At 44.8% G+C, this 72,089-nt stretch overlaps 1 protein-coding gene across 1 annotated transcript; it reads left to right on the top strand.

The window, feature by feature from the left end:
* Positions 1-15,142: 15,142 nt before the first annotated feature.
* wdr31 (WD repeat domain 31) lies at positions 15,143-41,043 on the top strand. The gene is made up of 9 exons (XM_078227532.1): positions 15,143-15,198; positions 25,835-25,964; positions 26,378-26,452; positions 26,889-27,033; positions 27,631-27,731; positions 30,237-30,304; positions 34,564-34,705; positions 36,751-36,913; positions 40,883-41,043. Exons 1-9 carry the CDS (start codon positions 15,143-15,145, stop codon positions 41,041-41,043), a joined length of 1,041 nt encoding a protein of 346 aa, XP_078083658.1.
* Positions 41,044-72,089: the final 31,046 nt, after the last annotated feature.

The raw sequence follows: 72,089 nt of genomic DNA, 5'->3' as shown, positions 1-72,089 counted from the left end.
AAAACCATGCTGCCTGTTACTAACCAGTCCATTATCTTCCAAATGTGCATGTATCCTGTCCCTCAGTATCTTCTCCAAAGCCTTCCCCACCACTGACGCCAGGCTCACCTGGATTTCCTGGGCTATCCTTGCTTCCTTTCTTAAACAAGGAACAACATTGGCTATTCTCCAGTCCTCTGGAACCTCGCCTGTGGTCAAAGAGGATGTGAAGATGTGTTAAGGCCCCAGCTATTACTCCCCTTGCCTCCCGCAGTAACCTGCAATAGATTCAGGATAGACTGTCTACCATTTTTGTATTTTACTGTTCCTTCATTTATTACTGTCCTTATTTCTCTTTCCATAGTAACCCTGTTTAGGTTCCCTTCCCCCTGCCATTCTACTTTAAACCCTTCCCAACCAACTAGCACATACTCACCCTAAGACACCAGCGCTGGTCCTGCCCAGGTGTAACCTGTCCAGTTTGTACCTGTTCCACCTCCCCCAGAACTAGTCCTAATGTTCCAGGAATCTGAAACCATCCCCTTTGCACCATCTTCCCATCCACGTATTCATCTGGTATATGCTGCTATTTCTACTCTGATTAGCATATGGCACTGGTCGTAATCCTGAGATCACTACCTTTGAGGTCCAACTTTTCAACTTACTTCCTCAATCCTTATGTTCAGCTTTTAGGACTTCATCCCTTTTTTTTAAACCAATGTCATTGGTACTGATGTGTACCACAACCACTAGCTGTTCACCCTTCCCCTCCAGAATGTCCTGTAGCCACTCTAAGACATCCTTGACCCTTGCACCAGGGAGACAACATACCATCCTGGAGGATGGTCTATCTACTCCCCTTACAATTGAATCCCCTATGACTGCTGCATTCCCACACTTTCTCCTCCTGTCCCGTGCAGCAGGACCAACCGTAACAAATCGGGCTCTTACTGCTTTCTCCTGTACATTACAAAAATGGTAGACTGGGTGTCAATGGCGAGAGGCCATTCCCCCAACAGTATCCAAAGCGATATATCTGTTTTGCAAGGGAATGGCCAACGGGAAGTCCCTTGCACTGCCTGCCTAGTCCTCTTACTCTGCCTGGTGGTCACCCATTCCCTTCCTGCTTGTGGAGTCTTAGTCTGCAGTGTGACTACCTCTCTGTACGTGCTATCATTGATACTAGCTTCGTGGATGCTCCACTGTGTTCTCAGCTGCCGCTTTAGTTCCGAAACATGGGCTTCCAGGAGCTTCAGCTGGAGACACTTCCTGCACACATGCTGGCCCAGGGCACTGGAAACGTTCCTGGCTTCCCACATGGAGCACACAACGGCTTTGAACTCTTCAATGTTCCACGTCTGGCTGACTCTTCATCAGAGCTAAAATATAAGAAAGAATAAGAAAAAATGGAAAGTGGGATAAAAAAGGGGATGGAAAAATGAGTCAATGGAAGAAATGAAAATAATTTGAAAGAAATAAATGGGGCGAAGGTGGAGGAGAGAGTTCACAGTCTGAAATTGTTGCAGTTTTGGTCTCCTTATCTGAGGAAGGATATTCTTGCTATGGAGGGAGTGCAGCAAAGATTTACAAGACTGATTCATGGGATGGCAGGACTGACGTATGAGGAGAGATTGAGTCGGTTAGGATTATATTCGCAGAAGTGTAGAAAAATGAGAGGGGATCTCATAGAAACCTATAAAATTCTAACAGGACTAGACAGTGTAGATGCAGGAAGGATGTTCCAATGGCTGGGGAATCCAGAGCCAGGGGTCACAGTCTGAGGATACAGGGTAGAGATGAGGAGAAATTTCTTCACCCAGAGAGTGATGAGCCTGGGGAATTCTCTACCACAGAAAGCAGTTGAGACCAAAACATTGTCTGTTTTCAAGAAGTTAGATATAGCTCTTGGGGTGAAGGAGATCAAAGGATGTGGGGAAAACAGATTACTGAGTAGGATGGTCAGCCATGATCATAATGAATGGCCAGACAGACATTATCCACACAGCACAGGGTACAGTGAGAAGAAACAGAAGAGCTTAGATTGCTGTTGAACAACAGGATGAAAGACACAGACCAGAGAGATCACAACCATCCCAAATGAAAGAAGACACAGAAGCAGGTGATCCTGAAGCACCTATCAGTTTTTATTCTTTCCAACCAGAGCCCCAACATCAGAATGAGAATACCTTAGCCCCTACAAACAAAAGGAAAATATGATACAGTAGCTTTGTGAAGGCACCACAATATTTATTGATGTAAGGGAATATGGAGGAGAGAGAAGAGAGAACATAGAAAGACAAATAAAAACAACATTTGCCTAAGAGAGCAAAAAAATGCTACATTTCCCATAGGACTACAAAACACTAAAATATTCAGAATGACTTGGAGACTGGAGTGGTGGGTTTCCAGGAACAACAGAGAACGCTGAGTCTGAACAGGAACTCATGGAGAGTTGTACATGGGGTCCATATCCACAGATCTCTGAAGGTTGCCACTCAAGTGGATAGAGCTGTGAAGAAGGCCTATAGTGTGTTAGCTTTTAATTAACAGGGGGTTGGAGTTTAAGAGCCGTGGGGTTATGCTGCAACTGTACAGGGCCTTGGTGAGACCACATTTGGAATATTGTGTGCAGTTCTGGACACCTCACTATAAGAAGGATGTGGAAGCACTGGAAAGAGTGCAAAGGAGATTTACCAGGATGCTGCCTGGTTTGGAGAGTAGGTCTTATGAGGAAAGGTTGAGGGAGCTAGGGCTGTTCTCTCTGGAGCGGAGGAGGTTGAGGGGAGACTTAATAGAGGTTTATAAAATGATGAAGGGGATAGATAGAGTGAACGTTCAAAGACTATTTCCTCGGGTGGATGGAGGTATTACAAGGGGGCATAACTATAGGGTTCATGGTGGGAGATATAGGAAGGATGTCCGAGGTAGGTTCTTTACACAGAGAGTGGTTGGGGTGTGGAATGGACTGCCTGCAGTAATAGTGGAGTCAGACACTTTAGGAACATTTAAGCGGTTATTGGATAGGCACATGGAGCACACCATGATGATAGGGAGTGGGATAGCTTGATCTTGGTTTCAGATAAAGCTCGGCACAACATTGTGGGCCGAAGGGTCTGTTCTGTGCTGTACTGTTCTATGTTCTATGCTGAGTATCTTTTATCGGTAAATCTGAAAATCAAACACATCCAAAAAACCACTTTTTTGAACTTCATTGACTTTTAGCAGAAGTCGTCCTGACTTGAACCAAAATAACCTCGGCCCACATGAACTTCACCAACTGTGCCCAATCCTTAGCACAGAAAATCCATGACACAAGCCAACACAAAGCTCGATGACTGCACATGACCTTTAGTATGGGAAGTCTAGTTGTTTGCCTTACTTTATGCCCAGCTGCTGTGAGAATCTTTGGTTCTGACCCAAACCATATCATAGCAACTAAGTTCAACTGAGAAAATGCTGCCCCTTGGGCAAATAACGATATCTGACCCTAACGGAATCAACAAGATTTTAAAGGCATAGGTATGAATGTCAAGTCTGGGCTGCGAGAGGTGGCTTTCACTTGATTCACAAACTGTTTAACATACCCCAGAGGGACACAAAACTTTTTCTCCAACTCCTCACTACTACCTAGGTTTCCACCAGTCACTATTTATTCATCCTAACTATATAACCAAAAAACAAAAATATCCGAATACAGAAACACAGTTGGCCCCAGGGGTTTTGGATAAAGCTTACTCGACCTATAATATAATGAAGTATGTTAGATTAAGTCCCATTAAGGGTTAACTGTAATAGCCTATTTTGTCATGGAAAGAAATAACATAGGGCGGCACTACTGCCTCACAGCACCAGGGACCTGGGTTCGATTCCCAGCATAGAGTCATAGAGGTTTACAGCATGGAAACAGGCCCTTCGGCCCAACTTGTCCACACTGCCCTTTTTTTTTTAAAACCCCTAAGCTAATCCCAATTGCCCGCATTTGGCCCATATCCCTCTATACCCATCGTACCCATGTAACTATCTAAATGCTTTTTAAAAGATAAAATTGAACCTGCCTCGACTATTACCTCATAGAAATCATAGAAACCCTACAGTGCAGAAAGAGGCTATTCGGCCCATCGAGTCTGCACCGAACACAATCCCACCCAGGCCCTATCCCCATATCCCCACATATTTACCCGCTAATCTACGCATCCCGGGACACTAAGGGGCAATTTAGCATGGACAATTAACCTAACCCGCACACCTTTGGACTGTGGGAGGAAACCGGAGCACCCGGAGGAAACCCACGCAGACACAGGAAGAATGTGCAAACTCCACACAGACAGTGACCCGAGCCGGGAATCGAACCCAGGTCCCTGGAGCTGTGAAGCAGCAGTGCTAACCACTGTGCTACCGTGCCGCCCCTCTGGCAGCTTGTTCCAGACACTCACTACCCTCTGTGTGAAAAAATTGCCCCTCTGGACACTTCTGTATCTCTCCCCTCTCACCTAAAACCTATGCCCTCTAGTTTTAGACTCCTCTACCTTTGGGAAAAGATATTGACTATCTCCCTTGTCTATGCCCCTCATTATTTTATAGACCTCTATAAGGTCACCCCTCAGCCTCCTATGCTCCAGAGAAAAAAGTCCCAGTCTATTCAGCCTCTCCTCATAACTCAATCCATCAAGTCCCTGTAGCATCCTAGTAAATCTTTTCTGCACTCTTTCTAGTTTAATAATATCCTTTCTATAATAGGGTGACCAGAATTGCACACAGTATTCCAAGTGTGGCCTTACCAATGTCTTGTACAACTTCAACAAGACGTCCCAACTCCTGTATTCAATGTCCTGACCGATGAAACCAAACATGCCAAATGCCTTCTTCACCACTCTGTCCACCTGTGACTCCACTTTCAAGGAGCTATGAACATGTACCCCTTGATCTCTTTGTTCTGTAATTCTCCCCAATGCCCTACCATGAACTGAGTAAGTCCTGCCCTGGTTCAATCTACCAAAATGCATCACCTCGCATTTGTCTAAATTAAACTCCATCTGCCATTCGTCAGCCCACTGGCCCAATTGATCAAGATCCCGTTGCAATTGGAGATAACTTTCTTCACTGTCCACTATGCCACCAATCTTGGTGTCATCTGCAAACTTACTAACCATGCCCCCTATATTCTCATCCAAATCATTAATATAAATGACAAATAACAGTGGGCCCAGCACTGATCCCTGAGGCACACCGCTGGTCACAGGCCTCCAGTTTGAAAAACAACTCTCTATCTCCCTCTGGCTTCTGTCAAGAAGCCAATTTTGTATCCATTTAGATACCTTACCCTGGATCCCGTGAGATTTAACATTATGCAACAACCTACCATGTGGTACCTTGTCAAAGGCCTTGCTAAAGTCCATGTAGACAACATCAACGGCACTGCCCTCATCTACCTTCTTGGTTACCCCTTCAAAAAACTCAATTAAATTTGTGAGACATGATTTTCCACTCACAAAGCTATGCTGACTGTCCCTAATCAGTCCTTGCATCCCTAAATGCCTGTGGATTCCTGTATTTCAAAATACCTTCCAACAATTTACCCATCACAGATGTGAGGCTCACTGGCCTGTAGTTCCCAGGCTTTTCCCTGCAGCCCTTTTTAAACAAAGGCACAACATTTGCCACTCTCCAATCTTCAGAAACCTCACCCGTGACTATCAATGATTCAAATATCTCGGCTAGGGGACCCGCAATTTCCTCCCTAGCCTCCCACAACGTCCTGGGATATACTTCATCAGGTCCCGGGGATTTATCTACCTTGATGCGCTTTAAGACTTCCAGCACCTCCTTCTCTGTAATATGTACACTCCGCAAGACATCACTATTTATTTCCCCAAGTTCCCTTACTTCCATGCTTTTCTCAACAGTAAATACTGATGAGAAATATTCATTTAGGATCTCACCCATCTCTTGTGGATCCGCACATAGATGTCCCTGTTGATCCTTAAGAGGCCCTACTCTCTCCCTTGTTACTCTTTTGCCCTTTATGTATTTGTAGAAGCTCTTTGGATTCTCCTTTGCCTTATCTGCCAAAACAATTTCGTGTCCCCTTTTAGCCCTCCTGATTTCTCTCTTAACTTTACTCCTACACCCCCTATACTCTTCAAGAGATTCACTTGATCCCAGCTGCCTATGCATGTCATGTGCCTCTTTCTTCTTCTTGACCAGGGCCTCAATATCCCGAGTCATCCAGGGTTCCCGACTTCTGCCAGCCTTGCCCTTCACTCTAAGAGGAATGTGTTTACCCTGAACTCTGGTTAACACACTTTTGAAAGCATGCCACTTACCAGACGTCCCTTTGTCTTCCCACAGACTCCCCCAATTAACTTTTGAAAGTTCCTGCCCGATACCATCAAAATTGGCCTTTCCCCAATTTAGAATTTTAACTTTTGGGACAGACCTATCATTCTCCATAGCTATCTTAAAACTAATAGAATTATGGTCACTGGTCCCAAAGTGATCCCTCACTAACACTTCTGTCACCTGCCCTTTCTTATTTCCCAAGAGGAGGTCAAGTTTTTGCTCCCTCTCTAGTCGGGCCATCCACATACTGAATGAGAAATTCCTCCTGAATACACTCAACAAATTTCTCTCCATCCAACCCTCTAATACTATGGCTGTCCCAGTCAATGTTGGGAAAATTAAAATCTCTGACTATTACCACCCTATTTTTCTTGGAGCTATCTGTAATCTCCTTACATATTTGCCCCTCAATTTCCCGCTGACTATTTGGGGGCCTATAGTACAACCCTATCAAAGTGATTTCTCCCTTCTTATTTCTCAGTTCTACCCATATAGACTCAGTGGCTGAACCCTCAGATATATCCCTTCTCAGTACTGCCGTGATGCTTTCCCTAATCAAAAGTGCAACTCCCCCTCCTCTCTTACCTCCTGTTCTATCCTTCCTATAGCATCTGTACCCTGGAACATTGAGCTGCCAATCCTGTTCCCCCCCCCCCCTTAGCCATGTTTCAGTCATTGCTATAATATCCCAGTCCCACGTACCCATCAATGCCCTGAGTTCATCTGCCTTGCCCATCAGGCCTCTTGCATTGAAATAAATACATTTTAATCTGGACTTCCCTGTCTTGCTTTTGCCTGATCTGTCTGGTACTAGGATTACTGACACTGCCTTTACGAATTAATGTGCTCTCTTTAACTTCTGTGCTGTCCTCAAACTTCTCTTCTGTCTCCCTACTGCTTTGGATCCCACCCCCCTGCCAAACTAATTTAAACCCTCCCGAGTGGCTCCAGCAAATCTCCCCGCCAGGATGTTAGTCCCCCTCCAGTTCAAATGTAACCCATCCCTCTTGAACAGATCAGCCCTTCCCCAAAAAAGATCCCAATGATCCAAAAATCTAAATCCCCGCCCCCCTGCACCAGCTCTCAAGCCAGGCATTCATCTGCCTAATCCTCCTATTCATACTCTCACTAGCACGTGGCACCGGTAGTAGTCCTGAAATTACTACCTTCGAGGTCCTGCACGTTAGCCTTCTGCCTAACTCTCTATATTCATATTTCAGGACCTCTTCCCTTTTCCTACCTATGTCGTTAGTACCAATATGTACAATGACCTTTGGCTGCTCACCCTCCCCCTTAAGAATGTCCTGCAATCGCTCAGAGACGTCCTTGACCCTGGCACCACCAGGGAGGCAACACACCATCCTGGAGTCTCGATTGCGGCCACAGAATCGCTTGTCTGTGCCTCTAACTAGCGAGTCCCTTATTACTGCTGCTCGCTTGCTCTTTGCCCAACCCTGTCTCACAGCAGAACCAGCTGTGGTGTCACAGGCCTGGCTGCTGCTGGTATCTCCCCCTGACAGGCTATCCCCCTCAACAGCATCCAAAATGGTATACCTGTTTGAAAGGGGAAGACATGATGTGGAGACTGTTCTCTTCGTGTGGGGGAGCACTTCAGCAGTCACGGGCATTCAGCCTTGGATCTTCAGGTAAGCGTTCTCCAAGGCGGCCTTCACGACACACGACAGCGCAGAGTCGCTGAGCAGAAACTGATAGCCAAGTTCCGCACACATGAGGACGGCCTAAACCGGGATGTTGGATTTATGTCACATTATCAGTAACCCCCACAGCTTGCCCCTGGTCTTGCATAATCTCACCAGCTGTTCTGTCTGGAGACAATACACATCTCTTTAACCTGTGTTTAATGTTCCCTCCAACCACATTATCTGTACCTTTTAAGACCTGGCTAGCTGTAGAGATTTGCATTCTAATTAGTATTCTGTAACTTGATTTCTGTGTCTGTGCACTGTTGGAGAACAGAGACCGCTCCATCTGACGAAGGAGCAGCACGCTCCGAAAGCTTATGGTATTTGCTACCAAATAAACCTGTTGGACTTTAACCTGGTGTTGTGAGACTTCTTACTGTGAAAGGGGAAGAGACAGGAGACTCCTGCACTACCTCTCCTGGCAGTCACCCATCTACCTTCATAGAATTCATAGAAACCCTACTGTGCAGAAGGAGGCCATTCGGCTCATCGAGTCTGCACCGACCACAATCCCACCCCACATATTTACCCACTAATCCCTCTAACCTACGCATCCCAGGACTCTAAGGGGCAATTTTTTTATCCTGGCCAATCAACCTAACCCGCACATCTTTGGACTGTGGGAGGAAACCGGAGCACCCGGAGGAAACCCACGCAGACACGAGGAGAATGTGCAAACTCCACACAGACAGTGACCCGAGCCGGGAATCGAACCCAGGACCCTGGAGCTGTGAAGCAGCAGTGCTAACCACTGTGCTACCGTACCGTACCTGCCTGAACCTGTGGTGTGACAACCTCCCTGTAACTAGTGTCTGTCACACTCTCTGCCTCCTGTATGCTCCACAGTGCATCCACCTGCCGCTCCAACCGAACAATGCATGGGTCATTGTCAGTGCGGAGTCTGCACCTTCTCCCCGTGTCTACATGAGTTTCCCCTGGGTGCTCTGGTTCCTCCCACAGTCCGAAAGACGTGTCAGTTAGGTACATTAGCCGTGCTAAATTCTCCCTCAGTGTACCCGAACAGGCACCAGAGTGTGACGACTAGGCTATTTTCACAGTAACTTCATTGCAGTGTTAATGTAAGCCTCCTTCTGACGCTAAAAAATAATCTTTAAAATTTTTACTCTGATGGTGATCTGGGACTTGAGGATGGCCAGAAGCTAGTCTGTGTTCTCATAATTGTAAATGTTACGGTAAAGTTAGAGTGTTTTGCAGTCAGTAATCTTTGAGATTATATTGAAACTTTCCAACCCAACAACACAATAATTTATCCTCCAGTCCTCTGGCACCACTGGAAAATTATGGCCAGTGCCTCTGTAATGCTCACTCCCCCCATTTCCCTCAGGACTGGCTGACTGTTGACCTCAATACAACTTTCCAGTTCTATCCGCATACCCCTTGATTCCCCTAGAGTCCAAAAATCTATTGATCTCAGCCTGGAACACATTCAATGACTCCCCAGCTCTGAGTTAGAGAATTACAAAGATTCATCACCCTCTAAGTAAAGAGATTTCTCCTCATCACAGCCCTAAATGATTGGCTTATCCTGAGACTGTGCCCCCCCTAGTTTTAGACGCTCCAATCAGTGGCAAAAATCTTTCAGCATCTACCCATCAAGCCCCCTGTGAATCTTATAAATTCCAATGAAAATCACATTTAAACTCCAGAGAATAGAGACCCAGAGAAAAGCTCTCATATCCAGAAATCCATCTGGTGAACCTTCATTGCCTCCAAGGCCAGTATACGCTTCCTTAGATAAGGAGACAAAAACTGCACATACTGCGGGTATGGTCTTACCAAAGCTCTACACAACCTACTGCAATAAAGGTCAACATGCCACTTTCATTCTGAATTGCTTGCTTTCCCTGCATGCTATCTTTCTATGCTTCTTGCACAGGGACCAGCCAAATCTCTTTGAACATCAAAATTAAAAAATTCCTTGCACAGGGCATTTTTTGCTGTATTTAGTGATGAACTATCAGTATATACCATCTGTGGTAGTAATGATAGCTTAATTCATATCTAACACTAGAATTAATTTCTATGAATACAAGTTAAAGCTAAACCACAGTCCTTGCTTCTAATATCTCTCTGCACACCATCGACACCATAATGACTGCAGCTATTCTACTGTATATAATTTAAATAAGTCCAATTTATTTTTGGTAACTTGTATACAATATTCTGGTAGAATAGATGGAGTGGCCTGGACATGAAACACAGAAGATTCTACCACTCAAATGTTGGGCCATGTGTTCTATTCATAAAAATTATATCCCAAACCGGAGCCCACATTTCAAACATCAACAAATGGTATTTGTGTTGAGAATATGTATTTAAAATTGATAGAAGTCTAAAGAGCTAAAACACCAACAAGGGTGACAAGAATTAAGGTCAGGTAGATGGCACGGGTGGATAAGTTGAGGATGCAGACCCAAAACAGAAAGGTTTTATTTTTGGATATGTCACAAGTGAAGACCAAAAACCTGAGGTGAATTAATAGATGGCAGCCAGTGACTACAAAAATGGAAATCCGAAGGGATGCTTTTGTTGACGATCCACCTCCATCTAGTCACTATGTGCAACATATGTGGGGAGCCAAGGCACAGATGTACTGTGATAGGAACAAGGGAACACTAAGAGTGCTTCTATATTTCTCTGACTAGGACAAGGAAGATAACAGGCACTCTAAAACAGAAAGGACTATAGCAGAAAGAACTGGGCTGAGAACTTAGTAGATACCAACTGAGAGCAACCAAGGCCCCAAGGTTGAAGTGAGAGTTGTTTTGCATCCGAAACATGGTGAACACATGGCAAGAAAAACTAGCATTTATAAAACAAACCCACTAGGATTAGAGCTTTATATCATACCGTGGACACCCAGAATCTGGTAGACGTTAGGATGAGAAGAAATTACAGTGGAACTCTCTAACAGTATTATGAGTACATTAATTCATCACAAATACTGCAATGGTTCAAGAAGATGGCTCACTGCTACCTCCTCAAGGGCAACTAGGGATGGGCAATAAATACTAGCCTTGACAGCCGTGATGAGAATAAATAATGCAAAAAATGTGTTTTTGAATAAAAGGAACTGGAAGAGAATTCCAGATGGCAAGGAGAGTTACCAAAAGTCAGTCACTGTTGGAGCAGAGAGTAGAAAGAGCAATTTAAGTGTTCGAGGAGCAGAAGATGCTTGTGGGGTCATAAGGTGTGTGGAGATTACTAAGGTAAAGAGAGTGCTACCACAGTAAAACAAAAAATATATTTTTGATATTGGTATGTTGGGGCACAGGGAACCAGCAGCTGGGACAAAAGTGATGGAAGTGTGGTACTGGCTGTGGCTATGTGAATGAGACAAAACTGGTGAAAGATTTGAGGCAACAAGGCTAAGCTAGAGAACATTTATGTAATTTGTATACAGGCTTGGCACAGTGCTTAGCACTGTTGCATCGCCAGGGACCCAGGTTTAATAGCTGGCTTGGGTCACTGCCTGTGCGGAACCTGCACGTTCTCCCCGTGTCTGTGTGGGTTTCCTCCAGGTGCTCTGGTTTGCTCCCACAGTCCGAAAGACGTGCTGGTTAGGTGCATTGGCCATGCTAAATTCTCCCTCAGTGTAGCTGAACAGGCACCAGAGTGTGGCAACTGGGAATTTTCACAATAACTTCATCGCAGTGTTAATGTAAACCTACTTGTGACAATAATAAACAAACTTTAAATTTTAAAATGGTCAGGAGAGTCATGTTGTGGTTTTAACAAACCATTAAAACCAAAGTGAGACATGAGAGAGGAAGCTGAACAGTAAAGCTAGCAGGTACCGGGAAAGCATCCCAACATTTAAATTCAGGAGATTGTGGACTTTGGTGAGCAAAATGAAGTTAAAGCAATCGCATGGTCCAAAATTATGGCGACATTTATTTACCTGTTACTATGTAGTGTACTAATTTGCTTGTTTCATAACGTCTATCTTTGAATTGTCTCATGGTCGAGAGATGTTAAAATAAACATCCTACTTTGTAGTTTAGATATGAAAGGTGCTCCTGGCTGCTAGCAGCTGAAACATTTCAGCAGCACACAGGCTGCCTCTCCTCCATTTCACACCCTGGGCCGGTGGGAGGGGGTAGATGGACGGACCGGAAGTGGAGAGGGACAGGTTAGGGGGAGGGACCGCCTTGGATACCGGGGAGGCGTTGCCAGGTGCAGCAACACAGAGGGTAAAGGGAGGGACAATAGAGAGGAGCAAAAGGGATGAATGTGGAGAGACAGCAGGGGTAGGAATGAATCAGCTCTGTCCGAGAAGATGGGGAAACACAAGTGCGAGGTAATAAGCAAAGTTTAAGCAACCTTAACCATAGCTATGTGAAGGTAAGAGCCCAATGTCATCCCTGCAGATTACTGATATAAAACCAACGGGGCACAAATCACAATGTAATTATGGATAAGGAAAGCTATTAAGAAAGCCCAATTTGGTTCACCCATCGAACGAGGGAGATTCTTCAACCAATTCCTCAACAGATGGAAAGCAATGCTGATCTGATCAATCTCTGCAAATAGGATTTGCACTGACAGCCTGTTAGTACAAAACAGAGGACATGGTGTAGCAAACTCCTGACAACAATTCCGAGAGATACGATGTGCACTCAATTATTTCATCACCCTAATGACTTTTCTACTACTTTTATAGTATGTGCAAAGTGTAATTTTCATTCCTTTTTATTTTCCTACCTCAGGAACAGAATATGAAATTTTTGCACAGCTTCCCCATTTGTGGACCTGAAAATACAAAGAGATGGAATATTTTGGACTCTGTCTCCACATTACAAGCATTGTAAGGATGTTGGCATGTGTTGTAATCTCCTATTTGCAAACATGTGTGACCACCTGGATTTTATTTTTCAAGATAATTTGGATAAATGAGGTCCATTGATGAGCAGGCTTTAACATATTGTATAAAGCGGTGGTTAGAGTACTGCAAACTTTTAACAATCTTTATAGAATTATATAACTGTATTGATTATACAATGGTTTAATGGGATGTTCTTTTCTTTTTGATATTTTCCATTTAATTTATTTATAACATATTTTCTAGCTTTTATACAAACTTGTTTCTGCAGTATTTACTAAAGGTCTTCAGAAGCTGATATAACCCCAGCTTGCTTCAAGTGGCACTTTAAAATATGCATTTAATGAATGCTTTGTAACTTCAATATTATTCTTGCACTATTCGCATTTTCTTTCTTATAGGCTCTGGGCTGCACTATGCATCTGATTTAAAAGTGCTGAAAACTGCAGCTTATGTCATGCAGGCCAGTAAGCTGTTTACCTGACTGTTAGATGCTTCCAGTTTACTGCCATGGGGAAACTGCAGAGTAAACAGAAACGCAACTTATCCCGATATAGGTATGGTGAGTCTGTCAAGTTCATGATTGAAGGTAGTAATAGTACACTGCGGTTAATAAACCTGTCATCATTCTATAGGCTGCACTCTTGTAATATGCATGCTCAAGTTAAATCTTTTTAACATTTGTTCTTGAGATGTAGATGATGCACTTTTTATACTTATGCCAAGTTGCCCTGAGAACATTGAGTCCATGGAACAGTGTGGAGTGGAATCACACACATACCACGTGAGGGGTGGCACATCTGTCTCAATGTGGCAGCTTTCTCGTAGCTTTCAAGATTTTCCTGGCACCAGACCATATTTATTGAGTTCCTTTTTATCACTTGCCATAGTAGTATTTGAACTCTTTGACCTTTCAGCCTGCTACCCGCTAAGCCGATAATATTGTCATTCCATGAATCTGTAAGTTAAAGGCCATGTCTTGAGTTAAGGTCTTTCCTAGCCTTATGTTCATGTACCCTTCTACCCCCATATTAACTAAAGAGAAAACAAAGTGCTAATTTTTATACTTCAGTGAGTGATCTAATTTAAGCTGTACTTTTTCTCATCTTATAATTATGAAATGTTAAGAGCACGGAAACGGCCATTTAACCCATCAATTCTGCACCACGTTTTCTCCACATGGCCACTTAGTCTGATCCCACTCCCCTACTCCTTCCCCATATCCTTTCAAGCCTAATTCTTTTTAAAACAGATTTATGGAGTCTGCTTGAATAGTACTTTAAGGCAGACAAATTCACTTGTAATCACACATTGTGCAAAGAACATTACATTTTTCTGTGCTCTTACGTTAACCACATCCCCTCACCCCGATTGATCTTGTGATCATAAATTTATGGCCTTTCATTGCAGCCTATCATTACCTTATAATTACCCTGCATAATCTTGAAGATTCCCTTAACCTTGGTTGAAGTGGAAGTATATAACTTCTCAATTTGTCTCCATAACCTTTGTTTGTATCTTGTTACTGCAGTGTCCTAGAGAATCTGTGCCACACCCTACCCATTATGCCCTTTCTATATTGGGGCGCCCAATTGTACAAAACCTTAATTCTGCTGCAAGTTGAATATCATCTCCTTTTGCCTTTTTCTTATTTTCTCACAGGATCTGAGCATCATTGCCAGGTCAGCCTTTATTGCCCATCCCTAATGCCCTAGAGAAGATGGTGATGAGCCACCTTCTTGAACTGCTGCATGCATAGTGGGTTGCTAGGGTGGCTTGCTAGACCATTGCAAAGGGCAGTTAAGAGTCAACCACATTACTCTGGTTCTGTAGTAGTAATAATCTGGAACTCTTTGTTGACGAAGGTGCTGGAAGCAGAGACAATCAAAATTGAGGTGAAGCTTAACAGGGAGCCAGTACAAGTCAGTGAACACGGATGGAATTAAGCTGGATTTAGTACAAGTAAGGGCATGAGGAGCAGCACTTTGGATGATTTTAAGATTACAGAGGATAAAATGTAGGAGGCTAGCCAGGAATAGTCATTCTTGGTAACAAGGGCATTGGTGAGAGTTTGAGCAAAAACTGAGTTGAGGCAGAGTCGGGCAGTATTGCAAGGATGGAAATAGCCGGTCTTAGTGAAGGTGCTCATACGTTGTCAGAGCACATCCCAGAGTCAAAAATGACATGGAGGTTGAAAACAATCTAGTCTCAAACAGTTTCTAGGGAGAACAATAGAGTAGGTGGTGAAGTAATGGAGTTTGTAGTGTGACCGAAGACAATGGCTTTGGGCTTGGCGGGCCTTGGAAAATCACAGAATCGCCTCCTAGTCAACATGTAAGTTTGCCTTGACACCTTTAATGGTCCCTAGACCTTCTCTGCAAACTTCTGGGTATTTAAGCAGAAGTTCTCTAAGGCGGCAATTCTCTGGCTCAACATCTTTCAGCTAATCTAGATGAATCTCTTGCAACAATTTCACCCCATTAGTCTTGGCCCCGAACCCTCCACTACAATCATTGGTAACCAAACCAACTGTCTTTCATAGGAGACAGATTCTGAGGTTGTACCCACAATTCACAAAGATTCCCCTGTATAGGTTCTCAGCCTTGCTGAGGTCCTGAATGAAGTTAAGGACTGGAGTCCAGAGCGAATTCTATGGAACACTGATTCTCTGACTACCGATATAGCTGCACCGGTATTGACCTCCATTAGTACCGTTGTCCATTTAATCATACGTTTATCTTGATTAGGTCCAATTTGGACATCATAGAATCATACAATGTAGAACGAGGCAATTCGGCCCACCAAGTCTGCGCTGACCACAATCCCACCCAGGCCCGATCCCTATAAACCCCATGCATTTACCCTAGCTAGTCCCCCTAACATTAAGGATCAATTTAGCATGGCTAATCAACCTAATCCGCACATCTTTGGATTGTGGGAGGAAACCGGGGCACCCGGAGGAAACCCACGCTGACACAGGGAGAATGTGCAAACTCCATACAGACATGACCCAAGCTGGGAATCAAACCTGGGTCCCTGGCGCTGTGAGGCAGCAGTGCTAACCATTGTATCACCGTGCCGCCCTAAATCGCTAAGCAATTTAATTGTTCTAAATCCAATGTAGATGGACCTTCCGAGGTGTGAACGCTCCTGGATACTGGCCTATGAGCTGATTTTTAAATGTAGGTCTTGAAGGACTCCTTTGCTGTTTCAACTCCACATACTAACAACAATTACAATGCACTACCAAGCGGGATTCTGAAGAAACTTGTAACTGTTTGGTTGAAGTTAGGTTTTGCTTTGGGGCTGTGCTGTGGGCAGACCTAGAGTAACGTGCATCTGAATACTTCCTGAGTGAAGCTATGTAATCACCTGCGCTCAAGTGGTAGTCCCCAAACTCAGTCGAGTGTCCCACTTCCATTGGATACCTTGCAATTTATATGCTCCACTTGCAGCATTTTCCAATGATAAGGCCAGTTGTGGCGCCTGTTTGAAATCCAGTTGAGCTTCAGCTAACAGGTGCTTTTGAATAGTTACATTATTAATCCTGCATACCAGATGGTCCTTAAGCATCTCGTTCAGAGTTAAACCAAATTAACCTAATTCGAAACCCGTAACAGATTCCCCTGGCTCTCGGATTGCAGAATAAAAATAATAACATTAAGACCATAAGACACAGGAGCAGAATTAGGCCACTCGGTCCATCGAGTCTGCCATTCACTCATGACTGATATTTTTCTCATCCCCACCCTCCTGCCTTTAGCCCATACTCCCTGATCCCCTTATTAATTAAGAACCTATCTATCTCTGTCTTAAAGATACTCAATGATCAGGCCTCCACAGCCTTCTGTGGCAAGAGTTCCACAGATTCAACACTCTAGCTGAAGAAATTCCTCCTCATCTCTATTTTAAAGGATCGTCCCTTTAGCCTGAGGTTGTGCCCTCTGGTTCTAGTTTTTCCTACTAGTGGAAACATCTTCTCCAAGTCTACTCTATCCAGGCCTCGCAGTGTCTCGTAAGTTTCAATAAGATCCTCCATCATCCTTCTAAACTCCGAGTACAGACCCAGAGTCCTCAACCGTTCTTCATACAATAAGCTCTTCATTCCAGGGATCATTCTTGTGAACCTCCTCTGGACCCTTTCCAAGGCCAGCACATCCTTCCTTAGATACGGGGCCCAAAACTGCTCACAATACCCCAAATGAGGTCTGCCCAGAACCTTATATAGCCTCAGAAGTACATCCCTGCTCTTGTATTCTAGCCTTCTTGACATGAATGCTAACATTGCATTTGCCTTCCTAACTGCCGACTGAACCTGCACATTAACCTTAAGAAAGTCTTGAACAATGACTCTCAAGTCTCTTTGTATTTCTGATTTCCTAAACATTTCCCTATTTAGAAAATAGTTTATGCCTCCATTCCTCCTTCCAAAGTGCATAACCTCACACTTTTCCACATTGTATTCCATCTGCCACTTCTTTGCCCACTCTCCTAACCTGTCCCAAGTCCTTCTGCAGCCCCCCTGCTTCCTCAATACTACCTGTCCCTCTACATATCTTTGTATCATCTGCAAACTCAGCAACAGTGCCTTCAGTTCCTTCTTCCAAATCGCTAATGTATATTGTGAAAAGTTGTGGTCCCAGCACTGACCCCTGAGGCACACCACTAGTTACTGGCTGCCATCCTGAAAAAGACCCCTTATTCCCCACTTTCTGCCAGTCAGCCAATCCTCTATCCATGCCAGGATCTTACCGTTAACACTATGGGTTCTTAACTTATTTAACAGTCTCCTATGCGGCACCTTGCCAAAGCCCTTCTGGAAATCTAAATAAATCACGTCCACTGGTTTTCCTTTATCTAATTTCCTTGTTACCTCCTCAAAGAACTCTAACAGATTTTTCAGACATGACCTCCCCTTGACAAAGCTGCGCTGACTCAGTTCTATTTTATCATGCACTTCCAAGTACTCTGGGATCTCATATTTAATAATGGACTCTAAATCTTGCAAATGACCAAAGTCAGGCTAATTGGCCTATAATTTCCCGTCTGCTACCTCCCTCCCTTCTTAAACAGCGGTGGTTACATTAGCCACTTTCCAGTCCTCTGGGACCCTCCCTGCCTCCAGTGATTCCTGAAGGATCACCACCAATGCCTCCACAATTTCCTCAGCTATCTCTTTTAGAACTCTTGTGTGTAGTCCATCCGGTCCAGGTGATTTATCCACTTTCAGACCTTTCAGTTTTCCCAGTACTTTCTCTTTAGTGATGGCCACTACACTCACCTGCGCCCCCTGACTCTCCTGGAGCTCTGGCATCCCACTGGTGTCTTCCACCGTGTAAACTGATACAAAGTTACTATTCAGTTCCTCTGCCATTGCTCTGTTTCCTATTATTACTTCTCCAGCCTCATTTTCCAGTGGCCCAATGGCTATTTTTGCCTCTTATCTTTTATATATTGAAAAAAACTCTTCCTATCTTTTATATTACTAACTAGCTTACACTCATATTTCATCTTCTCCCCCCCCCTTAGTGTTTATTTAATTGTCCTCTGCTCGCTTTTAAAGGCTTCCCAATCCTCTAGCTTCCCACTAATCCTCGCTACTTTGTATGCTTTTTCTTTTGTTTTTATGCTGTCCTTGACTTCCCTCGTCAGCCATGGATGCTTCGTCCTTCCCTTAGCATGTTTCCTCCTCCTTGGGATGAATTTATGTCATGCCTCCCAAATAACTCGAAAACTCCTGCCATTGCTGTTCCACTGTCTTCCTTGCTAGGCTCCCTTTCCAATCAATTCTGGCCAGCCCCTCCCTCATTTCTTTGGAGTCACCTTTTATTTAATTGTAATACCATAACATCTGATTCCAGCTTCTCCCTCTCAAACTACAGGGTAAATTCTATCATATTGTGGTCACTGCTCTCTAAGGGTTCCTTCACCTTAATTTGCCTAATCAAGTCAGCCTCATTACACATCACCAAATCCAGAATTGCCTGTTCCCTAATAGGCTCTGTCACAAGCTGCTCAAAAAACCATCTTAGACATTCCACAAATTCCTTTTCTTGGGATCCGCTACCTACCTGATTTTCCCAGCCCACCTGCATATTGAAGTCCCCCATGATTATTGTAATATTGCCTTTTTTTATATTGCCTTTTCTATCTCCTGATTTATTTTCTGCCCCACATCCTGACTACTGCTAAGGGGCCTGTTCATAACTCCCATCAGGGTCTTTTTACCTTTGCGATTCCTCAACTCTACCCACAGAGATTCTATGCCTTCTGATCCTATATCACTTCTTGCTATTGATTTAACTTCATTCTTTACTAACAATGCAACCCCGCCCCCTTTGCCCATCTGCCTGTCCTTCCGATAGGACACACATCCTTGAATATTTAGATCCTGGCCCTGATCACCTTGCAGCCACGTCCCTGTGATGGCCACAACATCGTACTGGCCAATTTCAATGTGCGCAACAAGCTCATTTACCTTGTTCTGTATACTGAGTGCATTTAGGTACAACACCCTCAGTCCTGCATTGACCACCTCCCTTCTCGTACTTGTCAACTTTTTTGCTCTGCCTGAGATTAGATTCCTGCCACTTTCTATACTCTCTGTTCTATTATGTGGTCTTGAAACTTTACTAATCTCTCCTGAGCCCTTTGCTCCTTTAAGTAGTTGAAAACATCTCAGAATTGGAGGTGGCTTGGGGTCGTAGTATTCTTTAACTAGTTCAGTCAATTCCTGAAAGGTTTTGGTATTCGGTTCCTCAGGGAAACTTAAACTCCTAATGACAGCAAATGCTGAAGCACCACAGGCAGTCAGGAGAATTACTTGTTGTTTGTCACCTGCCATAATGTCGTTTGCCCAAAAAAAGCATATGTTCCACATATTGGGCCCAGTCCTTGACGGCAGAGCCAAACAAATCTAATCTTCCAAACAAAGGCATGAAGTGTAAGAATGGCTTACCCCAACTTTTGGGAGCAAGTTTCTTCACAGTCATGCTTTATCTGATCACCACTGAAATAACTCCTCGGAGGCCGGTGTCCCTTCACCAAACTTTGATTTATTTACATAGTCAGCAACACTCCGAAAGGTACTTCCTCATACAGAGTACAAACAGTATAAACCCAGAGTGCCAGCAACCCTGACACTCCACATTATATACACAGGCATGACTCTCAGATTGGCCAACCCATTACTGCCTTAAATGGGGAGATCACATTTTAAGAGGTCCACATTGTGGGCCTCGTTAAAGACATTGCAACTCCCTCCCGATAGCCCATGCCATCAAGTGGTTGGCTCAGTAACAAGTTTAATTGACCCGTGACTATCTAGTCATGGCAGGCAGGCTGCCGATATTTGAGGATGGCTGGGAAGGTGGTGCGATGGGACACCCACATAATTTTACACGCGCCCCTGCTGAAAACACATCTGGAAGGGACACATAAAATACAGCCCTCTCTTTGTCACAGTTGCACAGGCGCTACTTGTTACAAGCTGCAGGGCAATCAGGTGAATATGGGCCTGTAGCCATTCGAAGTCGTATTGTCAATGCTCAGATTCAAATGTCAATTTAAATTATTGGTAGCACTGTCAGTCATCTTTGATGAAAAGATCATGAGCTCAAGTCACAACACCTTTTATCTCGGAGCATGATCTTCTACAACCTGCCACTCTGAAGTCGCATGTGACTCTTTAACACCTCATTTGAGGCTCCAACCTTTTCCGGTTGGATCATGTTATCATGAAAGAAATCTACAAAAACAAATTAGTCAAGAAAAATAAGAGCCATGTTTTTATTGTGAGGTAAAAGGGATAAGCAACAAATGCCAGTGATACTCGTGTTCCATCAAAAGAATAAAAATGGCTGATCATTATGCTGCATTTTATGGTTTCAAATTATTATTTAACAAAAAACTTAATTGTGCTCTAAGCAAACCTGTTCGAGCGGTATGGCTACATTTTGGTTAGAGATAATGTCAGATTTTCACCTTGTTCCAAATAGTTTTTATTTTAGGCAATTTTAAAATTTTTACTTTGAAAATGTTCATCAGGTGAAAAAGTCCTGGGGCTGGATGTTTGCTCCTGAGGTGGAAATTTCCCAACATGGCAGACCCACCTTGGTTTAAAGAACCTCAGTTACTTTAAATTTTCACTCCAAGGAGGCAGGGGCAGGATGGACATGTTGACCCAAAAGCAGGTTGTGGGCAGGCAGGTGGCTTGACAGGTTGGTTAGAAGTCCCACTTGGCTCTGTAAGATTTTTTCCCAGTTGTTTTAGAAGCTGTTAGGCATTATAACCTCCCCTCCTCGCACTTCCCCTCAGCCACACACTTTGCCCCCCCCATGACAACTCATGCCCCCACCATCCCCCTCAGACTTCCATGCCAACTCATACCTCCATAGCCACTCAGCACTATCCATTATGGGCACACATTATAGAGCCGTGTGAGCATGAAAAAAGTTAAACTTCTAACCATCCGATAGAGCTCTCATTCATACACACCTGAAACAGCAAAAAACCTTTCACTCATGAAACCATTTCAAAACTTTTAAACCCCCTCAAATGTTCGATCTGTCCTAAAAACAATCTTCCACCTAGTAAACACATCAAAGAAAGCCAATCCTTTAATACCTATTTAAAATGTTTATCAGAATGTGAAATCAGCCACCCACTCCATTCCCACCTCTGAGATAATTGCTTTTGGAGATTTTGAAACTCAGTCAAGTATTCCATAATGCTGCTGCTTGTAGCTACTCCTACCAGGATCGCTGCTGCCATGGAATATCATGTTTCCCTGTCTTCACCATCCTCACACATCCACTGTGACTTGTTTGCAATCATTCTGTGATGTCCATCATCCAAGTATGCCCAGGTTGACCCATCTTTCTGCTGCCTTTCACTTTTCCCTTTACAAGTGATCTTTATTGCTATACAACTCTCATTAAGTGGCCAAAACACTGATACTTTCTTTTCTGGTACTTTCTTTTCTGGATCTTAATTTTTTGTTTATTGCAATTTCTAGCACCTCTTAATTGGTGTTATGATTTGTTTATGGAATTGTCAGTGCACATCTTATCATCCACATTTCAAAGCCTCTGTTTCCTTCCACAGAATTTTATTGTCCAGGTTTCTAATGCAGACAGGAAAGTAGATAGAATGTAGCATCTTATGAGTTTTTCCTTGTTATAGGCTTGAATTTCTTATTAATACATCTTTCACCTTCAGAAAATTACAAAGAACAAAGAACAATACAGCACAGGAACAGGCCCTTCGGCCCTCCAAGCCCGCGCTGCTCCCCGGTCCAGGATTGAATCCTGAATCCAGGATCCCCGCCCAATTTTCCAGCCTATCTACATACCAATATCCTATCCACCGAGCTGTCCCTCACAGCTACGATGCTTTGTTCATCACAACCTATTAACTCACCCCCACCCCCCCATTCCAGACCATGTGATCTCCAGGGAGAGGCGAAAACCCAGAGTGAAAACCCCAGGGCCAATATGGGGAAAAAAAATCTGGGAAATTCCTCTCCGACCCCCTGAGGCGATCGAAACGAGTCCAGATCACACTGGCCCTGATCGGAAAATGCTTCCCAACCCTAGTCATTTCCACTTCCACGAACACCATATGAATTCCCTGCCCCCGAGACAGGTTCCCAACTATCCGCAGTCTCGCTCTGTACTGGCACCAGCAAGATGATCATAGAATGAAGCCTTGAAACGAGAAACAAGGAACAATTAGCCCGCGCCGCTCCCTGGTCCAAACTAGACCACTCTTTTGTATCCCTCCATTCCCACTCCGTTCATATAGCTGTCTAGATAAGTCTTAAACGTTCCCAGTGTGTCCGCCTCCACCACCTTGCCCGGCAACACATTCCAGGCCCCCACGACCCTCTGTGTAAAATATGTCCTTCTGATATCTGTGTTAAACCTCCCCCCCTTCACCTTGAACCTATGACCCCTCGTGAACGTCACCACCGACCCGGGGAAAAGCTTCCCACCGTTCACCCTATCTAAGCCTTTCATAATTTTATACACCTCTATTAAGTCTCCCCTCATCCTCCGTCTTTCCAAGGAGAACAACCCCAGTTTCCCCAATCTCTCCTCATAACCAAGCCCCTCCATACCAGGCAACATCCTGGTAAACCTCCTCTGTACTCTCTCCAAAGCCTCCACGTCCTTCTGGTAGTGTGGCGACCAGAACTGGACGCAGTATTCCAAATGCGGCCGAACCAACGTTCTATACATCTGCAACATCAGACCCCAACTCTTATACTCTATGCCCCGTCCTATAAAGGCAAGCATGCCATATGCCTTCTTCACCACCTTCTCCGCCTGTGACGTCACCTTCAAAGATCTGTGGACTTGCACACCCAGGTCCCTCTGCGTCTCTACACCCTTTATGGTTCTTCCATTTATCGTGTAGCTCCTCCCTACATTATTCCCACCAAAATGCATCACTTCGCATTTATCAGGATTGAACTCCATCTGCCATTTCCTTGCCCAAATTTCCAGCCTATCTATATCCTTCTGTAGCCTCTGACAATGTTCCTCACTATCTGCAAGTCCTGCCAGTTTTGTGTCGTCCGCAAACTTACTGATCACCCCAGTTACTCCTTCTTCCAGATCATTTATATAAATCACAAACAGCAGAGGTCCCAATACAGAGCCCTGCGGTACACCACTAGTCACAGGCCTCCAGCCGGAAAAAGACCCTTCCACTACCACCCTCTGTCTTCTATGACCAAGCCAGTTCTCCACCCATCTAGCCACCTCCCCCTTTATCCCATGGGATCCAACCTTTTTCACTAGCCTACCATGAGGGACTTTGTCAAACGCTTTACTAAAGTCCATATAGACAACATCCACGGCCCTTCCTTCGTCAACCATTTTGGTCACTTCTTCAAAAAACACCACCAGGTTAGTGAGGCATGACCTCCCTCTCCCAAAACCATGCTGACTATCGTTAATGAGTTTATTCCTTTCTAAATGTGCATACATCCTATCTCTAAGAATCTTCTCCAACAACTTCCCCACCACGGACGTCAAGCTCACCGGCCTATAATTACCCGGGTTATCCTTCCTACCCTTCTTAAATAACGGGACCACATTGGCTATCCTCCAATCCTCTGGGACCTCACCTTTGTCCAGTGACGAGACAAAGATTTGCGTCAGAGGCCCAACGATTTCACCTCTCGTCTCCCTGAGCAGCCTTGGATAGATTCCATCAGGCCCTGGGGATTTGTCAGTCTTTATATTCTCTAACAAACCTAACACTTCCTCCTTTGTAATGGAGATTTTCTCCAACGGTTCAACACTCCCCTCCGAGACACTCCCAGTCAACACATCCCTCTCCTTTGTGAATACCGACGCAAAGTATTCATTTAGGATCTCCCCTACTTCTTTGGGCTCCAAGCATAAGTCCCCACTTTTGTCCCTGAGAGGTCCGATTTTTTCCCTAACAACCCTTTTGTTCCTAACGTATGAATAAAATGCCTTGGGATTCTCCTTAATCCTGTCTGCCAAGAACATTTCGTGACCCCTTTTTGCTCTTCTAATTCCCCGTTTGAGTACTTTCCTACTTTCATTGTACTCCTCCAGAGCTCCCTCCGTTTTTAGCTGCTTGGACCTAACATACGCCTCTCTTTTCTTTTTGACCAGTCCCTCACTTTCCCTGGTTATCCACGGTTCTCTAATCCTACCCTTCCCATCCTTTTTTACAGGCACATGCTTGTCCTGTAGCCCTAACAACCGTTCCTTAAAAGACTGCCACATACCAGATGTGGATTTACCCTCAAACAGTCTCTCCCAATCAAGAGCTGCCAATTTCTGCCTGATCCCACTAAAGTTAGCCTTCCCCCAATCCAACACCTTACCCTTGGGACACCACTCATCCTTTTCCACCACTATCCTAGCTATTTCTATCCTTCATTTAATTTTGGCATAATAATGACCTCAACTGTAATAACAGCCCTCAGGAAATGTCAACAATGAACACAATTAAAACTACAGGATTTTTTTTTCTAACCTACATCAGATGGCCTGTCATTCAAAACAGTCCAGCAGCTAGTGTATTTTTAATACAGACTGACAGCTTCAGCTGCTGTTCTTTTGTTTTTAAAGACCAGGGGATTTAAATATCTTCAGATCATGACATTTAAACAGCCCTCATCGGCCCTTCAAGAGCATTTACGTCTACTCAATAAATTTGTGACTCTCGCACTGTGAATTAAGGTCCGTAAAACAGCACAAATGGGATGTTTTTGAACTTAGCACTAATATCAAATGGCCCTGCTGAGTTCCAGATTTTCCACCTGTGTGCTCATATGCTACTCCTTTCCCCCTGCTGGCGAAAACAGGATTTGTTGCAAATGGGGAGAGGACTTCCGCATCCAGGTCCTACTCATCATTTTAAAAAGTTTACAGAGTCGGCTCAACTTCGCAAAAATCTTTCTTCCACAGAAAAGATCTGTGGAAGAAAATAGAGGCAATTGATATGTGGATGCTAAGATGTGTACTGAAAATTCCATATGAAACAAAATATCTGGACATTTAGCAGTTTGCTATTTGTGGTGTCTAACTTTGAATAAATTCATTGCCACATTTACAAAGAAACTGAGAGTGACTGCATTTCCTGAGCAATGAGTTGTTTCTGAAATGTAATGAAACATCTTCTGAGCCCAGAAGGTGCTCTTGAAGTACAAATAGTTCATTTCATTTGATACCCTTATAGCTAGCAGATTCTTAATCCACTCATCCACAGATTGCAGAAGTAAAAGGGAAAGTGTCAATCCACTATCCAGACCTCAGCTTGAGCTATTTGTTTCCTGGTCTGAAATCTTCAGGATCCACACATCGTTATTACAGACCCACAATCTGTCAAGAAACAAAGAACACATTCCAAACAAAGTAACTTACACTGCAGTCCTCAGATCACGCTGTGCATTGTGCTTGAACTGTGTTGTAATTTTTTTAAGGATTGATGGGGATACAGGCCACAGTTCCAATACTCAAGTGGTTCAACAGTACAGTCCTGTGCATAATGATGCCGTGACATCATTGGCCTCCCTGACATCTGAGCACTGTGTGTCTGGTGGAAAGGACAAGGTGAGATTCCCATCTTCGGAAGAGCAGAAATGGAGGGTATTTGTTTGAGTAGGATTTTACATTTGTAGTACAATAGTTTTGTGACATTTTTATGAGGTGGTTTACAAACAGACACACATTGGACTTGCATATCTGCTTGGTTTCGTGTCTGCAGTTTTCTTCTTAATCCAGGAAGGCAGCTACACACTTGGGGCTCCAGACAGCAGTGTCTTGTGATGTAGCATTCCGTTTGTACTGTAAATGCCAGCTTACACACTGCTTGTTCAATACTAAACACAAATGTTTCATATGATAGCTGTGTTTTTAAGTATGCACCTGTATGTGCATACATGTAGGATGTTTGGGTTCTAATTTAATTCAGTCATGATGTCTACTGTCTATTACTAAAATGTACCAATTTTGCTGTCCTGTAGACAGTGGTCATATGTAACTGGAAATCTGGTGATGTGCAGCAGAAATTCATAGGTCATGAACGTGATGTGACTAAGGTAAGAGCAATTTATAAATCACTTGGCAGCAAATATATTTACTGATCATGATAGAGGCAGGAAGAAATTAAGGAATGCTGTTAATTGTGTAGGTGGAAAGAGCTCATCATTTGTGTTCTGGGGCCTAATTTTGAAGTCTAGCAGAATGTAAAGGGTGACGGTTATCCTCTCGTAGATTTGTGGTACAAGGCTTTAGTCATGTCTTTCATCTTTGAGGTCATGCTAAATAGAATCATAGAATGGTTACAACACGGACAAGGCCATTCGCTCTGTCAACCTGTGCCAGCTCTACCCAAGAGCAGCATGTGATGCACACAGAGACCTGGTCCATTCTGATTTTCAGCTGATGCCAAGATTGGCACTGAAGTCACCTGCACCTGAACAAAATGGTGGCTGGCCCCCATAATTAAGAATTGTGTATGTAATTTTATTTCAGGTAACCTGCCTCTTTCAGTCAAACAGGATGTTCAGTGCTTCACGTGATAAAACAGCCCTAATGTGGGACATGTACAATAAAGCTGGACCACTACAGGAGTTTACTGGGCATGAATTGGTGGTGACTGGCCTAGCTGTGAGCCCAGGTATGTACTCAAGAAGTCATAATTCACTGTAATATTTCAGAATTTATTGTTTGTATGTTTCTCTTGCCACAATAAATTTAATCGGGTTGTAGCAAAAGTTATGCATTTATTGAAAGGGGAACATTTTCCTGTTTTTCTTGCAGAAAGTAAGGGGAAGAAAGGAAGAGAGTCAAAGGCAAGCTGAGATAACAACAGAAAGTGTCCAACAGAGGGGAAAAGACAAGTGGAGAAATAACTCAAGGATCATAATGATATAGAGAGTTGGAAAGGAAAAGGGACGACAACAGGAGAACATATTTAAGAAACTTGCATGCAGGCAGAGAGACAAAATGTCAATTAGAGGAGCCTAAAATTATAGAGTGGGCAACAAGGCAGAGCCAATGGCAAGAAGAGAAGGATGCCAGCTTTTTTGTCGATGAGGAACATCATTTTGTATATAACTTTATTTACCAGAGGTTCTGTCTCTTCCTCACTTGACTCTGTGCTGGGTCATGAGTGAGAAGACATTGTGCCTATATTGGGCTTTTTTCTACAAGAGTACAATCTTTCTTTGACCAGTGTGCCATGTTTGTATTATCGTATTATTGTCCTTTCCAGATGGTTTGCAACTGTGTACAGGATCTCGGGATAATTCCGTGTGTATGTGGGATGTGGAAACTGGGGACTGTCTACAAAGCAACTCTATTTCCAGGAATCTGGTAGGATTGGTTGGTAGCTGATCACTGGTTTTCCTAATGCTGTTGGGGGTGAATTTAGTGCAATACCGAGGAAGCTCTGTACTGAAAAAGGTGCCATATTTTGAATGAAATGTTAAACAAAGCTCTGTCTTCCCTTTCAGGCGGACGGTAAAGATCCCAAAAACATAACTTTATTCCCCTGTCCTGGGACAAACATTTATCCTCCCCCGATCCTAAAAGAGATGAGCTGTTATTTATCATGTTGCTAATTGTGGGAGTTTGCTAGGTGTAAACTGACTCCTGCATTTCTTATGTTAGAATAATGAATTCAATTCAAAATAACTTCATTGGCTGTAAGACACTTTCTGAGAGTGAGTGAGAGATTTAAGTTCTTTCTCTACTAAGTTTCCATAATGTTATAATAGCCACATAAATCTCCAATTTAAAAAAATATATTTTTATTGAAGACTTTTCTCCATTTGTACAAACAATGCAGCAAACTTCAAGAATTGGTTCAGTACAGCATAATCATTTCACATATAAATACAGAGAAGACTGACAAATACCATCAGAATTGGTTTGAAATATCAATTACAGTTCATTGTAATCATAATTGGCACCTCCCTTCGTACAGATAATGAAAGGATATTACACAGAGTGGGGGATATCAGGATAAGGCCATGAGCACTTGGCACAATGGTGCACACCCTCACCCACAGGATAACAAGGTCCAAGTTACATTGCATAAATGAGCACCTATGGGGTCAATATAACCAATCAGAGCCCAAAACAGCACCTCAAAACTTCCAAACAATGAAAGGATGCCACAGTAAGAGAACATCAGAATACAACCCCAAACCCGAGACGCGGCATTACAGTGTACACTCACACACAGGATAACAGCAGCAGAACCATACAGCTTCATGGGAAGAGTGCAGACAAAACAGAGTCCAAATGTCTAAACTTACCTCCAGATCCCACGAATAACAGGATACCTTCCATTAGGGAGTTCTAAAGCTATCATATAATCTCCACACATAAGTACGAATTTTCAAAATAGCTGCTCCCTTGCCAATACAGCCAGTGAAAGTCGGGGATACTGACACAGATAAAAGAGCCAAGGATTTTCACACCACGCTTGGAGTCACCACAAAATTAGTCTCATTCTTCTTCAGCCACACCAGAAGTGGCACTCAAGCCCCATCATCAGCCAGAAAATTTAACCAATTTCCCCACCAAGGAGATCCCACCCTCCTGAAAAAGAAGAATCGTCAAGACACCCACAGATGGGATAAGTCGGGGAAAGATCCAATCCTTCCCCTCCTGGTTTGGTGATGGGCTGGGCTGCATTCACAATAAGAAGTTTAACAACACCAGGTTAAAGTCCAACAGGTTTATTTGGTAGCAAAAGCCACACAAGCTTTCGGAGCTCTAAGCCCCTTCTTCAGGTGAGTGGGAATTCTGTTCACAAACAGAGCATATAAAGACACAAACTCAATTTACACGAATAATGGTTGGAATGCGAATACTTACAACTAATCAAGTCTTTAAGAAACAAAACAATGTGAGTGGAGAGAGCATCAAGACAGGCTAAAAAGATGTGTATTGTCTCCAGACAAGACAACCGGTCATGGGCATTCGGCCTCTGATATTTGGGTAAGCGTTCTCCAAGGCGGCCTTCGCGACACACGACAGCGCAGAGTCGCTGAGCAGAAACTGATAGCCAAGTTCCGCACACACGAGGATGGCCTCAACCAGGATATTGGGTTCATGTCACACTATTTGTAACCCCCACAGTTGCCTAGAACTGCAGAGTTTCACTGGCTGTCTTGTCTGGAGACAATACACATCTTTTTAGCCTGTCTTGATGCTCTCTCCACTCACATTGTTTTGTTTCTTAAAGACTTGATTAGTTATAAGTATTTGCATTCCAACCATTATTCATGTAAATTGAGTTTGTGTCTTTATATGCTCTGTTTGTGAACAGAATTCCCACTCGCCTGAAGAAGGGGCTTAGAGCTCCGAAAGCTTGTGTGGCTTTTGCTACCAAATAAACCTGTTGGACTTTAACCTGGTGTTGTTAAACTTCTTACTGTGTTTACCCCAGTCCAACGCCGGCATCTCCACATCATGACTGCATTCACAACCCATTGCAGTTCCTTGTGGTCTTGGTCAGAGCAGGAGCCATACCAATCTGTGATACAACCAGAGAGGATGCTTTCTATGGTGCATCTGTAAAAATTGGTGAGATTCGTAGCAGACCTGCTGAATTTCCTTAGCCTTCTGAGAATTAGAGGTGTTGGTGAGCTTTCTTAACTATATCTTTCTAGCTTTCTTAACTATAGCTTTCTTAACTATAACTATGACTCCAAATCACAAGCAGTGTGATCTTAACCGCCATCAGAAATGGCCTCGCAAGCTACCCAGTTCAAGGGCAATTAGGGATGGGCAACAAATGCCGGCAATGTCAGCAATGCCAAATCCCATGAAAGAATTTCTAAAAAATTTTGGTTGACCCTTTCCTAGGTGACACACATCTGCTGGATTCCTGCAGAATCTCTTGTAGTCCAGACCTCAGAGGATAAGATGATCAGGTGGGTAAACCATGGCCCACTCTGTAAGGATGTTTTGCATGTGCAGTGAACTGAAATAGAAGTTCAATGTGTACATTTGTCTGTGTATACTTCCAATCATGGGCAAACCTCAGCAGAGATCAATAGCCGTAGTTAGACTGTGCCTAAATTAATTAAATAATTCTAAAACCTTGCAAAATAAATTGTTGTATTAAATGGTGTTACAGCAATGGCATGAAGTGTATTTAAGGTGGTTAGGATAGATTCTCTTTACAGGTTAGGCACTTCTTTTAATATATCCCCCATTCTACTTTGACAATCCTGGTGTGCTGAACTCCAGCTGTTAACTGTACAAGATCTCTTTATTTTCAGGTTTGTCTTTGAGTACACATCCACCTTTTCCATCGCTTAGGTTTACTGTTTAGTTAAGGTGAGTCCTGGCCACCCACTTAGAGTGGACATTGAATAATGAGATCTGAGCAACAGTTTTACACCTTTTTTTGACGTTCCCCGCGCTTATTTTGTTGTTTTGTTCTGAAAATTGTCATTTAGGCTTGAAGTGCTGGTAACCTCATTAAGGATCTGGATTAGTGGAGATTTTAAATTTGACACTAAGAAGCTGGATTAAGTTTAGTAGGGATGGTCATTCATCGATCTGGATGTAACAAAGACAGCCTGTAGGGAATTAGGTTAAAGAGATAGGCAGGCTGTTTGCTCATTTGAGGATATGTCTAATTATTTGTCAGCGTATTTTTGAGGTGAATTTAACAGAAAATGTGGGATATTTCATTGTGGGAATGTGAGGCAATTTCAGGGATGTTTTGAGGCTCTTTAGAAATGTAATGGCATAGTGACACAACCTGGCTTCACTGTGCTAGGGTGTGACTGTCTATACTAGTTATGTTGAGCAGTCAGTAACGCTTAGAAACTGGGTGTTTTCCGAACAGAAGTAACAAATTGCACACTCTTGGGTGGTGCATGTTGCAAGAATTTTTTTAACGGTTTTAAAACTTGGTGATGAATCGTCTTTGTATTTAGTAACTCCTACCATTATTGCGGTAGATGGAGAAGCTGATTGGTGTGGCAGAAATGAGATACTTTGATCCAGTTTTGTTGCTCAGTAATGGTACATAAGCAGGTTTTAAAAAGCAACTGCAGTTCAGCCCTGTGTGCCAAGTTTATTTCAGCATCATACAAGTTTATTGACAGAAAAATAACTACAAATTAAATAGCTTGTATACGATCAACTGTAGCTTTCTAAAAATTTTACTCATGTGCCCAGGAGATTCTAGTAATGTTTTTCTGTGTTTTAAAAGACTGATTCAGTCTGGATTGCAGGACCAATGTAGAAATCTCAGAAAAAGCCCCATCCAGTTTGAAGGTCCTTTTAAAAAAAAAAGTCAGCTTGAATTTCCAAGAAATAATTTAAATTTAATTAGACTCCCTCTTTTGTTTAATGTATTTGCAAAGTGTTAGCTCAGTTCATTTTATCGTTTAGCCAACTCTTTTTTAAAAATTCATTTGTGGGACATGGACGTCGCTAACTGGCCAGCATTTATTGCCCATCCCTAGTTGCCCTTGAGAAGGTGGTGGTGAGCTGCTGCCTTGAATCGCTGCAGTCCATGTCATAGAAATCCTACAGTGCAGAAAGAGGCCATTCGGCCCATCGAGTCTGCACCGACCACAATCCCACCCAGACCCTATCCACATATCCCTACATATTTTATCCTCTCTAATCTACGCATCCCAGGACACTAAGGGGCAATTTTAGCATGGCCAATCAACCTAACCCGCACATCTTTGGACTGTGGGAGGAAACCGGAGCTAATGGCATTGTGGGTTGACCCACAATGCTGTTAGGAAGGGAATTCTAGGATTTTGACCCAGCGACTGCGAAGGAATGGCGATATATTTCCAAGATGTGGAGATGCCGGCGTTGGACTGGGGTAAACACAGTAAGAAGTTTAACAACACCAGGTTAAAGTCCAACAGGTTCATGATGTGGAGATGCCGGCGTTGGACTGGGGTAAACACAGTAAGAAGTTTAACAACACCAGGTTAAAGTCCAACAGGTTATATCAGATATATTTCCAAGTCAGGATGGCGAGTGGCTTGGAGGGGAACTTGCAGGTGGTGGTGTTCCCATGTATCTGCTGCTCTTGTCCTTCTAGATGGAAGTGGTCGTGGGTTTGGAAGGTGTTGTCTAAGGATCTTTGGTGAATTGCTGCAGTGCATCTTGTAGATAGTACACACTGCTGCTACTGAGCATTGGCAGTGGAGAGATTGAATGTTTGTAGATGGGGTGCCAATCAAGCGGGCTGCTTTGTCCTGGATAGTGCCAAGCTTCTTGAGTGTTGTTGGAGCTGCAACCAGCCAGGCAAGTGGGGAGTATTCCATCACATTCCTGACTTGTTCCTTGTAGATGGTGGATAGGTTTTGGGGAGTCAGGAGGTGAGTTACTCACCACAGTATTCCTAGCCTCTGACCTGCTCTTGTAGCCACTGTGTATATGTGGTGAGTCCAGTTGAGTTTCTGGTTAATGGTAACCCCAAGGATGTTAACAGAGTTGGTTGTAAATATATGACTCTCTGAAATTTACCTGTTTATATTTCATGAAATAATTTTGATATTTTAAATGATCCCTGGTGTGATGTTTTATCATTGAATGCTGGATTGAGATCTTATAGAGCACCCATTCATGTCACCCCGCACCGGCGGGAAACCCGTGGGAGGTGATGCACTGCCAGCGGGAACGGAGAATCCCGCCGGTGTGAACGGCAGGAGAATTCCCCCCTTCATCTTTTGGATGAGACACTAAATGGAGGTCCACCCGCTGTCTCTGGCAGATGTAAAAGTTCCCACATCCCTGTTCAAAAAGGATCAGTTGTCCTCATGGAATCCCAGCAGTGCAGAGGGGTGCCATTCGGCCCATCGAGTCTACCACGATGGCCCTATTCCCATAACTCCACATATTTACCCTGCTAATCCCCTGACACTAGGTAGCATAGTCAATCAATCTAACATAGAAACATAGAAGATAGGAGCAGAAGGAGGCCATTTGGCCCATCGAGTCTGCACCGACCACAATCCCATCCAGGCCCTATTCCCGTAACCCCACATATTTACCCTGCTAATCCCCAACACTAGGTTTAATTTAGCATAGCCAATCAACAGTGAATAGTGAAGAAAGTTATCTCCAGTTGCAATGGGATCTTGATCAATTGGGAAGTGGGCTGACGAATGGCAGATGGAGTTTAATTTAGACAAATGCGAGGTGATGCATTTTGATAGATTGAACCAGGGCAGGACTTACTCAGTTAATGGTAGGGCATTGGGGAGAGTTCCAGAACAAAGAGATCTAGGGGTACATGTTCATAGCTTCTTGAAAGTGGAGTCACAGGTGAACAGAGTGGTGAAGAAGGCATTCGACATGTTTGGTTTCATCGGTCAGAACATTGAATACAGGAGTTGGAATGTCTTGTTGAAGTTGTACAAGACATTGGTAAGGCCACACTTGGAATACTGTGTGCAATTCTGATCACCCGATTATAGAAAGGATATTATTAAACTAGAAAGAGTGCAGAAAAAATTTACTAGGATGCTACCGGGGACTTAGTGGATTGAGTTATAAGGAGAGGCTGGATAGACTGGGACTTTTTTCTCTGGAGCGTAGGAGGCTGAGGGGTGATCTTATAGAGGTCTATAAAATAATGAGGGGCACAGATCAGCTAGATAATCAATATCTTTTCCCAAAGATAGGGGAGTCTAAAACTAGAGGGAATAGGTTTAAGGGGAGAGATACAAAAGTGTCCAGAGAGACAATTTTTTCAGATGGAGGGTGGTGAGTGTCTGGAACAAGCTGCCAGAGGTGGTAGTAGAGGCGGGTTCAATTTTATCTTTTAAAAAGCATTTAGATAGTTACATGGGTACGATGGGTATAGAGGGATATGGGCCAAATGCGGGCAAATGGGATTAGTTTAGGGTTTTAAAAAAAAAGGGCAGCATGGACAAGTTGGGCCAAAGGGCCTGTTTCCATGCTGTAAACCTCTATGACTCTGTGACTCTATTACAATAAATCTAGTAGCTAAAAGTAATTAGGTGGCATTTAGTGTTACTGTTAGATCTCAAGGCTAGAATTGACACTTTGAGCAGAATTGGAAGTTGCAACTTTCCCGTGAAAGTGATCTAAGAGAACTGAAACAATCACGGGCATGGTTCGAAAAGAGCCAGAAATGTTCATTAATGGCTTCCTTGCCATTGTTGTTTTATTCTTTTAACAGGATCTGGGACAGTCGCGAGCTCCAGGTGACCCACACTTTCCCAGTAAAGCAGTACATCCAAACGCACTGTGACGCCAGTCCCGATGGGCGATATTGCATCACCTGCAGCAATGGTTTCAGTGGTGAAGGCTGTGAGGCCACAGTATGTAACCCCCAATTTAGTCCGTTTTAAAGAATGCACACATTCGGGCAGAAGGTTTATCTTAAATTTAAAAAAACTGTTTGTGGTGGAAATAGCATCATCTGAGCTTTGACTGAACAGCACAGATTTGGTCAGGAACTGCAGCTATGTGCGCTTGACATCAAGTTACAAGAGGCTAGAGCTTTAATATTCAGTCCAATAGATTAATGTTGTCATTCCTGCTCCATACCACACACCCCCCAATTCTATTAACACAGCCTTCTATTCTTTTCTCCCTCCTACTTATGTAGCACCTCCTTAATGAATCTATGGTATTGGCCTCAACTATTTCTTGTGATAATGCATTCCACACTTTTTACTACGCTCTGAATAAAGGGGTTTCTCCTGAATTCTCTATTGGATTTATTGGTGGCTCCTGACTCTGGACTCCTGTGCAAGTGGAAACATTTTCTGTACAATTGGCCTACCATACCCTTTTATTATATTAAAGATCTCTATCATGCCACCATTCAGAGATCTTCTTAACTGAAGAAAAGAACACCACCAAGCAATTTCTCCATCTTCTGCAACACAGGCAGAAGTTATGGTCAACATGCTCGGTCTTTCGTGTATCCTCTCAGTCTTGGTACAGCCTTGTGAATCTGTTTGAACCCTCTCCAGTGTCTTTATATATAAACTGCAGAGTACTCCAACTTCTTGGCTTTTCAATTTTATCCTTCTAGTTTGTTTTTTCATGCCCATTTTTAACCAGCATATCTACCTTTAGTGATTTGCTTTCGTAACACTTACTATTCCTAACAATGATGTGGAAATGCCGGCGTTGGACTGGGGTGGGTACAGTAAGTCTCACAACACCAGGTTAAAGTCCAACAGGTTTATTTGGAATCACGAGCTTTCGGAGCGCTGCTCCTTCTTCACTCGCACAATAAGAATGGGGGTAATTCTCCGGGAAATTTTAGCGGGGGCCGTTTCGCGGACTCCCTGCTGGGCCTCCACGTGCCTCCCAGCACCAGATTTCCAGTGCTGTCAGCTCCGTGCCGATTCTTGTCACTGAGCTGAATAAATTATTTAAATTCGCATCTCCATGTCCTTTAAATATTATTAGTCTCCCAGATGGCTGGGTGGTGGGGTTGGTGCCCTCTGGGCATTGGTGCCTTGGCAGTGCCAGCCTGTGCCAGCTGGCACTGTCCAAGGGGCAATGTGCCAATGCCCAGGGGGCATCTTGACACTGCCAAGTGGGTGGGTGGGTTCTAATGTGGCGGGGCCTCTGGATGGTGATTGGTGGTGGGGGGTCCCGCTGCCACTCTGCAGAGGGATCGATGGGGAGGGTAGGAGGCCAGCGATTGGAGCTGGCCATCAGGATGGGGTAGTATGGGGGGGCAGGGGGGGTCGGCACTGTGGGAAGGGGGGGGTCGAGACTGCCAGAGGAGGGGGAAGGGGGGTGAGGGAGATTGAGGCGGGCAGGGAGGGGAGTGGTCAGGGCTAGGCCTGGTCATGTTCAGGGGGCCAGCGATCGGGCTGTGGGGGGGTGGGTGCTGAGAGAGTCAGCGATGCAGGGTCACAGGGCTGGCCAGCAATTGGAAAGCCGACAGACAGGGGCCACTACGCATGTGCCGATCTTGGCATTGACAGATCATCACACACGCAATGGCCCACTCAGTGTTATGCTGCCCAGCCTCTCCAGCGGGTCGCCCCCTGATTTTCAGTGCGATTCACAGTAGATAACTCTGCAGTGCACAGAGTGTTGGAGATCCATTATGAAACTCCCGCTGAAAAAACCAGTGGGATTTATTCCAGTTTTTACCCAAAATCGACACTTAGAATTTTTTTGGGAGAATCGCCCTCAATGTTTCTCAGGCCTCCATCAGTACTCTTGGGAGGTCAAAAGGGCTCCGTGGCAGGAAAAGTTTGGGAAACCTTGTAATAAAGGATAATTACATTGAATTTCAAAGGGAAGGTCATGCTACATGCAAATATTAGCTGCTAAGGGGCTGATGGAGGCCTGTCACTGTTGCTAACAAGACTGTATTTCTCTCTCCTTCCAGCTCTGGGACCTGAGGCAGTCAAAACATAAGGTATGTGAGTACAAGGGACACCTACAGACCACTGCAGCCTGCATCTTTGTCCCAAGTGCAACTTCCTCACTCCCCTTGGTTGCAACCTCGGCACATGACTGCACTGTGAAGATCTGGAATCGTGACACTGCAGGTGCTGTCATTACATCAGACGACAGTTTTGTGACACTAACTTCAGTCAAACTCTGGTATCTTTGATTGTCTTGTAATCTGCAGTCTTTCTCAAGGAAGATTAAGCACGCTGGGACTCATTTCTCCAGAAATTAGGAAGCTAGGGTGGTGACCTAACATCGGTCTTCTAAAATTATGAAGAGATTTGATGGGGTAGACAGATTTTTCCACTGTGGAGCAGACCAGAACTAGGGTGCATAAATATAACATTGTCACTAATAAATCCAATAAGGAATTCGGGAGTAACCTCAAGAATTATTAAAATATTGAATGCGCTACTATAAGGAATAATTGAGGTGAACAGCATAAATGCATTTAGGGGGAAGCTGGATAAATACATGATGGAGAAAGGAATAGAAGATTATGCTGATAGGGTGAGATAACAAGGAGTGGGAAGAAGCTTGTGTGGAGCATAAATAACACATGGACCAGTTTGGCCAAACATGCTGTAAATTCTCTGTACTTCGGGTGGCACGGTGGCACAGTTGTTAGCACTGCTGCCTCACAGCGCCAAGGACCACAATCGATTCTCAGCTTGGGTCACTGTCTGTGTGGAATTTGCACATTCTCCCCATATCTGCGTGGGTTTCCTCCCACAGTCCAAAGATGTGCTGGTTAGGTGGATTGACCATGATAAATTGCGCCTCGGTGTCAGGGGAACTAGCTAGGGTAAATGCATGGGTTTATAGGGATAGGGCCTGGGTCGGATTGTGATCGGTGCAGACATGATGGACCGAATGGTCTCCTTCTGCACTGTATGATTCTATCCAGCTTGGTGATTAAAACAACTTAAAACCCTGGTAACAAAATGTATCGCAATCATAGCAAACTCAGGGAAATAACCCATAATTAACTACTGGAAGATTCAGGAGCAGCGGAAACTTGGAATTCCAAAAACTGACAAATGGTGTAACCAAGCTATTTGGTGCAGGTTTCAGTCTGTTTTGTTTTGTGGTGGGACTGATAGGAGGGACTTGCTTTATACAGATGGGTCTAGTTGCCTAACACTGAAACATCTGACCAGGACGATTGCCACTTGTCCTGGCCCAGGAAGTGAATTTGGTCCCAACAATTCCATACAAGCAAGTTTATTGAGCAAGTCAGTGCCTGTCGTCAAATAATAAATTTATATGTAGCCACTTTCCAATAGAAGAACAATGCTCAATTTCTCTGTGCTGTTGGTACTGACCAGGCTCTTCAGGTTTACAATTAAGATTTCTGAAATTGTTTATGACAAAAACAAATGTAAGCTTAGATGTCATGTGCTGACACCCAAGAAAAGAGGATATAGTTCATTTCCAGGATCTTCACACGTTTAGTTCCTAACCTCAGTCCTTTCGCCATGAATGAGATGCCTTGTTCTTCCCACAGAGTGGAAATGGAGGTGTCTCTGGGCTGCTCTTGTAGGCCCAACGTCTGAATCCATTTCATTAATTAAATTTTGCTTGTAGGTCACCTCCCTATTGATGATATTTCAAAGTCTTTAAAGTTGCAATTGTAAGCCTTAAGTTTCATAGCTTTGACATTCCTATCCTCACTGAGAGAGTGCTGTACTGTTGGAGGTGCTACCTTTCAGGTGAGATTTTAAACTAACGTCGGGTCGATGTAAAAGATTCTATTGCATGAGCTGGTGTCTTGGCTGACATTTAGTGCTTTAAACAACGTCACTGAAGCAGCTGATCCGGTTATTTTTAACCGGATCAACTGCTTAGCTCTGTGCAAATTGCCTACTGCACTTCACATTTCAACAGTCACTACACTTAAGATATTTTATTGGTCATTTTGTCCACATTGGGACATCATGAAGTTGTGAAAACCAGTATATAATTCCAATTTCTATCTTTCTAGCAGAATGCTTTACATGATGCAACACACAACTTAGAGGAAAAATAGGGAGGGCATCACGAATCAGTCTAACTAGGCAGGATGATTCTCCACTACAGGCTCTGACTGGCCCTGCACTTAAAGCTTTCTTTCATGGTGTAAGACACAATTATTAAATAAAACATAGCAAAAGATGATGAATATAGACTTATTCACTCTCTCTCTCTGGAACTATGAAATAATGCACTTTCCCAAAAGAGAGAAGATGGAGATCCTGCTGAGTAAGTGTTTCCCTGAAGGATGTTTGCTTTGATTTCAGTGAATGGACAACAACTGCATAGAGGAAACTGTAAATGGAATTGTTTTAAACATGGCTTGATATAAAATGGAGCTACTCAACTAGGATAAATACTTGCTGTTCAGAGTGCTCATATTGTGCTCATGTGTACACTCAGCAGCTATAGAGTGTACTCTGAGTCACAGCTTTTAAAAGTACTTGTGCTACTAACATGCCTACTAACTTAGCCTGTGTGTGAAACATTCTTTTTAAAAAAATATACATTCCAATTTTCTGAAACTTTTTTATGTATTTGCACTTTGGGATATTCTGGGGTGGTGAAAGGTGCCTTCATTTTCATACTGAACTCAGTTTCAAGTGGTGGTTGAATAAGCACACAGTTTAATGGGAAGATGGTGGTGCAGTGGTAATGTCACTGAACTAGTAATGCACAAGCTAAAGCTTTGGGGACATGAGTTCAAATCCCACCATGGCAGCAAGTGGAATTCAATTTCAATAATCTCAGTAATGGTGACTATAAATCTGTCATTGATTGTCATGAAAAAAACAGACTCTGTAATCTGAACCAGAGACTCTGGAACCACAACAATATGGTTGACTTTTAACTATTCTCTGAAATGGCCTCGCAAACCACTCAGTTCAAGGCCATTTAGGAATGGGCAACAAATGCTGGTGCAGTGATGCCCTCATCCCATGAAGGAATAGATTTTAAACAGTGCAAATGCTGTAAAGCATACGGGGCAGAATCCAGACGCGCTCACCCCAAAACCGGAAAGTCCCACCCGAGATCAATGGACCTTTACATGGTCCGCGCCGCTGCCCGCTATGATTCCTGTGGCGGACGGGACAGGAATATTCCCCCCCACCCCCGTCTTACTCCTTCCAGAATGGAATGGCCTTGATAAATCAATTTTCTGACATTTCTCCTGATGGAGAGAGTAACGTGCTGCAGCCTGCTCCCAGTCTTCTCAAAGTGAGGCTCAGCCTCTTTATATCTTTCAGCATCACCTTCCAATAGGACAGACCAGATTAGTAACTGTGCATAGAACTGTGGAGAGCTCAAAACAACTGGAAATCATCTTAAGACCTGATGATGGCAGAGAGGGGATCTCTTTTTAAGAATCCCATTGTGAAAAGATCAGACCCTTTGTATTGGGTATTCTGAAGGGAGGAGTCAAAGGCTGATCATAGATTAACTTGGCAGACAGGATTAAGGAGAATCCCAAGGCATTTTATTCATACATTAGGAACAAGAGGGTTGCCAGGGAAAAAATTGGACCTCTCAGGGACAAAAGTGGGGAATTATGCTTGGAGCCCAAAGAAGTCGGGGAGATCCTAAATGAATACTTTGCGTCGGTATTCACAAAGGAGAGGGATGTGATGACTGGGAGTGTCTCGGAGGGGAGTGTTGATTAGGGTGACCTAATAGAGGTGTATAAAATTATGAAAGGCATAGATAGGGTGAACGGTGGGAAGCTTTTTCCCAGGTCGGTGTGACGTTCACGAGGGGTCATAGGTTCAAAGTGAGGGGGGGGAGGTTTGACACGGATATCAGAAGGATGTATTTTACACAGAGGGTGGTGGGGGCCTGGAATGCGCTGCCGGGCAAGGTGGTGGAGGCGGACACACTGGGAACGTTTAAGACTTATCTAGATAGCCACATGAACGGAGTGGGAATGGAGGCAAACAAAAGAATGGTCTAGTTTGGACCAGGGAGCGGCGTGGGCTTGGAGGGCCGAAGGGCCTGTTCCTGTGCTGTATTGTTCTTTGTTCTTTGTTCTCATCTTTATTTTTCTCTTTGTATTGTAGTGTGTGTGAGTTCCCTTTGCCTGGATGGTGCAGGACCCCTGTCGTCATTAGCTTCCAGCGATGCTGCTAATTTGCTGTGTGGCAGCTTTAATTCAGGAATTCATCACCTCCGAATGGACTATTCAAACAGCTGCAGCCTGAGCGAAGTGGCAAGGTTCTGAGCATGCTGGACAAATCAGAGATGCAATGACATGGCTGGGGATTGTTTATGGTGGGTCCCGAGCTGAACAGGTGACAATGGAACATGTGAGGAAGATGCCACAGTAGGACCAGACCAAACAAACAGATTAGGATACAAAGCAATCAAAAAGTGAAAAGGCAGTTTCCTATTATGAATTGTGTCTGTGTTAATGTGAATCTGAAGAATTAGGATTAGATCAATTTATTACACTGAATCAGGTCAGGAATGAACTGGTCTAGGCTCTGAAAGTTGTTGAGGCAGGGAACATTGGATCATTGAATGGATAAATTGAAGACACAGTTAATGTGAGGGGATCAGAGTGAGATGAACTTTGGACTGCTCTAGGACAGGTGGAAATAGATGTATTACTTTCTTTTATATTGCAAACTTCCTTGATTCCATGAGGTAATGCTATTTTGCACACTGACTGCATTGCTTCTGTGACAACATTAGTGCAAATGCCATATGTTAGGTATAGTTACACCAGCAGCATAACCCAGTTGATTATAGAGTCCCTGCTCTGTGATGTTTCTCTGAAAGAGCAAAGCACTAAGAACTCTATCTGTAGGTTCTGACAATTTGCTGGTGTATTACATGTAGTTACAGCATTAGTAAAGCAGGGGGATGTAATAACTGGAAATGAGAAAATGGCTGAGGCATTGAACAGGTATTTTGTGTCGGTCTTCACAGTGGAAGACACCAATAACATGCCAAAAATTGATGACAGGAAGGCTATGGCAGGAGAGGACCTAGAAACTATCATTATCACGAAAGAGGTAGTGTTGGGCAAGCTAATGGGGCTAAAGGTAGACAAGTTTCCTGGCCCTGATGGAATGCACCCCAGGGTACTGAAAGAGATGGCGGGGGAAATAGTAAATGCAGCAGTGGTAATTTACCAAAATTCACTGGACTCTGGGGTGGTTCCCGCAGATTGGAAAACAGCAAATGTGACGCCATTGTTTAAAAAAGGTGGTAGACAAAAGGCGGGTAACTATAGGCCGGTTAGCTTAACTTCTGTAGGAGGGAAAATGCTTGAATCTATCATCAAGGAAGAAATCGCGAGACATCTGGATATAAATTGTCCCATCGGTAAGACGCAGCATGGATTCATGAAGGGCAGGTCATGTTTGACTAATTTGGTGGAATTCTTTGAGAACATTACATGCGCAGTGGACAATGGGGAACCTGTGGATATGGTATATCTGGATATTTAGAAGGCATTTGACAAGGTGCCGCACCAAAGACTGCTACATAAGATAAAGGTGCACGGTGTTACGGGTAATGTATTAGCATGGATTGAGGATTGGTTAACTAACAGAAAGCAGAGAGTGGGGGTAAATGAGTGTTTTTCTGGTTGGCGATCAGTGACTAGTGGTGTGCCTCAGGGATCAGTGTTGGGACCACAATTGTTTACGATTTACATAGATGATTTGGAGTTGGGGACCAAGTGTAGTGTGTCAAAATTCGCAGATGACACTAAGATGAGTGGCAGGGCCAAGTGTGCAGAAGATACTGAAAATCTGCAAAGGGATATAGATAGTCTAAGTGAGTGGGCGAGGGTCTGGCAGATGGAGTACAATGTTGGTAAGGTTGTGAGATCATCCATTTTGGTAGGAATAACAGCAAAATGGACTATTATTTAAATGGTAAAAAATTGCAGCATGCTGCTGTGCAGAGGGACCTGGGTGTCCTTGTGCAAGAATCACAAAGAGTTGGTTTGCAGGTGCAGCAGGTAATTAAAAAAGCAAATGGAATTTTGTCTTTCATTGCTAGAGGGATGGAGTTTAAAAACAGCGAGGTTATGTTGCAGCTGTATAAGGTGCTGGTGAGGCCACACCTGGAGTACTGTGTACAGTTTTGGTCTCCTTACTTGGCACTGGAGGGGGTGCAGAGGAGATTCACTAGGTTGATTACAGAGTTGAGAGGGTTGGCTTCTGAGGAGAGACTGAGTAGACTGGGGCTATACTCATTGGAATTCAGAAGAATGAGGGGAGATCTTATCGAAATATATAAGATTATGAAGGGAATAGATAAGATAGAAGTTGTTTCCACTGGCATGGTCTCAAAATAAGGGGGAGCAGATTTAGGACTGAGTTGAGGAGGAGCTTCTTCACACAAAGGGTTGTGAATCTGTGGAATTCCCTGCCCAGTGAAGCAGTTGAGGCTGCCTCATTGAATGTTTTTAAGGCAAGGGTAGATAATTTTTTGACCAGTAAAGGAATTAAGGGTTCTGGTGAGCGGGCAGGTAAGTGGAACGGAGTCCATGAAAAGATCAGCCATGATCTTATTGAATGGCGGAGCAGGCTCAAGAGCCAGATGGCCTACTCCTGCTCCTAGTTCTTACGTTCTTATGTAAAGAGCAGCAATAATATCTGCAGAAGGAGAAGCGGTGATAATGTAACACAGCGGCATTGTGAAATGCAATACTTTCTACCAACGTTGGCCTGTATATGTCTTCTCTACACCTTTCTGCATTTATTCATTGGAAATAGACATTGCCGGCTACGCCAGCATTAATTACCCATCCATAATTGCCCTTGAGAAGGTGAGCTGCCTTGAACCGCTGCAGTCCATGATATTTAGGTACACCCATAGTGCTGTTAGGGAGGGAGTTCCAGGATTTTGACCCAGCAACTGTGAAAGAACGGTGATATACTTCCAAGTCAGGATGTTGAGTGTCTTGCAGGGGAACCTCCAGGTACTACTGAAAGCTGATGACCATTTTAGCACAGAGAAAGCAGTGTTACTGATGGAAGAATTAGTATTTAATATGTGCTTTCTTTACTTTTTGAATGGAGTATATCTCCAATTTTCTGTGGTGTTCTTGCTGGATTACTATTCTTGTGATACACCTGCCCTGGTAATGGACATCAAAGCAATTTACCCTCCTTGCAAAGGGAGGAGATTACTCGCTGGGGTGTAGGGTATAAATAAATTTATTTCAATAATAGAAATGGGGAAGATAAAAATTCTAATTTTAATCATAGGTTTTTAAAAATTGTAATTCATATGAAGATCAAAATATAAATAATTTTGGGGTGATTGGTCAGTATTGCAACTGATTTCTTAAAAAGATCATGAATTGCCTTCTGATATTGTGCTATTTGTAACGGGGGACCCTGGCAAATAAAACCTATTCTTTATTGATTTGATCATGTGCTACCAATTTAAATCTAAGCTGTTCCAATTCAGCTACAATATTGACCACCTACCCAACAAAGTGCAGACCAGTCGAGGTATGCCTGATTCATAGAAAACAGAACCAATCCAACTCAACAATTACCATCCTGCTTGCCCACTTTCAATCATCAGCAAACTGATAGAATCAGTTGTCAAAATTACTATCAAGCTGCACTTGGTGTCAATGTGTCACTACAGAACAGAAGGAGGCCATTCAATCCATTGCATCCATGCTGGCATTCTATAGACCACGGTGGCATAGTGGTTAGCACTGCTGCCTTACAGCACCAGGGACCCGGGTTCAATTCCCGGCTTGGGTCACTGTCTGGCACATTTTCCCTATGTCAGCATAGGATTCCTCTGGGTGCTCCGGTTTTCTCCCACAGTCCAAAAGACATGCTGGTTAGGTGCATTGACCATGTTAAATTCTCCCTCAGTGTACCCGAACAGGTGCTGGAGTGTGGCAACTAGGAGATTTTCGCAATAACTTCATTGCAGTGTTAATGTAAACCTACTCGTGACACTAATAAATAAAAATAAATAGAGCAATCCAGTCAGTCCCAACTCTATATCTGCAATGTCTCTGCTTCCACCACCCTCATGGGCAGTGGGTTCCTCCTTAGTCTACAGTGATCTGCTCCTGGTGCTCACATTGGTTACCACAGGATCGCTCAACTCTAGAATCCATCCAAATGAAGATACAAGAACTAATTTCACAGAGGTAAAGCAAGAATAACTACCTTTGACATGAAGTCAGCATTTGAACCAGTGCACATCAAAGAACCCTAGTAAAACGGATGTCAAATGGGATTCAGGAAAGCCTTTGCACTGGCTGGAGTCATACCTGGCACAAAGGAAGATGGTTGTCAGGTTGTTGGAGACATCATCTTGGCCCCAGGGCATCATTGCAGGGTAGCAATCCAGGCCTTATTTTCTCACCAGTAAAATGTCAGAAGTGAGGCTGTTTCCTGACAATTGTGCAAATAATTCCTCAGATAACGAAGTATTCTGGCTCCAACCCTCATGTAGAAAGTGCTGGACAGCATTCAGGCATTGGCTGACAAGTGACCACACACATAGAACCATAGAAAATTACAGCTCAGAAACAGGCCTTTTGGCCCTTCTTATCTGTGCCGAACCATTTTTTGCCTAGTCCCACTGACCTGCACTTGGACCATATCCCTCCACACCCCTCTCATCCATGAACCCATCCAAGTTTTTCTTAAATGTTAAAAGTGACCCCGCATTTACCACTTTATCCGGCAGCTCATTCCACACTCCCACCACTCTCTGCGTGAAGAAGCCCCCCCTAATATTCCCTTTAAACTTTTCTCCTTTCACCCTTAACCCATGCCCTCTAGTTTGTTTCTCCTCTAGCCTCAACGGAAAAAGCCTGCTTGCATTCACTCTACCTATACCTGTAACCCCCTGCTGATCACTATATGGGGCTACTATTTAACTGTTTGATTTACAGGATCCTGAATTCCTAGCAGTTGATGGTGAGCTGGCTAAATTTCCTGTTTACCCATAAATGCCAGTACAGGCTTGCATGAAAAGGATTTGAGTATGTTTAGCGCGGTGCCTCCAAAAATGTTATTGAGATAAACCTTATAATGAGAAAAGGTTTGGAACAACAAGGTAAACGGAATAACAAAAAAATTTAAAAACAAATATAATTAGCAGATATAAACAAGTAAAGAATCCCAACTGAAGATTTTCCAATTAACAGTTTCAACCTGAGAAATGTTCAGAATATCACCAAGCATTTTGAATTTTAAACGTTGGGGCCCATCCGTTGGTGCACATCTGAAGAAAACCACATTCTGTTACCGTTCCTGTCTGATAGTACTCACTTAACCCTGACACACACACAGTCCAGACGGGTCTACGAGAGGGAAGATGATGGAGCAAGCACACGAGGCAGAGGTGCCGCGAGCTATCGGTGTAGTAACGCAGGTCCAGTGCGCTGAAGGCTGTCCTCCTCGGCAGTCATGAAAAACCAAGCAGTTCTACCTGAGAAAGATTCACTTCGAACTGACTTTTTTCCGCCTCTGAAAAGCTTCTCTTCAAAAAATGTGGCTGTCCCTCTTCTGCACACTCCCTCCTCAGCTCTGCAGCTGCTTCACTTCCTGGCGCCTTTTTTTCCTCCCGCCCCCAGAGCAATCCCATTGGCCCAGCCCACATCACTCAACCAACAGCATCCTGTTCACAGCACCCGCCCGGCAAACAGGACACTGAAACCCACAAGGGACAAAGAACACTGGTAAATGTCTTCCCCACAAATTTTCCTCAGTCCCTTACATTCTCCCCCCACCAAAAGTTCAGCATGCCCCCATGCTGAAGTACATGACATAGGACCCAGTTAACCAATTACACCATATAGTGGTTCAGGACCCATTAAGGTCATGCACCGAAATCATATTTTGCCCTGGGACAAGAGGTCCAATTGAGCACTGAGGTTGACTTAAAGCCTACTCCCTCTCCAAGAGCCCTCAGGCGCAGACAAGCAAAAGAAAGGAATCAAACTCCTGAGGAACCGCGCTAAACATACTCAAATCCTTTTCATATAGTGTGATGACTGGTATAATAGTTGGTGAAAAGAGTGAACACTTGTATGTCCTACTACAGACTTTGCACACGGCTCTCCCAGCTTTATATAATGGAAACGGTCTGCTGGCTTTCTCTCTCTCCGTGATCTCCTTATCTCTGGTTCTGGATTGGCTATGTTAGATGTGTCTGTAGTGTAAGTGCCCTCAACAGAATGGTCTGATTCTACTTCCCTTTGCTCAGTTACTACCTCTTCTATCACAACAGGTAGCCCTTCTGAAGATTCTGAGCTCGCTGCGACTTCTGTCACTTCTTCATAGAATTCATAGAAACCCTACAGTACAGAAAGAGGCCATTCGGCCCATCGAGTCTGCACCGACCACAATCCCACCCAGGCCCTACCCCCGTATCCCTACATATTTACCCACTAATCCCTCTAACCTATGCATCTCAGGACACTAAGGGGCAATTTTGAGCATGTCCAATCAACCTAACCCGCACATCTTTGGACTGTGGGAGGAAACCGGAGCACCCGGAGGAAACCCATGCAGACACGAGGAGAATGTGCAAACTCCACACAGGCAGTGACCCAAGCCGGGAATCGAACCTAGGTACCTGGAGCTGTGAAGCAGCAGTGCTAACCACTGTGCTACCGTGCCGTCCACGGGGGGTTGGACTCTGTGGGCATGACATCCTGTTCCGGTTGTTCACGATTCCCTCCGGATTGTCAATGATCAAGTCCTCTGGGTAATGTCCATACTCTGAGTCTGAAGAGTTTTGATCTCCCAGGGGCACATCAGCTGCGGAGTCATCTTTGTGAACCTCAGGAGTTTGATTCCTTTCTTTTGCTTTTCTGCGCCTGAGGGCTCTTGGAGAGGGAGTAGGCTTTAAGTCAACCTCAGTGCTCAATTGGACCTCTTGTCCCAGCGGCAAAATATGATTTCGGTGCATGAACTTAATGGGTCCTGAACCATCTGTAGGCTTTAGACGATAAACAGGAAGCTCAGACATTTGACTCTCAACCACATAAGGATTTGCACTCCACCAATCAGCAAGCTTCTGTTTCCCTTTCAGGCCAAGGTTTCGAATGAGGACTCTATCCCCCAGGCTTCAAGCAATGGCAGCGCACTCTCTGGTCATACCTCTCTTTGTTACTTTGGTTCATTTTAGCGGAAGTGGTTTGGGCCAACTGATAGGCTGCTTGCAGCTCTTTCTTCATCTTAGACACATACTGCAAGTGGGAAGTTGTTGAGGTCCCATCCGCTGACACGCCAAAGCAAACGTCCACAGGAAGTCTGGCTTCCCTCCCGAACATTAAAAAGTAGGGTGAATACCCGGTAGCTTCATTTGGGATACAGTTGTACGCGTGGACCAGATGTGCAATGTGCTGACTCCATTTGGACTTTTGACTGGGCTCAAGAGTTCCTGGCATGTTCAACAGGGTTCTATTGAACCTCTCTGGTTGAGGGTCACCTTGTGGGTGGTATGGTGAAGTTCTTGATTTCCTCACACCCAACATGGTCAACATCTCCTTCACCAACTGGCTTTCGAAATCCCGACCCTGGTCTGAATGTATGCGAGTTGGTAGGCCATAGTGAATTAAGTATTTCTCCCATAGAGTTCTGGCAACCGTTATGGCTCTCTGATCCTTGGTTGGGAATGCTTGTGCATACCGAGTGAAGTGGTCAGTGACTACCAACACATTGCACACATTGCGGGAATCAGGTTCTATGGAGAGAAAGTCAATGCATACAAGATCCATAGGGCCTGAACTTTGGATGTGGGAAAGTGGTGCTGCTCTCTGTGGCAGAGTCTTTCTCTTAATGCAGCGTTCACATGTCTTGCAGTATGTCTCTACGTCTAGCTTCATGCGGGGCCAGAAGAATCTGTCACAGATGAGTGCATAGGTCTTGTCAAATCCCAGATGTCCATTGTTGTCATGCAGTGACTTCAGAATCATACGGTGGAACTGCTTGGGGAGCACAAGCTGTCGCCGTAAGCGTAGGTCAGACTGTTTGACTGTCCTGTAAAGCAGACCCTGCTCGATTGACCACTTCCCCCACTCTCGTTTCAGAAGTGTAAGATCAGGATGGTTTGTCTGTATTTGACTTGACGGTGCCTTCTGATTGACAACTAGCCATATTTCTCCTATACACGGGTCGCTTTTCTGAGCAGCTTGAAGCTCTGCTGGACTGAAAGTGGGCAGCTGATCAGCTACTACTGCAACGGTATGACAGAAAGCCTTGGGAACTGCCGACACATGAGCTCCTATTTTTTCGATCACGCATGGATAGGAGTGTCCTGCTCGTGTGCTACTCGACACAGTCTGACAGAGAGCCCGCACTCCTGGAACTGGGATTTCTTGCCATTCATCATCTGGTGTCATGCTGTCATGTGGACGTCGAGACAACGAGTCTGCGTCAAGGTTATGCCGGCCTGGTCTATACTTAAGGCTAAAGTTGTAGGTGGACAGTGCTGAGAGCCAGCGATGACCAGTGGCATCCAGTTTAGCTGACGTCGTTGTGACGTATGTCAGGGGATTGTTGTCCGTTCTGACTTGTACAGTAGCTCCGTAAAGATAGTCATGTAGCTTATCCACAATAGCCCACTTGAGAGCTAAAAACACCAGTTTGTGTGCTGGATAGTTTTTCTCAGATGGCGAGAGACTTCTGCTGATGAATGCAACTGGGCGTAGACCATCATCATGCTCTTGGTATAAGACACCACCTAGTCCGTCCAGGCTAGCATCCACGTGCAGAATGTAAGGCTTCTGTGGATCTGCGAACGCCAATACAGGTGCTTTGGTGAGCCGGGTCTTGAGTCCTTGGAAAGCATGTTCGCATTGCTCACTCCACCGAGAGCCAAAGGGTTCAGAAGGCTTGAAGTAAGTCTTGTCAGGTGAGTTTGCAGTCTGACTCCCCTTGGAGCGGGGACGGGGAGGATATCCTTGAAGGAGTCCGTTGAGGGGACGGCAGAGTTTGGAGAAGTCCTTGACAAAGCGGCGATAGTAGCCACAAAATCCAAGGAAGGATCTGAGCTCTGTCACCGTTTGGGGTCTTGGCCAGGAGACAACAGCCTCTACCTTGGATGGGTCCGTCGCTATTCCGTCCTGCGACACTACATGTCCAACGTAGGTGACAGAAGTCCTGCCAAACTGGCACTTGTCAAGCGACAGCTTCAGACCTTCTTCTTGGAGCCGGTCAAGCACTTTGAGCAACCGCTCCTCGTGTTCTTCGAGGGTTCGTCCAAACACAATGAGATCATCCAGGTACACCAACACCTCCAGAAAGTTCATGTCGCTGACAGTATGTTCCATGACTCTCTGAAAAGTGGCCAGTGCTCCGGAAATTCCCTGAGGCATGCGTTCGAACTGATAAAAACCCAACGGGCAGATAAAAGCGATCTTCTCCTTGTCAGCCTCACTCATGGGTATTTGATAGTACCCGCTCCTCAGGTCGAGGACTGTGAACCATTTACTCCCAGACAAGCAGTGAAGAGCGTCTTCTATCCTTGGGACAGTGTACTGGTCCGGTATTGTTCGAAGGTTAAGGGTTCGGTAGTCCACGCACATTCGTACCTTCCCTGACTTCTTGCGTACGACTACTATTGGCGATGCATAGGGACTACGCGATTCAGAGATGATGCCATGGCTTTGTAGTTCCTGTAGGTGCTGACGCGCATCCTCAAAGTCAGCAGGCGACAAGCGACGTGACCTCTCTCGGAAGGGCCTTGCATCCTTCAGTTTTATTTCATGTCTGGTGCTTTTAGAACAACCTACATCCCACTCGTGCTGAGAGAAAACCTCTTTCCTCTCCATCATTCTCTCACAGAGACGCCTCCTTGCCTCCTCTGGCATAGGAGAGGCTCCAAAATCAAAAGAGGAAGGGGTCAGTTCGATTGCAGCTTTATCCGCACGCTGTGCCCTCGGCAAAGGAACAGGGGCTACTGGAAAAATATGGGCTACTGGAGTCCCACGTTTCAAGGAGATTTCTCTGGATGACAGGTTCTTCACAGTCACAGTAATGCGTCTGCTGGAAACAACTGATGCAGGATGAACCTCAGGCCTCACCCACAACTCTTCAGGGGAAAAAGTGTCAATAGGCTGATCAGTGCTAGCTGGTCTGTGAAATCACCAGGAAACTTTGGGAGGCCAGTGACTTTAAACACTTGTCCTGGTTGCAAGGTGATTGGCTTGTGCTGGGTAAACCACACAGTACCATGCTTGTCTACCCCTTCTGTTGTTTCAGACTGGGTGAGTGTCTCATAAGCTTCTCAGAGGATGGGGTGTATGGTCAAAGTACCCAAGAAGCGTTCCCCCGCCTGTTCTTTACAGGACTCCAACTCTCTCACCAGCCAGGTATTTGTCCTCACCAGCACGGCAATGTTGTTATCTTTCACAGGGTCAGGACATACTAAGGCCAAAGTGTCAACTGTCTGCGGCACTCCGGTTACAGCGGCAGTGAACTCGAGTTGTATGGACAGGTAGCCATCATATGGGTATTGGTGAGAGCTTAAACCCCCTATTTCCAGGTCTTCAAGTGGCTGGAGAGGTAAGTGTTTCAGGTAGGTGTCGTAGAAGTTGCGATACAAAATGGTTACTTGGGAGCCACTGTCAAGCAAAGCTCTTGCATAAACTCCTTCTATTTGCACAGGTACACCAGAGATGGGCCCCACTAATCCTGCAGGTAACTGTTTTGAGCCTTGCTTCGCTGGGTGTGGACAGTGGGTGGAACGTATTTCACACGGAACCAAGCACCGTTCCTTCACCTGGCTCCTGAGAAGTTTCCCTGCGGTCTGCTTGCTTTGATCAGCTTCTGATTCACTTTCCTCAGATCCTCGAGTTCTTTGCACTCTCTCCTTGTATGCCCATCTTGCCCACACCTGTAGCAAAAGATTCCTGCCGGCAGTGGTTTGGACATTTTCACTCGGGGCGATGCGTCCCGAACAGCAGCTTCTGGCGCTTGCTGTACGGACCCAGTCCTTGCTGTCGTACTTTCAGATGTAGGGGTAACTGGAACGGCGCTCAACAGTCTGGCCACCTGAGAAGTCAGTTCCCTGACCTCATTTCGTAGGCTGTTCAACTCAGATGTAGCTGAGGACTGCGGTACACTGGCGGTGGCTGCGGTGGCAGTAGCTTTCACCCCTTCTCTGGCGCTAATCCAATTTTCTTCCTCTCTTACCTCCTGCATCAGCTGGAAGAAGGAAGGGGGTTTGTCCAGGGTGTGGCTCATCCTTACACGCAGAGCAACCATGTCTCGAGTGAGTGCACCCTTGACTAGCTGTTCCATCCGAGCTCGATTCATGTCTGCAGCCGTAATTCCTCCCTTAAGAAGAGCACGATGGAGAAGTTTGGCAAGGCGATATAGAAAAGCAGAGAGTTTTTCTCCTTCATCCTGGTATGTGTATCTGAACTTGGCCAAGATGTCGGCTTCACTCTCTGTGATGCCATAAGCTGTGTCCAGAGCAGATAAATAATTGGTGGCCGTAGCAGTGGGAGTGCTAACTTTCAAAAATCGGACGATGTCAGCAGCAGGCCCTTTTAAACTCTCCACTATACGCTGTCTCTTGGCGGCGTCAGTGCATTGCCACTCACTGATCATCTGGGTAGGCTGCTCCATCCAGGCATCATATTCTTCCTCACCTGGGGGTACAGGTTTCAGTCCTGAAAACAGTCTCAGCTTTCTGTAGCTAGGCCCATCAGTAGATACTTGGTTGCACTTGTCCACCAGTTTGCCAATAGCAGTCACTAAATCCATGTTCACATCCACTTTGGGAGCTTGATTTTCTGATACTATGGCCTGAAAATCCTCCATTGACTTGCCTTCCTGTTGTAGTAGTAACAACAGCTTTGTATGGAAAGCATCCTCTTCAAGAACAGCATCCTGTGTGTCCAAGCTTTCTAGCGTATGCACAGCCCATGGCCCAGCTTCTCCTTCAGTGCCTACATCTGGAGGTACAGTGTCAGGGGTTAAATCAATGCTAGTCTCCACTAGTATGAACAACTGTGTGCCAGTAGAATCCCCACGGCGACCACAAATCTTGGTGCGACCAAAGACTTTCACTGTGTTTAAGACCCTAGCAATGGTCTCCTCACTAGTATCTATTGGCACATTGCTCAGTAATATGCCACGAGAAAGACTGATATTCTTTTGGCGGCTCCAGTCAGCAGCCTGAGAAAAATCCATTGTCTTAAGTGAGCTACTAACACTGTAAAACTTTTCCTGTTGTAATTACTGGGTTAACTGTTACTGACTGACGGGAAAAAAAATTATTTGACCTGTCTGGTAAACAGGAATGATGATGTGGAGATGCTGGCGTTGGACTGGGGTAAACACAGTAAGAAGTTTAACAACACCAGGTTAAAGTCCAACAGGTTTATTTGGTAGCAAAAGCCACACAAGCTTTCGGAGCTCCAAGCCCCTTCTTCAGGTGAGTGGGAATTCTGTTCACAAACAGAGCATATAAAGACACAAACTCAATTTACATGAATAATGGTTGGAATGCGAATACTTACAACTAATCAAGTCTTTAAGAAACAAAACAACGTGAGTGGAGAGAGCATCAAGGCAGGCTAAAAAGATGTGTATTGTCTCCAGACAAGACAGCAAGTGAAACTCTGCAGGTCCAGGCAACTGTGGGAGTTACAAATAGTGTGACATGAACCCAATATCCCGGTTGAGGCCGTCCTCGTGTGTGCGGAACTTGGCTATCAGTTTCTGCTCAGCGACTCTGCACCATCGTGTGTCGCGAAGGCCGCCTTGGAGAACGCTTACCCGAATATCAGAGGCCGAATGCCCGTGACCGCTGAAGTGCTCCCCAACAGGAAGAGAACAGTCTTGCCTGGTGATTGTCGAGCGGTGTTCATTCATCCGTTGTCGCAGCGTCTGCATAGTTTCCCCAATGTACCATGCCTCGGGACATCCTTTCTTGCAGCGTATCAGGTAGACAACGTTGGCCGAGTTGCAAGAGTATGTACCGTGTACCTGGTGGATGGTGTTCTCACGTGAGATGATGGCATCTGTGTCGATGATCCGGCCGCCTTGGAGAACGCTTACCTGAAGATCCAAGGCTGAATGCCCGTGACTTCACGTTTAGCCGTGACTTCAAGGCGGCCTTCACGACACACGACAGCGCAGAGTCGCTGAGCAGAAACTGATAGCCAAGTTCCGCACACATGAGGAAGGCCTAAACTGGGATGTTGGATTTATGTCACATTATCAGTAACCCCCACAGCTCGCCCCTGGTCTTGCATAATCTCACCAGCTGTTCTGTCTGGAGACAATACACATCTCTTTAACCTGTGTTTAATGTTCCCTCCAACCACATTATCTGTACCTTTTAAGACCTGGCTGGCTGTAGAGATTTGCATTCTAATTAGTATTCTGTAACTTGATTTCTGTGTCTGTGCACTGTTGGAGAACAGAGACCACTCCATCTGACGAAGGAGCAGCAAGCTCCGAAAGCTTATGGTATTTGCTACCAAATAAACCTGTTGGACTTTAACCTGGTGTTGTGAGACTTCTTACTGTGCTTACCCAAGTCCAACGCCGGCATCTCCACATCATTCTTCCATTGAGCCAGTGTCTAATCCAATTTACTACCTCCCCATGTATACCGAGCAACTGAACCTTCCTAACTAACCTCCCATGAGGGACCTTGTCAAAGGCCTTGCTGAAATCCAGGTAGACAACATCCACTGCCTTCCCTTCATCCACTTTCCTGGTAACCTCCTCGAAAAACTCTAATAGATTGGTCAAACATGACCTACCACGCACAAAGCCATGTTGACTCTCCCTAATAAGTCCCTGTCTATCCAAATATTTGTAGATCCTATCCCTTATCACACCTTCCAATAACTTGCCCACCACCGACGTCAAACTTACTGGCCTATAATTTCCCGGATTTCTTTTGGAACCTTTTTTAAACAACGGAACAACATGAACCACCCTCCAATCATCCGGCACCTCCCCCGTGAATACTGTCATTTTAAATATGTCTGCCAGGGCCCCTGCAAGTTCAACACTAGCTTCCCTCAAGGTCCGTGGGAATATCCTGTCTGGTCCTGGGGATTTATCCACTCTGATTTGCCTCAAGACAGCGAGCACCTCCCCTTTAATCTGTAAAGGTTCCATGACCTCCCTACTTGTTTGCCCTATTTCCGTAGACTCCATGCCCGTTTCCTCAGTAAATACGGATGCAAAAAAACCATTTAGTATCTCCCCCATCTCTTTTGGTTCCATACACAGTCTACCACTCTGGTCTTCAAGAGGACCAATTTTATCCCTCACTATCCTTTTGCTCCTAACATACCTGTAGAAGCTCTTTGGATTTTCCTTCACTCTGTCTGCCAAAGCAACCTCATGTCTTCTTTTAGCCCTCCTGATTTCCCTCTTAAGTAGCTTCTTGCACTTTTTATACTCCTCGAGCATCTGATGTGTTCCTTGCTGCCTGTACATTTCATACAACTCTCTCTTCCTCTTAATCAGTGTTACAATCTCCCTTGAGAACCAAGGTTCCTTATTCCTATTTACTTTGCCTTTAATCCTGACAGGAACATACAAACTCAAAATTTCTCCTTTGAAGGCCTCCCACTTTCCATTTACATCCTTACCAGAGAACAGCCTGTGCCGATCCACACTTCCCAGATCCCTTCTCATTTCATCAAATTTGGCCTTTTTCCAGTTCAGAACTTCAACCCGAGGACCAGATCTATCCTTATCCATGATCAGGTTGAAACTAATGGCATTATGATCACTGGATCCAAAGTGTTCCCTCACACTCACACCCATCACCTGCCCTAACTCATTTCCCAATAGGAGATCCAATATTGCATCCTCTCTACTTGGCACCTCTATATACTGATGTAGAAAATTCTCCTGAACACATTTTACAAACTCTGCCCCATCTAAACCTTTAACAGTATGTGAGTCCCAATCTATATGTGGAAAATTAAAATGCTCTACTATCACAACTTTGTGTTTCTTGCAGTTGTCAGCTATCTCTCCACTGATTTGCTCCTCCAATTCTCGCTGACTATTGGGTGGTCTATAATACAATCCCATTAATGTGGTCATACCTTTCCTGTTGCTCAGCTCCACCCATAGGACCTCTGTAGACAAGCTCCCTAATCTATCCTGCCTGAGTACCGCTGTAACATTTTCCCTGACCAACAATGCCACCCCCCCACCTTTTATCCCTCTGCCTCTATCCCGCTTGAAACATTGGAACCCTGGAACATTGAGCTGCCAGTCCTGCCCCTCCTGTAGCCAAGTTTCACTAATGGCTATAATGTCATATTTCCATGTGTCTATCCACGCCTTCAGCTCATCTGCCTTCCCCACAATACTCCTGGCATTGAAATAGACACACCTCAAAAGATTATTTCCACCACACTCAACCCTTCCATTTGTGATTTTGCTTGAACTAACCTGTCTTTTGACCCCTGCTCCACTATCTGCTCTGGCACTCTGGTTCCCATCCCCCTGCAAATCTAGTTTAAATGCTCCCCAATAACACTAGCAAATCTCCCTGCAAGTATATTGGTCCCCTTGTAGTTTAGGTGTAACCCATCTCTCTTGTACAGGTCCCACCTGCCCCAGAAGAGGTCCCAATGATCCAAGAATTGGAAACCCTGCCCCCTACACCAGTTCCTCAGCCACGTGTTCATCCGCCCAAGCATCCTACTCCTGCCCTCACTGGCATGTGGCTCAGGTAGCAATCCTGAGATTACTATCCTCGGGGTCCTGCTTTTTAACTTCCTTCCAAGCTTTTTGTACTCACTCTTTAGGACCCCCTCACTCTTCCTTCCTACGTCATTTGTACCGATGTGTACCACGACATCTGGCTGATCACCTTCCCACTTTAGAATGCTGTGCACGCGATCAGAGACATCGCGTTTAAAAAACGTGAGACACGTTTAGGGCAATGTCCATTTCCAGAAAAAGACATTCGCTGGCATTACCATCAATGAGTCATCCAGATTCAAAATCCTAGGGTCTGTCATTGACCAGAAACTCAACTGAACCAACCACCTAAATGCCGTGACTACTAGAACAAGTCTAAAGCCTGGTGTTCACCAGCAAATAGCTCAATTTTTGAATCACCATACCCTCTCCTGCTCCACGAGCCACAAGTTTGGAGTGTATTTTCAATTACCTGGATGGGTACAACACTCAAGGAACTTGACATCTAGGACAAAGCAGTCTGCTTGATCAGCACTCAACCCAATAATGTAATCAGCCATTCCCTCCAGCAGCACCACACAATGCTGCAGTGTGTTCTATTTACAGGAAGCAATACAGCAAGTCGCCAGATATCTCCAGCAGAAATTCTCAACCCATGATCTCCAGGACCTAGAAGGACAAAAATGGTACTTGCATGGTGTGAGGGGACTAAGACCTCACCTTGTATATTTTTTTATACAATAGATCTAAATATCATCATGACTGTCTCCAAAATTTTAAAAAACTGGACAAAGACCTTTTAAAATGGCTGAACCTATGTTTGATATCCCTTAAACAAACAGCCATTTGGCAGTTTCGAAGAAACTTCTATCTTGTTATCTCTGAAGAGACACTAAGGACACACTGTGAGCTGCACTGACCAAATTCAAAGAGAGCTATACAGGGACCATCTGCTTTTCATAACCCAGGTTGCCACGTGCTCCTTTCACTGTCAATGCCTAGCTTCAGTTTGATCTCCGTGATGAAACTTGAGGTGCTCAGAGATTTGAGCTGAGGAGTGATCTAATAGAGATGTTCATGGTTAAGAAAGGTTAATGTTAATTCAATATTTCCAGAACTCAGCAAAATGCTAAATCAGTTGCCCAAATTTATGATAATCATCAAATGGATTAAAGAGATTAGGAAAAGAGGATGATAAAATTGTGGAATTCTCTTCCACAAATCATTGCTGGTACAGTATCTGTAAATATTTTAAAACCAATTGAGGTAATTGGCCTGAAGATGAGAACTCTTCAAGAGATTTGATAGCTGGTGGAGACTGACACCAACTCAGACTGGATGGGCCCAGCTTCTGTGTTGTAACATCCAGTGGTTGGATCCAGACCTCAGCATGGCTCCCAAGAGAGGGCCTGAACGATGTTGATCAGGTGCCTCCTCTTTTTAATCCAACAGAGGGCTCTGTAAGTAAAGAATTGGTCACAAAGATCTTTAAAATGTTCATTTTTGACAGACTAAAATTAATGGACAACCAGATTTTCCTACAAATTCACTGCTAACAGTTTTTTACTTCCACAATGATCACCAAAACCCTTTTCCTTCCCCTGCTCCTAGGCAAGGATTAGGTGACGACATTCAGCTTGTACAGAAACCAGTCTTCTCCACAAAAAAGAGTTTGTGTTTCAGCTGACTGGTCAGTGACCTGAAGCCTAAAACATTCAGCCCATTTCTCTCTCCACTGTAGAAGTAGAACAATTTTCTAAGATGCAAATGCGATCAAGCCTTGGGCGGGGGCGGGGGCGGGGGCGGGGGGGGGGGGGGGTGGGGTGGAGACGTCCGCCTACTCCAATCAGCTTGGCTCATGTAGATCAGGCCCAGGACAGGGTAAAGGGTCGCACACCCTGTCTTGTCAGCTTGGATCGGAAATGTCTCAACTTGTTGAGACTCTGAATTGGACTTGATTTGATTGAATTGGAAAAGTATTTTTCAAAAAAATTCTATCTTCCACACTCTCCGGTGCTCGGGTCTTTAGAACTAAGCACAGACTGGACATTGAACTTTAGATCGTCAGGTCTGTCAGACTTAATATTGCAACATTCAGTACTTTTCTGCACAAGTGGAGTTGGAAATTGATCTTTGATAATATGCCACTTAACTCTTCTGAGCCATTTGTATATACATTACCAGGGCTAAGGAGAAAGAGCAGGGGGTTAGGAGTAGTTTATTCACCCTTTCAAAGAGCTGGCAGAAGCATGATGGGCTGTGTCATGATGATGGAGGAAAACCCTATAATTATACACTGAAATATTGGACTTTAAAAAGACCTGAGTTTCATATTTTTAAAACCACCGACAGGAATAATTGTTGGAGGTTTCTCTAAGGAACAATACAGCCCCTTCCTTTGCTTGTAAAACCATCTAAAGACTGGTTACCACCTTCAGTAAAGAAAAAGGAACATAACTTCCTTATCTCATGGGCCCTGGGTATAATTGCGTATCCTGGGTCTCCTGCTCAAATACACGTAGACGGGTTAAAAGCTAACCGAGAGAGCTGCCCTGGCTGCTATCTGTCTGCGTCTCAGTCTGTGTGTATGTGGGCTGTGAGTAAAGCAGCTGGGCGTTTGCCACACTGAAAAGGATATAGTAACCGAGGCAGGACCCCTGCAAAAATAGCCAGTTTTTTTCAGGAACATCTAAAACTCTCTAACTGACTGTGAAAGTTGATCAGCCAGCAGAAGGATTGCAGCTGGAAAAAGAACTGAAATCTCCCTACTGAACTACAGAACACCTGAACCACGAAGCATCAGCTGTTTACCAGCAGAAATCAGCTACTGGAATCAACCTGTGTCAGCCACGACGCATCATCGGGGCAGCACAATGGCACAATGGTTAGCACTGCTGCCTCACAGCGCCAGGGACCCGGGTTCAATTCAGGCCTCGAGTCACTGTCTGTGTGGAGTTTGCACTTTCTCCCCGTATCTGTGTGGGTTTTCTCTGGGTGCCCCAGTTTCCTCCCACACTCCAAAGATGTGCAGGTTAGGTTGATTGGCCATGCTAAAATGCCCCTTAGTGTCAGGGTAAATACGTGAGTTTATGGGAATAGGACCAGGGAGGGATTGTTGTCAGTGCAGACATGATGGGCCGAATGGCCTCTCTCTGCACTGTAGGGATTCTATGACTCTATCCTAACTTCTACTCCTCACAACTGAAGGACTGTTCTGTATAACTTACATTGATATTTACATACTATTGGACTCAATTCTTCTAACCTGTATGAACAGATACACATGTTTTACATGGGCGGCACCGTGGTTACTACTGCTGTCTCACAGCACCAGAGACCTGGGTTCAATTCCTGCCTTGAGTCACTATCTGTGTGGAGTTTGCATATTCTCCCGTGTCTGCGTGGGTTTCCTCCGAGTGCTCCGCTTTCCTCCCACAGTCCAAAGATGTGTAGGTTAGGTGCATTGGCTATGCTAAATTCTCCCTCAGTGTACCCGAACAGGCGCTAGAATGTGGCGACTAGGGGAGTTTCTCAGTAACTTGTTGTTTGGATTTAATCTCAGTTGTTCGGGTTTAATCTCAGTTGTTTGGGTTTAATCTCAGTTGTTTGGATTTAATCTCAGTTGTTTGGGTTTAATCTCAGTTGTTTGGATTTAATCTCAGTTGTTTGGGTTTAATCTCAGTTGTTTGGATTTAATCTCAGTTGTTTGGGTTTAATCTCAGTTGTTTGGGTTTAATCTCAGTTGTTTGGGTTTAATCTCAGTTGTTTGGATTTAATCTCAGTTGTTTGGATTTAATCTCAGTTGTTTGGGTTTAATCTCAGTTGTTTGGATTTAATCTCAGTTGTTTGGGTTTATCTCAGTTTGTTTGGGTTTAATCTCAGTTGTTTGGGTTTATCTCAGTTGTTTGGGTTTAATCTCAGTTGTTTGGGTTTAATATCAGTTGTTTAATAATCAGTTTGGGTTTAATATCAGATGACCCTCCAGGGGTAAGCCACGAGGACCAGATCGCCTCCACGGAGAGAGGCTCAGGGGTCCGGAAGGGAAAGAAGGGGTTTAGGAGAGCGATAGTTGTGGGGGACGCAATGGTTAGAGGCACGGACAGGTGGTTCTGTGGGAGTGAACGAGAATCCAGGATGGTAGTCTGCCTCCCTGGTGCCGGGGTACTGGATGTCTCCGAGAGGGTAGGAAGCATATTTAAAAAGGAAGGTAGTCAAACGGATGTGATTATACACATTGGTGAAAATGATGTAGGTAGGAAGAGCAGGGGGGTCATACGAGAGAAATTCAGGGAGTTGGGTGCTAGGCTAAAAAGTAAGGCCTCCAGGGTAGCAATCTCTGGACTGCTCCCGGTGTCTAGTACAAGTGAGGCTCGGAACAGGGAGATTCTACAGTTGAACGCGTGGCTAAAGGACTGGTGCAAGAGGGAGGGTTTTAAATTCATAGATAACTGGGAAATCTTCAAGTCAGGATGGCAACTGTACAGAAAGGATGGGTTACACCTTAACTGGAAGGGAGCAAATATCCTGGCTGGGAGTTTTGCTAGAGTGTTTCGGCAGGATTTAAACTAGTGTGGCAGGGGGGTGGGGAACAAAACAGTAGGTCAGTAAATACTGAGGCTGGGGTTGAGCTGGGGGCCAGGGCAAGGCTAGCTAAGAAGAGGAGCACTCTGGAGGAGGATGACCTGAGTGGGCCTGGAGGTCTGGAGTGCATCTGCTTCAATGCGAGGAGCGTAACGGGTAAAACAGACAAACTTAGGGCCTTAATGCTTATGCGGAATTTGGATGTGGTTGCGGTGACGGAAACTTGGTTAAAAGAAGGACAGGACTGGCAGCTGAATATTCCGGGGTATAAGTGTTTTAGGCGAGACAGAGGAGGGGCTAAAAAAGGTGGGGGAGTAGCGATATTAGTTAAGGAGCATATTACCGCAGTGCAGAGGGTAGACAACTTAGAGGGGTCATGTACTGAGTCGCTGTGGGTGGAACTCAGAAACAGGAAGGGTGCAGTCACTATGCTGGGGGTGTACTACAGACCACCCAACAGCCCACGGGAAGTGGAGGAAAGGATATGTCAGGAGATTCTGGATAGGTGCAGAAAAAATAGGGTTGTTGTAGTGGGGGACTTTAATTTCCCTGGCACAGACTGGAAAGTGCTTAGAGCTGGGGGTCCGGACGGGGAGGAATTTGTAAAATGCGTACTGGAAGGTTCTTTGGAACAGTATGTAGATAGCCCGACTAGAGAGGGGGCTATACTGGACCTAGTTCTGGGAAATGAGCCCGGTCAGGTCGTCAAAGTTTCGGTAGGGGAACATGTGGCAAATAGTGACCACAACTCTGTTAACTTTAGGATAGTAATGGACAAGGATGAGTGCTGTCCTACGGGCAGGGTGCTAAATTGGGGGAAGGCTAACTATAGCCGGATTAGGCAGGAATTGGCGGATGTTGATTGGGAGAGGATGTTCGAGGGTAAGTCCGCGTCTGGCATGTGGGAGTCTTTTAAGGAACTATTGATAAGGCTGCAGGATAGGCATGTGCCTGTAAAAAGGAAAGATAGGAAAGGTAGGATTCGAGAGCCGTGGATAACCAGGGAAATTGAGGATCTGATTAAAATGAAAAGAGAGGCGTACGTTAAGTCCAGGCAACTGAAAACAGATGGAGCTCTGGAGGAATACAGAGTAGGAACGAACTCAAACGGGGAGTTAGAAGGGCAAAAAGAGGTCACGAAATGTTCTTGGCAGGCAGGATTAAGGAGAATCCTAAGGCATTCTATTCATACGTTAGGAACAAAAGAGTTGTCAGGGAGAAAATCGGACCTCTCAGGGACAAAGGAGGGGAATTATGCTTAGAACCCAAGGGAATAGGGGAGATCCTAAATGAATACTTTGCATCGGTATTCACGAAGGAGAGGGGCGTATTAACCGGGAGTGTCTCGGAGGGAGGTGTTGACCCGTTAGAGAAAATCTCCACTACAAGAGAGGAAGTGTTAGGTTTTTTAGGGAACATTAAAACTGACAAAGCCCCAGGGCCTGATGGCATCTATCCTCGACTGCTCAGGGAGACGAGAGATGAAATTGCTGGGTCTCTGACGGAAATCTTTGTCGCTTCTTTGGACACGGGTGAGGTCCCTGAGGATTGGAGGATAGCGAATGTGGTCCCGTTGTTTAAGAAGGGTAGCAGGGATAACCCAGGAAATTATAGGCCGGTGAGCTTGACGTCCGTGGTAGGGAAGTTGTTGGAGAGGATTCTTAGAGACAGATATGTGCATTTAGAACGGAACAATCTCATTAGTGACAGACAGCATGGTTTTGTAAGAGGGAGGTCGTGCCTTACAAATTTGGTGGAGTTTTTTGAGGAAGTGGCAAAAACGGTTGATGAAGGAAGGGCCGTGGATGTCGTCTATATGGATTTCAGTAAGGCATTTGACAAAGTCCCACATGGCAGGTTGGTTAAGAAGGTTAAGGTTCATGGAATACAAGGAGAAGTGGCTAGATGGGTGGAGAACTGGCTTGGCCATAGGAGACAGAGGGTAGTGGTCGAAGGATCTTTTTCCGGCTGGAGGTCTGTGACCAGTGGTGTTCCGCAGGGCTCTGTAACTGGGGCCTCTGCTATTTGTGATATATATAAATGATTTGGTGTAACTGGTGTAATCAGCAAGTTTGCGGATGACACGAAGATGGCTGGACTTGCGGAGAGCGAAGAGCATTGTCGGGCAATACAGCAGAATATAGATAGGCTGGAAAATTGGGTGGAGAGGTGGCAGATGGAGTTTAATCCGGATAAATGCGAAGTGATGCATTTTGGAAGAAATAATGTAGGGAGGAGTTATACAATAAATGGCAGAGTCATCAGGAGTATAGAAACACAGAGGGACCTAGGTGTGCAAGTCCACAAATCCTTGAAGGTGGCAACACAGGTGGAGAAGGTGGTGAAGAAGGCATATGGTATGCTTGCCTTTATAGGATGGGGTATAGAGTATAAAAGCTGGAGTCTGATGATGCAGCTGTATAGAACGCTGGTTAGGCCACATTTGGAGTACTGCGTCCAGTTCTGGTCGCCGCACTACCAGAAGGACGTGGAGGCGTTAGAGAGAGTGCAGAGAAGGTTTACCAGGATGTTGCCTGGTATGGAGGGTCTTAGCTACGAGGAGAGATTGGGTAAACTGGAGTTGTTCTCCCTGGAAAGACGGAGAATGAGGGGAGATCTAATAGAGGTGTACAAGATTATGAAGGGTATAGATAGGGTGAACAGTGGGAAGCTTTTTCCCAGGTCGGAGGTGACGATCACGAGGGGTCACGGGCTCAAGGTGAGAGGGGCGAAGTATAACTCAGATATCAGAGGGACGTTTTTTACACAGAGGGTGGTGGGGGCCTGGAATGCGCTGCCAAGTAGGGTGGTGGAGGCAGGCACGCTGACATCGTTTAAGACTTACCTGGATAGTCACATGAGCAGCCTGGGAATGGAGGGATACAAACGATTGGTCTAGTTGGACCAAGGAGCGGCACAGGCTTGGAGGGCCGAAGGGCCTGTTTCCTGTGCTGTACTGTTCTTTGTTCTTTGTTTGTTTGGATTTAATCTCAGTTGTTCGGATTTAATCTCAGTTGTTTGGGTTTAATCTCAGTTTGTTTGGGTTTAATCTCAGTTTGTTTGGGTTTTATCTCATTTGTTTGGGTTTTATCTCATTTGTTTGGATTTAATCTCAGTTTGTTTGGATTTAATCTCAGTTGTTTGGATTTAATCTCAGTTGTTTGGATTTAATCTCAGTTGTTTAGGTTTAATCTCAGTTGTTTGGGTTTAATCTCAGTTATTTGCGTTTAATCTTAGTTTGTTTGGATTTAATCTCAGTTGTTAAATCCAAACAAACAGGAAGGGGAAAAAGGGTTCAGTGTTCCATTGGAGCAATTCTTTTTCTTTGTAGCAGTAAGTTATATGGAGGGGATGGAAGTGAAGGCAGTGCAATGTACCTCCTGCAGAATGCTTGAGGTGAGGGACACCGTCAGTGTCCCTGCTGATTACACCTGTGGGAGGTGCACCCATCTGCAGCTCCTCCAAGACCGCGTTAGGGAGCTGGAGCTGGAGTTGGATGAGTTTAGGGTCATCAGGGAGGCAGAGAGGGCCATAGACACAAGCTTCAGGGATATAGTTGCTCCAGGGAATGAAAATAGATGGGTGACAGTGAGAGGGGCTGGGAGGAAGCAGTCGGTGCGGGGATCCCCTGTGGTCGTTCCCCTTCGCAACAAGTATTTCCACTTTGGATACAGGTGAGGGGGGCGACCTACCAGTGGTAAGCTGCAGTGACCAGATCGCCAGCGCTGAGTCCGTCCCTGTGGCTCAGAAGGGAAAGGGGGAGAGCGGTAGAGCTATAGTTATTGGGGACTCGTTTGTTAGAGGGAAAGATAGGAGGTTCTGTGGCAACAAGAGAGACTCACGGATGGTATGTTGCCTCCCGGATGCCAGGGTCCGGGACATCTCCGACCGTGTCTTCAGGATTCTAAAGGGGGAGGGGGAACAGTCACAAGTTGTGGTGCACGTCAGCACCAAAGACATAGGTAAGAGAGGGGACGGGGATTTAAAACAGGAATTCAGGGAGCTAGGGTGGAAGCTGAGAGCCAGGACAAAACAGGTTGTCATCTCTGGTATGTTGCCGGTGCCACGGGGGGATAGCGAGTTGAGGAACAGGGAGAGAGTGCAGTTAAACACATGGATGCAGGGATGGTGTAGGAGGGAGGGTTTCAGCTATGTGGATAATTGGAACACTTTCTGGGGAAGGTGGAACCTGTACCAACAGGACAGGGTGCACCTGAACCAGAGGGGCACCAATATCTTGGGAGGGAAATTTGCTACGGCTCTTCGGGGGGGTTTAAACTAATTTGTCAGGGGGTTGGGAAAAGGAGTTGTAGTCCGGAGGTCAGTGAGTGTAGTGAGGTACTGGGAAGGGTATCATGGTCAAAGGTGGGTACCAGCAGACAAGAAGGTGGGTTGAAGTGTGTCTACTTCAATGCAAGGAGCATCCGAAATAAGGTAGGTGAACTTGGGGCGTGGATTGGCACTTGGGACTACGATGTTGTGGCCATTACGGAGACATGGGTAGAACAAGGACAGGAATGGTTGTTGGAAGTTCCGGGGTATAGATGTTTCAGTAAGTGTAGGGTAGCTGGTAAAAGAGGTGGAGGAGTGGCACTGTTAATCAAGGAGAGTGTAACAGCTGCAGAAAGGCATTTCGAAGGGGATCTGCCTACAGAGGGAATATGGGCTGAGGTTAGGAATAGGAAAGGAGCGGTCACGTTGTTAGGAGTTTACTATAGGCCCCCAAATAGTAATAGAGATGTGGAGCAAGAAATTGCTAAGCAGATTATGGATAGGTGTGGAGGTCACAGGGTAGTTGTCATGGGGAACTTTAACCTTCCAAATGTTGATTGGAACCTTTATAAGTCGAATAGTTCAGATGGGGCAGTTTTTGTGCAGTGTGTGCAGGAGGGGTTCCTGACACAATATGTGGATAAGCCGACAAGAGGTGGGGCCACATTGGATTTGGTAATGGGAAATGAACCGGGCCAAGTGTTGGATTTGGTTGTGGGAGACCACTTTGGAGATAGTGACCACAATTCGGTGTCTTTTGTTATTGCAATGGAGAGGGAGAGGGCCATACGGCAGGGCATAGTTTACAATTGGGGGAGAGGTAATTATGATGCAATCAGGCGGGAATTAGGAAGCATAGGATGGGAACAAAAATTGTCAGGCAAAGGCACTAATGATAAGTGGAACTTTTTCAAGGAACAAATACTGCGTGCCCTTGATAGGTATGTCCCTGCCAGGCAGAGAGGAAATGGCCGAGTGAGGGAACCATGGTTCACAAAAGAGGTGGAATGTCTTGTCAAGAGGAAGAAGGAAGCGTATGTTAGGTTGAGAAAACAAGGTTCGGTTGGCTCGATGGAGGGTTACAAGTTAGCAAGAAATGAGCTGAAAGGGGGGCTTAGGAGAGCTAGGAGGGGGCATGAGAAGTCCTTGGCAGGTCGGATCAAGGAAAACCCCAAGGCTTTTTACTCTTATGTGAGGAATAAAAGAATGACCAAGGTGAGGCTGGGGCCGGTCAAGGATGGCAGTGGGAATTTGTGCATGGAGTCAGAAGAGATAGGAGAGGTGATGAATGAATACTTTTCTTCGGTGTTCACCAAGGAGAGGGGCCATGTTTTTGAGGAAGAGAGGGTGTCACAGGCTGATAGGCTGGAGGAAGTAGATGTTTGGAGGGAAGATGTACTAGCAATTTTGAATAAACTGAAAGTGGATAAGTCCCCTGGGCCTGATGAAATATATCCTAGGAGTCTTTGGGAGGCAAGGGATGAGATAGTAGAGCCTTTGGCATTAATCTTTGCGTCCTCACTGTCCACGGGGGTGGTGCCAGAGGACTGGAGAGTGGCGAATGTGGTTCCTCTGTTTAAGAAAGGGAATAGAAATGACCCTGGTAATTATAGGCTGGTTAGTCTTACTTCGGTGGTCGGTAAGTTGATGGAAAAGGTCCTTAGGGATAGGATTTACGACCATTTAGAAAGATGCAGCTTAATCCGGGATAGTCAGCACGGATTTGTGAAGGGTAAGTCTTGCCTCATAAATTTGATAGAATTTTTTGAGGAGGTAACTAAGTATGTAGATGAAGGTAGTGCAGTTGATGTCATATACATGGATTTTAGTAAGGTGTTTGATAAAGTCCCCCACGGTCGGCTTATGAAGAAAGTAAGGATGTGTGGGATAGAGGGAAGTTTGGCCGATTGGATAGGTAACTGGCTATCTAACAGAAGACAGAGGGTGGTGGTGGATGGAAGATTTTCGGACTGGAAACCGGTTACCAGCGGAGTGCTACAGGGACCAGTGCTTGGTCCTCTGCTATTTGTAATTTTTATAAATGACTTGGAGGAGGGGGCTGAAGGGTGGATCAGTAAATTTGCTGATGACACCAAGATTGGTGGAGTAGTGGATGAGGTGGAGGGCTGTTGTAAGCTGCAAAGAGATATAGATAGGATGCAGAGCTGGGCTGAAAAATGGCAAATGGAGTTTAACCCTGACAAATGCGAGGTGATTCATTTTGGTAGGACAAATTTAAATGTGGATTACAGGGTCAAACGTAGGGTTCTGAAGAATGTGGAGGAACAGAGAGATCTTGGGGTTCATATCCACAGATCTCTGAAGGTTGCCACTCAAGTGGATAGAACCGTGAAGAAGGCCTATAGTGTGTTGGCGTTCATTAACAGGGGGTTTGAGTTTAAGAGCCGTGGGGTTATGCTGCAACTGTACAGGACCTTGGTGAGACCACATTTGGAATATTGTGTGCAGTTCTGGTCACCTCACTACAAGAAGGATGTGGAGATACTGGAAAGAGTGCAAAGGAGATTTACCAGGATGCTGCCTGGTTTGGAGGGTAGGTCTTATGAGGAAAGGTTGAGGGAACTTGGGCTTTTCTCTTTGGAGCGGAGGAGGTTGAGAGGAGACTTGATAGAGGTTTATAAGTTGATGAGGGGGATAGATAGAGTGAACGTTCAAAGACTATTTCCTCGGGTGAATGGAGCGGTAACTCGGGGGCATAACTATAGGGTTCATGGTGGGAGATCATAGAAACCCTACAGTACAGAAAGAGGCCATTCGGCCCATCGAGTCTGCACCGACCACAATCCCACCCAGGCCCTACCCCCATATCCCTACATGTTTTACCCGCTAATCCCTCTAATCTACACATCCCAGGACACTAAGGGGCAATTTTTAGCATGGCCAATCAACCTAACCCGCACATCTTTGGACTGTGGGAGGAAACCGGAGCACCCGGAGAAAACCCACGCAGACACAAGGAGAATGTGCAAACTCCACACACACAGTGACCCAAGCTGGGAATCGAACCCAGGTCCCTGGAGCTGTGAAGCAGCAGTGCTAACCACTGTGCTACCGTGCCGCCACGCAAATAATGACGAACAGATATAGGAAGGATGTCCGAGGTAGGTTTTTTACTCAGAGAGTGGCTGGGGTGTGGAATGGACTGCCTGCAGGGATAGTGGAGTCAGAAACTTTAGGAACATTTAAGAAGCTATTGGATAGGCACATGGAGTACTTCGGGCTGATAGGGAGGAAATAGCTCGATCTGGGTTTCAGACAAAGCTCTGTTCTGTGAAGGGCCTGTTCTGTGCTGTACTGTTCTATGTTCTAACTTCATTGCAGTGTTAATGTAAGCCTACTTGTGACTGATAAATAAACTTTAACTTTTACCATTTTTCCTTACCTTTTCAGTAGTTAATAAATCTACAATATCTTAATTCAAGAAAGCCCAGTTAAACTGGTCCTTTTTAAACACAACTACAAGGACTGGAAAAGTTCCAAAGGAAAGGAAACCTGGTTCTATTAAGCCTTTGTTGTTACCAGTAGAGAGTGAGTTGACTAAAGACACAGAGCCAGTCATCCCGCCTCACCTGGGTTTGTACAATTTGGGGATGTCCCAGAACTGTTCTGTCGAAGAATCATTTAGATCGAAACATTAATTCTGTTTCTCTTCACAGACACTGCCAGATCTGCTGAGTTTATCCAGCATTTTCTATTTTTATTTCAAATTTTCAGCATCTGCAGTATTTTGCTTTTACTTAAATTACATGCAAGTGTGATGGGTGTCTTGGGAATTTAGGATTATAGTAAACTAATTGTGACTTTTCCCCTCCTCTCCCTTCCTGAAGGTAAAATGATGTATATGAAGCATCAATAATAGCCACTTCTGATTGACCATAATGATAAGCAAATAATGACGAACAGGACATAACACTGCCTATAGCTGCTGTTACTCGAGCAGTTTGCTGTGATGTGGCATCAAAGGAGGTTTAAATTCAATAACAGTAATTTGCTCGGGCAAGGTTTTGTGGTGTGGAGATGCCGGCGTTGGACTAGGGTGAACACAGTAAGAAGTCTCACAACACCAGGTTAAAGTTTATTTGGTAGCAAATACCATAAGCTTTCGGAGCACTGCTCCTTCGTCAGATGGCGTGGAAATGTGCTCTCAAACAGTGCAAACAGTGTCTGACGAAGGAGCAGTGCTCCGAAAGCTTATGGTATTTGCTACCAAATAAACCTGTTGGACTTTAACCTGGTGTTGTGAGACTTCTTACAAGGTTTTGTGGCACAGATTGGAGCCTAGCTTCGAGTCAGTATCTTCCTGGGAAGAGAAGGGAAATTGAAAATTCACCATCCGATCAATGTTGTCCAATTTAAGCTCAAAGGAGAAGAATAATGGAGCAAATAAGGGCAGCTGACCTGTTCTCTCAGTGCTCATGGCCTGAAGAGTAGCAACTGGAACCTCCGATATGTGGTTGTATGGGAACTTCTTTCGTTTAACTTTTGCACTGATATTTTTTTTATTAAAGTTGCCTTCCATTTTGAATGTACTTGCTTAATTACTGGGATATCCAATGCCATATCTTCCATTTAGATTGGCATTTTGGAGACGTATTTGCGTCATTAGTAACCCCCTGCAGTGCATTGTGAAACATAGACCTCATACGCTGGCACCTACTGGCATCAATAGCATTGTCATTTGCAAATACCCTCACAAAATAGTGGCATTAGCACTTGTTTACCAGTACAGTTCAGGGCACCCTGCTGTCGATGGACATCCTGGCTTTGGTCAGAGATCAAATAAGGGCAACTGAGTTGATAACCAAGATTGGATGCGTCTGCTAGTTTATGTTGGAAAATAATGCTTTAAAGGTGAACGTACAGAAGTATTTAAGAGATTTAAGAAGACAAATAAATTCAGAATGCTGTCCAGAATTAGTGCAAACTCCACAACAAAGGCCTACACTAATATACCAAAACAGGCAGCAGTGGTTAGCTCTGCTGCTTCACAGTGCCAGGGGCCCGGGTTCGATTCCTGGCTTGGTGACTGTCTGTGTGGAGTCTGCACATTCTCCCTCTATCTGTGTAGGTTTCCTCCGGGTGCTTCAATTTCCTCCCACCGTCCAAAAGACGTGCTGGTTAGGCGCATTGGCCATGCTAAATTCTCCCTCTGTGTACCTGAAAAGGCACTGGAGTGTGGCAACTAGGGGATTTTCACAGTAACTTCATTGCAGCGTTAATGTAAGCCTGCTTCTGACAGTAATAAATAAACTTTTAAAAAAACATGAGTACAAACCTCACCAGAACAACTTGAATACTTGAATTTAGTTTAAAAATCTAAAACAAAAAGCTACATCAACAAAAGTGACCATAATTACTGTTAAAAACCAAATGAGTTCACTAATATCTCCTAGGGAAGATGATGTCCTCAACCTCTGTGGCTTGTATGTGACTCCAGTTCCACACCATTGTGGGTTATTCTTAAGCGTCCTCTTAAGTGGCCTAGCAAGCCACATCGAAGAAGGCCTACCCTTACTGTCTCAGGGCAAGTGGGAGGGGTAATAAGTATTTGACTTGTGAGTGATGCTCACTCACTGAGGATAATTATTCTAGAACAACTCTAGAGCAAGGCGATACGGATTCAAAGTTAGACAAGAAAAGATGAGCACACAGTTAAGGTGTAACTTCTCAGTGGAAAAGAATGATGGGCTATTAGAGAATACATCTGGTGGAGCGTAATGGGTAACTTGTGGGTCCTGGACCATGCTCCCTTGCTTTAGGGAGTCAAGGAAAATTTCCCAGAGTTCTTCCTGAGATTGGCCATAGGACTTTTCATTTTTTATTTTGCTCTTCCGGTAGTTACTGTTGCTAATATCTGGGAAGGATGATGCACAATCTTACACTATCAAAACGATAGGAGGAATATGATTGTTTTTTGTGTTTGAGTTCTGATAACCAATGTCCCCAACAATATTCTCCATTTGTATAGTGTCTGTATGGAAAGAAAATGTCCCAAGGTAATTCCTAAACAGGTGTAAGGAAACTGGCATTGAACCAGTAAAGGAGCTCTGTTGAGGGGATGGGTCTTTAGATGGTTTTTATTGGAGAAGAGGTGAAGAGACTTGGGTGTGGAGTTTCAGAGAGTTGACTAGTGGGATGAAGGGAGAGTTGGGAGGAACAAAGAAGTTGGTGTCAGAGAAAGAAAGTTTAGGTGTTACATAGATTGGAGGAGTTTGCAGAGACAGGACAAAGCATGCAGGTACAGCAAGCAATTCGGAAGGCAAATGGCATGTTGGCCTTTATTAAAAAGGGATTGGAGTAGACTGGAGTGCAAGAATTAATAAATCTTGCTACAATTTTATAGGGTTTTGGTGAGACTACATAGAATCCCTACAATGCAGAAGTAAGCCTTTTGACCCATCGAGCCTGCACTGACAACAATCCCACCCAGGCCCTATCCCTGTAACCCCATGCATTTACCCTGCTAATCCCCCAACACTAAGGGGCAATTTAGCATGGTCAATCAACCTAACCTGCACATCTTTGGAGTGTGGGAGGAAACCAGAGCACCTGGAGGAAACCCATGCAGACACTGGGAGAACGTGCAAACTCCACACAGTCACCCAAGGCCGGAATTGAACCCGGGTCTCTGGCGCCGTGAGGTGGCAATGCTAACCACTGTGCCACAATCTGGAATACAATGTGCAGATTTGGTCTCCACACTAAAAAAGGATATACTCGCATTGGAGATACAGTGAAAGTC

This window comes from Mustelus asterias, chromosome 13, assembly GCF_964213995.1.
Source record: "Mustelus asterias chromosome 13, sMusAst1.hap1.1, whole genome shotgun sequence".
NCBI lineage: Eukaryota > Metazoa > Chordata > Chondrichthyes > Carcharhiniformes > Triakidae > Mustelus > Mustelus asterias.
Note: the sequence above shows the minus strand (reverse complement) of the source record. Positions and strands in the feature narration are given on the sequence as shown.

Coding starts and splice junctions, on each gene's coding strand:
- wdr31 (XM_078227532.1), top strand. CDS start 15,143: ATGGCTTTGGGCTTGGCGGGCCTTGGAAAATCACAGAATCGCCTCCTA. Junction 25,965..26,377: donor TGTCTGGTGGAAAGGACAAG/GTGAGATTCCCA, acceptor GCTGTCCTGTAG/ACAGTGGTCATATGTAACTG. Junction 30,305..34,563: donor TCAGAGGATAAGATGATCAG/GTGGGTAAACCA, acceptor TTCTTTTAACAG/GATCTGGGACAGTCGCGAGC.